The 72,089-nt window shown below is 39.3% G+C and overlaps 3 pseudogenes; 1 reads left to right on the forward strand and 2 right to left on the reverse strand.

Annotated features, from left to right (window-relative positions):
• Window positions 1-4,623: 4,623 nt before the first annotated feature.
• LOC123806722 lies at window positions 4,624-23,881 on the reverse strand (annotated as a pseudogene).
• Window positions 23,882-26,795: 2,914 nt separating this feature from the next.
• Window positions 26,796-27,809, forward strand: LOC123806723 (annotated as a pseudogene).
• A 6,033-nt stretch (window positions 27,810-33,842) lies between these two features.
• Window positions 33,843-35,072, reverse strand: LOC123806724 (annotated as a pseudogene).
• Between the last annotated feature and the right edge of the window lie 37,017 nt (window positions 35,073-72,089).

Raw genomic sequence — 72,089 nt, forward strand, 5'->3', positions numbered from 1 at the left:
GACTAACTGTGAGAAAACAAATGTGTGTTGCTTTAAGGGTTTGTGGTAGTATGTTGTATAGAAATAGATAGCTAATACACTCATCTGCTAGTTGAGTAGCACTGAGGTAATTACAGATTCATTCTGTCATTCCACCGAATAAAATTTTCTAAAAGCTATATTTTATTGATTATGTTATTACAGCTATCCTGAGTGGAAGGGAGCAAAGGGGAAAAAACCACTGAGTAACATTTTCTTTGAGGGGTAGCTGGCCAGCTGGGGTTTACATATCCCAGTGATCTCTTGCATCCTGGTGAAATTAACTGGTTCTCACCTATCAGATGTAAATGGAAGTCATCTTGATCACTACCATGGTGAGGTTGCTAAGAAGTGGGTGTGTTTTCTCCCCTCTCTTTTTACTGTCTGCCAGCTGAAGACAAAGGACTCTAAGGTCCTAGGGCCTGGTGGAGCCACAGACAGAAGGAATCTGGGTTCTTCAATCATTTCATGCAGGAGAGCTACTCAGTTTCCAGGAATACATGCATCATTATAGGGGATTATTATTGTGTTAAGCCCCTGACTTTTGGGAGTTTATTTATTGTAGCTCTACTTTTCCCCTAATATAGTATTCATGTTCTTACCTATGAAGTAGAGATCTAGTTGTTATGATTGAATGAAACAACCTATTTGAAATGCTTAAATTATAAAATATTATACTAACATGAGGTATTTATAGTTTTTCCCCCACAAAACCCTTAAGATATAAATAAGGAAGAAATTATTTTCTCATTTTAGAGGAGATAAAACTAAAACAGAGTGGTGACTTGTTTGAGGTCACTCTGTGAATTAGTGGCAGGGGTAGGACTAGAACTTTTGATATCTTATCTCATACTCTTCCAGGACATCACATCAAAGGGTGCAAAGCACAGGAGATTGTAGGCAAGCATGAGTAGATAGAAGAATGTAGTAATTTCAAGGCTGTCCCCATGGAGTTGAACACATTGCATTTCTTGCAGAGGCTGTATATTTGGCTGTCAGTACATTGAGAAGAAAGATAGCTACACCTTACATATGTTTTAGTTGAATTAAGATATTGATGTGATTTATTTTGAGGTAATTGTTGAAATACCTTCCTTGTGTGTAATGGAATTTTCTCCTTTTGGCAGTGCTGAAGACATTTCATTTAGCTACATCTGTTGTCAGTGAAATTTCCCACATGCTTATGTGAAACATTTGTCCTATCCAGATGGCCTGTGTAAAATCCAGTTGTTCTTCCAAATAAATTTATAGTTTTGACAAATGTGGATGAGAGTTCTTGCTTGGAAGAAGAAATGGTCTTCTACTGTTCAAAAGGGGAAAGTGGGTAACAACTGTTCTAAGGGTGAAACTTGGTGGAACCTGAGTTTAAGGAAATTAGTAGGTTAGATGTTTTGTTTTTCCCCCTCACCATCCAACATCTGTGTGGCCCTAATTTTTTTCCATAAAAGAACTCCAAACACAAAAAAGATCCTTAAGAGAGTCTACTTATTTCTAACCTCTTGCTTCAAACTTTTTCCCTCCAGTAATCCCTTACTCTCTTTGTTAAAAATGCAAACATTTATTATTCAATATTTAACATATAAAAAAGCATCATGAAACCACTGATTGACTTCAGCACCAGGACAAGGACTAGTGCTCTTGTATTCATCTGTGGTTCCTTTCTTTTCCCATCCTTCCCCTCCTGCTATGAACCACTATTATGTCTTACTTCCTCAAATTTTCATGAACTGATTGTAATTATTTTTAAAAAGGTTTTAAAACCTCTGTGGGAGGATATTCCATGTGACTTCAGATGGATATTTGTAGTAATTTTTGGCCTTTTGGCAAGGGCTTTCAAGTCTATGATTTTCAAAATTCCCAGTAGTCCTGCAAGCTAACCAGGATGGACAATTTATTCTTTTGCATATGGGGAACAGAAGCCAACCCAGAACTCTTAACTGATATGTAGGTAGCAAAGTTGAGGTTAAGTCCAGAGTCTTCAGACCCTAAGTACTGTGATCTTTGCACTAAACAACATTGCCTATGAATGAGTCGCTGCTATTCAGTAGATTTCAAAGGAGAAATCCTTCTTTCTAATCTGACAGAAATACACTACAGGCTAGAGTAGCAGGCTAACAGTAGTATGTATTGTTAGTAGATCCAGCAACTCAGGACCAGGTATTGTATCTTGTTTTTCATGTATTATGAGCTGTCAGCATAGTGACATACAGAAGGTCCTGGTTAGTAGCCTGGGTTCTCACATCAAATATCACAGGATTGAAAACTGGCCCTCTATTTAGTAGTTCTATAACACTGGGTAAGTAAATTTACCTGTCTAAGCACCAGTTACTCCTTTGTAAAATGAACCTAATTACAGCAGTTCTCAGGGGTGATGGAGGAGTAAATGAGACAATAACTATGTAGTGATGGCAGAGTGCTTGGCATAGAGTAAGCATTGAATAGGTATGAGTTAAATACAAAAAAAAAGAGTGTTGGTTTCTGTGTTTTTAGGTGAGCCATTTAATCCCCCCATTTTTCCCTTCCAAGAGCTTCAGTGCCTCATCTTTGCAGTGAGGGTATTAGACAGGCAAGTATTCTCCAGGTCTTTCAAACTCTGACTTTCAGTGCTGCTAGATTTAGTTCCCAAGATGCCTGCTGGCCCAGTTTAATTCATTACTTGACTTTAAACACACAAGTTCAAATGTCTTTATTGTTCATTTTTAAGTTTTCACATAACACACAGACTAATGTGGCAAGATAAAATTACAAATGCTTTTTTTCCCTGTAATTTTCTTGCCCCTTAGGATTCTGCCTATTGGTAGCATTCAATGCTTTGGCCTTGAGAAATGTAAAAATTGAGATTCTGAACTGAAAAAAACAACAACCCCACATTGCAGCATTCACTGTTATATTGAAAACCAGGATTCCCACAGAAAAAGTCAGATTTGGGGAAAGCAAAAAAATCCTTAAGCATTAATGTTTTTTTAACTGTAGTCTGGAAGGAATGCATAATAGTGTGGGAACAGTTCCCCATCTGACAGGCATTGAAGTCTAAGTGGCTGGTGGGAAGCCAACATTGAGAGGGCACATGACTGAGGCTTTGATGCTGGCAAGTGCCCCAGAGGGGACTCCTACACTGAGCCATGTGGTGGAGGTGAAGGTAGAGGTGGAGGATAAGAAAGGAGAGATACTTTCAATAAGTTTTGGAAGATGTCAGGGCAGAGTGGAACTGCCCTGTATGGCAGGCATACACAGAATCTGAACAGTCACCAACAGAGGCCTGGAACTGACTAAGACACAACTAGGAACTTGGAGAGTCCTTGGAGTGAGGATGAGAAGGATCCAGGAGAACTTTCTTGGGCATGGTGGCCAAGGGGAAGAGGGGAGGCACAAGACTCTCTGCATGTGGTGGGGACAGAGGCCTTTGAAAGCAAAGAAAGATAGGATGGCCTGTGTAAGTGACAAAACCAGCACAAGAGAAGACAGATCAGGAAGGCTGGCAGACAGCATGCTTGCAGATACCAGGATAATAGATGCTACAGCTTAGCCTGGGAGATAGATAGACATGATTACTAGGAATGCCATGTGTTGTGTTATGCTACATTATGTCCACTGTGCTGTGGCTTTGGGAATGCAAGTTGAGGCAGTGATGTGAAGTGAGTTGTAAAGAATGTGTACATGTTCATGATGTGGAAAAGAGGATAGCAGTCATTCAGAGGAAAGGGAATTGTTCTGGGTCCCAGAGAAGTAAAGAACATGAGGTGTATGAGAGGAAGTGAGAAGATCAGGTTTCCAGAAAATCAGATAAATGTGGGAGAAAGGCAGAACAAGAGACTGGGCAGGGGCGTGATTGCCAGATTATAAAGGACTTTATATTACATGTCAATTTCCCCTAACCCTAGATCATCCTATAAAGGTTTCCAGAGTTTTCTTTATGAAAGGCAAGTCTAATCATGTCATTTGACTTAAAAATCTTATATTGGCTCCTCTTAGAACAAAGATTCTTAACTTTTTTTGTGCCATGGAGTCATATGCTAGACTGGTAAAAGTAAGAAAAATATTTTTCAGTACATAAAATAAAATAAGTAGGATCATAAAGGGAGCCAGTTATATTGAAATACAGTTATTACAATAGTTAAAAATTATAATATATGCACATCTTAAGTAGGTTTGTAAGTAGTAATGAGTTTACGGCATACTTCATGATATCTGCAACCACTGTAAAGTGTGTTGAAAATATTTGTGATATTGATTGGTTGACTAAGTTACAGATACTGCCAACACTATGTGGTTTTTTGCCTATATTCTTTTTCCTCCCCAACACATGGCTTTTCAAAAAATATTTTATTTATTTATTTTTAGAGAGAGGGGAAGGGAAGAAGAAAGAGGGAGAGAAATATTGATTGGGTGCCTCTCACATGCACCCCAATAGGAGAATTGGTCTGCAGCCTAGGCAGGTGCCCTGACTGGGAATTGAGCTAACAACTCTCTGGTATGGGGGACAACACCCAACCCAATGAGTCACACCAGTCAGGGCACAATACATGGCTTTTGTTGTATCTTTAAAATATCACAAGTAAGTCTGAGGAATCACCCAGCATCTCTTTGTTTCTATAGCTGAACGACTTAGACCTTATGCATCAGAACTATTCCTTTTACAGAGACATAGATACCATCCCCAAATTTTCTGATATTCTTGTTTTTAATTGTTGTGGCTTGCTGATTCAAAGCAGCTGAATTTGATAAAATTTCAATGTCATTTCCTTCAAGAACTAACTCATCTTTCTTGGCTTGAGATACTGAATAAGCAATGCCATCTGAACCATGTCAATATATTTTTTGCCCAAGAAACTTCTGATTTCGCCAAGACAACCATGCTCCTGAATAACAACATTAATGGGGAAGTGAGCATGCACAGACCTCATCATGTAATGGTGTAACAGAAGCCTGGTGTAACACCCTTAACCATGTTTTATATATGACTGTAGGTAGTGTGAATGGCAGCCAGTTCCTTTTTATTTCCCCACCATCTGTCAACTCAGAGCCTCTTCTTTCTCCCCCCAAGGAGACTGGATTCTACAATGATGATGTCCCTCCACAGTGTGCCCCTGGGGTCCTTCGTAATAACCATGCATCCTTTCAGAGGGATGTTGAGTCTTATTGCTCAGAATGGTCTTCACCCTCACAATAGGTGTTGAAAAGAGAGAAGATCTTTGCTGCCTATATTCTGAATTGAAGGAAACACTAAATTAAGTTAGTGGTTAGTGAAAATAAAGATGCTGACCTCTGGCCAAGATGAAGGCATAGGTACATATACTTAGCCTCCTTACACAACCAAAAGAAGGACAACAGAAAATTTAAAAACAAAAAATAACCAGAACTGCCAGATAATAGAACTGTGTGGAAGTCCAACAACCAAGTTGTTAAAGAAGAAATATTCATGCAAACTGGTAGGAGGGGCAGATATTGGCAATTGGGGTAGTGAGGACTCATGGCAAGGCAGTGGCTGGTGGAGTGGGTGGTCCCACATTTGCGTGTGGATAAACCAGGAGGAACAAATGTTTGCTACACAGACTGCGCAACCCAGGGTTACAGCACAGGAAAGTAAAGCCTCAAAACCTCTGAAAAATAGCCCTGGCTGGCATAGCCCAGTGGATTGAGCAGGGGCTGCGAACCAAAATGCCGCAGCTTCAATTCCCAGTCAGGGTACATGCCTGGGTTGCAGGCCATGACCCCCAGCAACCACACATTGATGTTTCTCTTTCTCTCTCTCTATCTCCCTCCCTTCTCTCTATAAAAAATAAGTAAATAAAATCTTTTAAAAATGTTCAAAAAAAAATGAGGGCCGACTGAGGAGACTCCTGGACAACATTAAATGTTTCATCATCTGAATCATGGGGGTGCCAGAAGGAGAAAAGGAAAAGCAAGAAGTTGAAAACTTACTTGAAAAAATAGTGAAAGAGTACTTTCCCAATCTAGCAAGGAAATAGACTTCCAGGAAGTCCAGGAAGCTCAGAGAGTCCCAAAGAAGTTAGACCCAAGGAAGAACACACCAAGGCACATCATAATTACAATATACAAGATTAAAGATCAGGAGAGAATCTTAAAAGCAGCAAGAGAAAAGGAGACAGTTACCTACAAAGGAGTTCCCATCAGACTGTCAGCTGCTTTCTCCAAAGAAACCTTGAAGGCAAGAAGGGGCTGGAAAGAAGTATTCGATCAACAAAGATATTGTGGCATTGAACAATGCCCTAAATGAAATGAGCTTAACTGATATATATAGGGAGCTCTTCATCCCAAAGAAGCTAAATACACATTCTTTTCAAATGCACATGGAACATTTCCAAAGATAGACCACATGATAGGACACATAGCAAGCCTCAACAAATTCAAAAAAATTGAAATCATACAAAGCATTTTCTCTGACCACAAGGGACTGAAACTAGAAACCAACACCAAGGGAAAAAACTCAAAATCATGGAGATTGAATAGCATGCTATTAAACAATCAATGGGTCAAGAATAAAATTAGGGAAGAAATCAAACAGTTCCTGGAAACAAATGAAAATGAACTCACAACAACCCAAAACTTATGGGACACAGTGAAGGCAGTACTGAGAGGGAAGTTCATAGCAATACAGGCCTACCGGAAAAACATAGAAACATTTCAAACAAACAACCTAACCCTATGCCTACAAGAACTCAAGGAACAACAACAAAGACAGCCAGGAGCAAGTAGAAGGAAGGAAAAAACCAAGATCAGAGCAGAATTAAATAACATAGAGGCTAAAAGCACAATTCTAAGGATCAATGAATCCAGGAGCCCGTTCTTTGAAAAAATAAACAAAATTGACAAGCCTTTAAGCAGACTCATCAAGACAAAGAGAGAGAGGATCCAAATAAACACAATCAGAAATTAAAGAGGAGACATCACAACTGACACCACAGAAATACAAAGGATTATAAGAAATTACTATGAAGAACTGTATGCCTGGAAATTTGAAAACCTAGGTGAAATGGACAAATTTCTAGAAAAATATAATCTTCCAAAACTCAATAAAGAAGAAACAGAAAGCCTGAACAGACCACTAACAGCAGATGAACTGAAACAGTAACCAAAAAACTCCCAACACACAAAAGTCCAAATCTAGATGTTTCACAGGAGAATTCCAGAAAGCATTCAAGGAAGAGCTAACCCCTATCCTTCACAGACTATTCCAAAAAACCCAGAATGACAGAAGACTCCCAAACTCTTTTTATGAAGCCAGCATCATCTGAATTCCAAAACCAGATAAAGACACAATACAGAAAGAAAACCTCAGGCCAATATTGCTGATGAACATAGATGCTAAAATCCTCAACAAAATATTTGCAAACTGCATCCAAAAATACATTAAAAAGGTCATACATCATTGGCCCTGGCTGGCATAGCTCAGTGGATTGAGTGTGGGCTGCGAACCAAAGTGTCGCAGGTTCAATTCCCAGTCAGGGTATATGCCTGGGTTGCAGGCCATGACCCCCAGCAACTGCACATTGATGTTTCTCTCTCTCTCTGTATCTCCCTCCCTTCCCTCTCTAAAAATAAATAAATAAAATCTTAAAAAAAAAAGGTCATACATCATGACAAAGTGGGATTCATCCCAGGGATGCAAGGATGGTTCAATATTCACATATCAGTAAATGTAATACATCACATTAAAAAAAAAGCAAAGACAAAAATCACATGATCATATCAATAGATGCAGAAAAAGCATTTGATAAGGTATAGCACCCGTTTATGATAAAAAACCTCAGAAAGTGGGAATAGAGGGAGCATTCCTCAACATAATAAAGGCCGTATGTGAGTGACCTACAGCCAACATCATACTCAATGGGCAAAAACGAAAATCTTTTCCACTAAGATCAAGAATAAGACAAGGTTGTATTAAACCACTTCTATTCAATATAGTATTGGAAGTTTAAGCCGCAGCGATCAGACAAGAAAAGGAAATAAAAAGGCATCCAAATCAGAAAGGAGGAAACAAAACAGTCATTGTTTGCAGATGACATGATAGTGTATGTAGAAAATCCTATGGACGCCACCAAAAAACTGCTCAACCTAATGAATTTGGCAAAACAGCGGGATACAAAGTCAATATCCAGAAATTAAAGGCATTTTTGTATACCAACAATGAAACAGCAGAAGCAGAAATCAAGAAAAAAATCCCATTCGATATAGCAAAAAGAAAAATAAAATACCTAGGAATAAACCTAACCAAGGAGGTAAAAGACCTATATGCAGAAAACTACACAACACTGAAGAAAGAAATCAAAGAAGACACAAACAAATGGAAACATATACCGCGTTCATGGATCAGAAGAATTACCATCATCAAAATGTCCATACTATCCAAAGCAATTTACAGATTCAATGCAATACCTATTTAAGTACAAATGGCATATTTCACAGACATAGAACAAACACTTCAAAAATTATATGGAACCATGAAAGATCCCGAATGGCAGCTGCAATTTTGAGAAAGAAAAGCAAAGTAGGACGCTTCACAGTACTTGATACCAAACTGTATTACAAGGCCACTGTAATCAAAACAGCCTGGCACTGGCATAAAAAAAGGCACATGGACCAATGGAACAGAACAGAGAGCCCAGAAATAAACCCAAGTCTCTATGGTCAATTAATATTTAACAAAGGGGGCAACAACATAGAATGGGGTAACAATAGCCTCTTCAAAAAATGGTGTTGGGAGAACTGGAGAGCTACATGCAAAAAAATGAAACTTGAGCACCAACTTACACCATACACAAAAATAAATTCAAGGTGGATAAAAGATTTCAATATAAGCCATATCACCATTAAAGTCCTAGAGGAGAACATAGGAAGGAACATATCAGATATTTCACGCAGCAACATTTTTACTGATATGTCTCCCAGAGCAAGGAACATAAACGAAAGAATAAACAAATGGGATCTCATCAAAATAAAAAGCTTCTGCACAGCTAAAGAAAACAGTATTTAAAAAAAGAGAACCAACTGTATGGGAAAACATATTTGCCAATGATACTTCAGACAAGAGTTTAATCTCCAAAATATATAAAGAACTTACATGACTCCACTCTAAGAAGACAAGCAACCCAATTAGAAAATGGGTAAAGGACTTGAACAGACACTTCTCCAAGGAGGACCTACAGAGGATCCAGAGACACATGAAAAGATGCTCAATATTGCTTGCTATCAGAAAGATGCAAATTAAAACCACAATGAGATACCACTTCACACTGGTCAGAATGGCCATCATAAACAAAGCAACAAACAACAAGTGTTGATGAGGTTGTGGAGAAAAAGGGACCCTAGTACACTGTTGGTGGGATGGCAGACTGGTACAACCACTATGGAAAACAGTATGGAATTTCCTCAGAAATCTAAAAATGGATATGCCTTTTGACCCAGCAATTCCACTGCTAGGACTAGATCCTAAGAACCCTGAAACACCAGTTCAAAAGAACCTATGCACCCCAATGTTCATAGCACCACAATTTACAATAGCCAAGTGTTGGAAGCAACCTAGGTGCCCATCAGTGAGTGAATGTATCAAAAAACTATGGTACATTTACACAATGGAATTCTATGCAGCAGAAAGAAAGAAGGAGCTCCTTCCCTTTGTAACAGCATGGATGGAACTGGAAAGCATTATTCTCAGCAAAATAAGCTAAGTGGTGAAAGACAAATACCATATGATCTCACCTTTAATAGGAACCTAATCAACAAAACAAAGAAACAAGCAAAATATAACCAAAGACACTGAAATAGAGAACAGACTGGCAGTGTTCAGAGGGGAGAGGGGAGGGAATTTCAGGGGTATTTCAGGGAAAAGGGGAAGGGTTTACAGGAAGAAGTATAAAGGACACATGGACAAAACTGGGGGGGTGGAAATGGGAGGGAGGTGGGGAGGGCTGGGTGGGTGGGTTGGCTGGGATGGGAGTAAAAGACAGAAAATTGTACTTGAACAATAATTAAAATAAAATTATTTTTAAAAAGAAGTATTTGCCCTGGCTGGTGTAACTCAGTGGATTGAGTGCAGGCTGAAAACCAAAGCATCACAGGTTCAATTCCCAGTCAGGGCACATGCCTGGGTTGCAGGCCACGGTCTGCAGCAACCACACATTGATGTTTCTCTCTCTCTCTCTTTCTCCCTCCCTTCCCTCTCTAAAAATAAATAATAATAATAATATATATATAAAGAAATATTTGAAGTTATGAAAGATAATGACCTACATTCAAGATTGCTCTGCCCAGAAAAGCTCTCATTTAGAATGGAAGAGCAGATAAAGTCCTTCCCAGATAAGGTCAAGTTAAAAGAGTTCACCATCACCAAGTCCTTATTATATGAAATGTTAAAGGGACTTAGAAAAAGAAGATAAAAAATATTAACAGTAAAATGACAACAAATTCCAACTATCAACAACTGAACCAAAAACAAAAACAAAAACTATCTAAGCAAACAATTAGAACAGGATCAGAACCACAGAAATCAAGATCACATGGAGGGTTATCAGTAGGGAAGAGGAGGGTTGAGAATGGGGGGGAAAGGTACAGGAAATAAGAAGCATAAATTGTAGGTATAAAATAGGGAAGGTTAAGAATAGTATGGGAAATGAAGACAACTTATATGTTGCACCCATGGTCATGAACTAAGGTGGGGGAGTGATGGGGGAATGGTGGTTCCCTGCAACCCAGGATCCCAGTGCAGGGAAATAAAGCCTTAAAACACTGATTGAAAACACCTGTGGGATTTTAGGTGCTGGGAGAAACTCCCAGCCTCACAGAAGAGCTTGTTGGAGAGACCCACAGGGGTCTAAAATGTGCACAAACCCACCTACACTGGAATCAGCACCAGAAGGGCCCAGATTGCTTGGGGAAAGCAATGGAAGTGACTGAAATCCTGCTGAGAGCAGAGCAAGTGCCATTGTTCCCTCTTGGAACTCTCCCCTATATACAGTGTCACAACCCAGCAACTGGGTTGCCCCGCCCTGGTGAATACCTAAGTCTCCGCCCCCTCATACGTAACAGGTGTGCTGAGACAAAAAAAAAAAAAGAAAAAGAAAAAAATGACCCAAATGAAAGAACAGATCAAAGCTCCAGAAAAAATACAACTAAGCAATGAAGAGACAGCCAACCTATCAGATGTACAGTTCAAAGCAGTGGTGATCAGGATGCTCACAGAATTGGTTGAATTTGGTCACAAATTAGATGAAAAAATGAAGTCTATGCTAAATGAAATAAATGAAAAAATTCAGGGAATGAATAGTGATGGGAAGGAAACTGGAACTCAAATCAGTGGTGGCTCAGAAGGAAAAAGAAACATCCAATCAGAAAAGAATGAAAAGACAAGAATTAAAAAAAATGAGAACAGACTGAGGAACCTCCAGGACATCTTTAAATGCCCCAACATCTGAATTATAGGGATACCAAAAGGAGAAGAGGAAGAGCAACAAGTGGAAAAGTTATTTGAACAAATAATAAAGGAGAACTTCCCCAATCTGGCAAAGGAAATAGACTTCCAGGAAGTCCAGGAAGCTCAGAGAGTCCCAAATAAGTTGGACCCAAGGAGCAATACACCAAAGCACATTATAATTACATTACAGAAGGTGAAAGATAAGGAGAGAATCTTAAAAGCAGCAAGAGAAAAGGAGACAGTAAACTACAAAGGAGTTCCAATCAGACTGTCAGCTGATTTCTTCAAGGAAGCATTACAGGCAAGAAGGGGTGGAAAGTATTTGAAACCATGAAAGGCAAGGACCTACATCCAAGGTTGCTCTATCCAGCAAAGCTCTCATTTAGAATGGAAGGGCAGATAAAGTGCTTCCCAGGTAAGGTCAATTTAAAGGAGTTCATCATCACCAAGTCCTTATTATATGAAATGTTAAAGGGACTTATCTAAGAAAAAGAAGATAAAAAATATGAACAGTAAAATGACAACAAATTCACAACTATCAATAACTGAACCCAAAACAAAAGCAAAAGCAAACTAAGCAAACAACTAGAACAGGAACAGAACCACAGAAATGGAGATCACATGGAGGGTTAGGGACAGGGGAGAAGCAAGAGGAGAGAGGGAGAAAGGTACAGAGAATAAGTAACATAGATGGTAGGTAGAAAATAGACAGGGGGAGGTTAAGAATAGTACGGGAAATGTAGAAGCTAAAGAACTTATAAGTATGACACATGGACATGAACTAAAGGGGAGGAATGTGGTTGGGGAGCAGGTGGCAGGGAGTGAAGAGGGGAAAATGGGACAGCTGTAATAACATAACCAATAAAATATATTAAAAAAGAAAATAAGGATGCCAAGTGTATGACAAACATACTTCTGGATTGGTGACAACTAACAATTAGAAGTTATCAACTGAAATTGGGGATTTGTCACTTCCCTGACTGGCAGAGACATCACTGCGTGAGTCAGACCACTGTGCAACTCAACCTTCTTTCAGATGAGGTTCTGAGATCAAGTTTTTGGGCTTAGGAAGCTTGTTTGACTCTCACAATAGGCCCTGTTCATTGACCCAGACTTTATGAATGAAGTTGGTATTTTGTTTCTCCATCTGCTGACTCATTTATTTTACTTCTGGCTTGGTTTAGAAGTCAGGCACAGAAGTGGAGTGCTATTTGTTGAAACCCCCTCGAAGATTCAATAACAGCAAGGAGACTCATTGAAGGCTAGTCTCCCAACATCTGAGAAAAGTTTAACACATTAAACTCTTTTCAGCCTGTAACTTCCTCTCAGGATTTGAGTTATCAGCCTCCTTGTTCTAACATTGAAAAATGTGTTAGCCATCAGGCTGCTGGACTTGAAGGAGGGGGAGTGAAGAAGGGAAGAGAGCTCTGACTGGGGAAAATACTTTACTAGCAATAAATGTACTATCATATTTTTATGCATGTAGCAACTTACTAAGCAAGCTTACATATATACCTTAATTGATCCATGTGAGTTAGGCTATTACAGATGAAAAAGAAGAGACTAAGATTTCTAGAGAGGAGGGGAGGTAGAAGAGTGTATGGGGGGATAAATGGGGATGGAAGGAGACTTGACTTGGGGTGGTGAACATACAATACACGTGATGTATTATAGAATTGTGCCTCTGAAAACTATATAATTTTATTAACTGATGTCACCCCAATAAATTCAATAAAAAAGAAAAAAAGATTTCTAGATGAAGCTCTTTCCACTACTTTAAGCAGGAAAAGACAGTGCTTACAGATGTGTCTGTGTGTATGTGTGTTTATCAGGGTGGGGAGAGAAAGAGAGATCTTTCTAGAGAGAAATAGCAATTAAAAACAGAAAAAAAAAGGGGAGCATAGTCCCTTAATAATGACATAAGTGAAGGAAGGGTAACTTGCTTCAGGGTTTGTCTGCATCTGGCTTTGGGTATTTTGGTAATGTCCATTTTATCTTTTATTATTTAAAATATATATTTTATTGATTATGCTATTACAGTTGTCCCATTTCCCCTCTCTATTCCCCTCAGCCCTGCATACCCCCTCCCACCCACATTCATACCCCCCCTCCTTAGTTCATATCTATGGGTCATACATATAAGTTCCTTGGGTTCTACATTTCCTATGTTATTCTTAACCTACCCCTGTCTATCTTCTACCTACCATTTATGCTACTTATTCTCTGTACATTATCCTCCTCTCTCCCCAACAAATCCCCCATTGATAACCCTCCATGTGATCTCCATTTCTGTGATTCTATTCCTGTTCTAGTTGTTTGCTTAGTTTTTTTTTTTGTTCAGGTGTTGATAGTTGTGAGTTTGTTGTCATTTTACTGTTCATAGTTTTGATCTTCTATTCCTTAGAAAAGTCCCTTTAACATTTCATATAATAAGGACTTGGTGATGATGAACCCCTTTAACCTGACCTTACCTGAGAAGCACTTTATCTGCCCTTCCATTCTAAATGAAAGCTTTGCTGAATAGAGTAATCTTGGATGTAGGTCATTGCCTTTCATGACTTTGAGTACTTCTTTCCAGTCCCTTCTTGCCTTCAAGGTTTCTTTGGAGAAAGCAGCTGACAGTCTGATGGGAACTCCTTTGTAGGTAACTGTCTCCTTTTCTCTTGCTGCTTTTAAGATTCTCTCCTGATCTTTAATCTTGTATATTGTAATTATGATGTGCCTTGGTGTGTTCTTCCTTGGGTCTAACTTCTTTGGGACTCTCTGAGCTTCCTGGACTTCCTGGAAGTCTATTTCCTTGCTAGATTGGGAAAGTACTCTTTCACTATTTTTTCAAGTAAGTTTTCAACTTCTTGCTTTTCCTTTTCACCTTCTGGCACCCCTATGATTCAGATGTTGAAACATTTAATGTTGTCCAGGAGGCTCTTCAGTCGGCCCTCATTTTTTTTGAACATTTTTTTAAAGATTTTATTTATTTATTTTTTTATAGAGAGAAGGGAGGGAGATAGAGAGAGAGAAAGAGAAACATCAATGTGCGGTTGCTGGGGGTCATGGCCTGCAACCCAGGCATGTACCCTGACTGGGGATTGAAGCTGCAGCATTTTGGTTCGCAGCCCCTGCTTAATCCACTGAGCTAAGCCAGCCAGGGCTAGTCTGTCCTCACTTTTTTGAATTCTTCTCTCTTCATTCAGTTCTGATTGAATATTTATTTCTTCCTTCTGCTCCAAATCATTGATCTGAGTCCCAGTTTCCTTCCTGTCACTGGTGGTTCCCTGTACATTTTCCTTTATTTCATTCTTCATAGCCTTCACTTTTTCATCTATTTTGTGACCATACTCAACCATTTCTGTGAGCATCCTGATTACCAGTGTTGTGAAATGTGCATCTGATAGGTTGGCTATCTGTTCATCACTTAGGTGTATTTTTTCTGGAGCTTTGATCTGTTCTTTCATTTGGGCCATATTTTTCATTTCATGGTGCCTGTTATGTAGTAAGGGGCAGAGCCTTAGGTCTTTGCCAGGGCAGGGCAACCCACTTTGCTGTGTTGTGGCACTCTGTATGGTGGGGAGGGGTCTGAGAGGGAACAATGCTGCTTGCTCAGCTCTTGGCTGGCTTTTGGCCACTTCTTCCTCTACCCATAAGCAAATTGGGCCATTCTGGTGCTGATTCCTGGGGAGGGGGCAGGTTTGTAGATGTTCTAGGACCCTGTGGGTCTGTCTCTCCAACGAGTTCTCCTGTGAGGCTGGGAGTTTCCCCTCTGACTTAGTTCCACAGGTTTTTTTCAGAGGTTTTTTGTTGTTTTTTTTTAAAGATTTTATTTATTAATTTTTACAGAGGGAAGGGAGGGGGGAAGGGAGGGAGATAGAGAGAGAGAAAAACATCAAAGTGCGGTTGCTGGGGGTCATGGCCTGCAACCCAGACATGTATCCTGACTAGGAATCGAACCTGCGACACTTGGGTTTGCAGCCCGTGCTCAATCCACTGGGCTATGCCAGCCAGGGCTATTTTTTCAGAGGTTTTGAGGCTTTACTTTCCTGTGCTGTAACCCTGGGTTGCGCAGTCTGTGTAGCAAACATTTGTTCCTCCTGGTTTATCCACACGCAAATGTGGGACCACCCACTCCACCAGCCACTGCCTTGCCATGAGTCCTCACTACCCCAATTGCCAATATCTGCCCCTCCTACCAGTTTGCATGAATATTTCTTCTTTAACAACTTGGTTGTTGGACTTCCACACAGTTCTATTATCTGGCAGTTCTGGTTATTTTTTGTTTTTAAATTTTCTGTTGTCCTTCTTTTGGTTGTGTGAGGAGGCAAAGTGGCTACCTATACCTCCATCTTGGCCGGTGATAATGTCCATTTTAATTCTTTATTTCCTCCTGATATACTTTAGACATTGTCACTTACTTGTACTTGGTGAAAATTTCCTGGGAGGAAATCCTTCAGGGGCAGAGCTGAGGCCTAGCACTGTGGAAACTTCTGGGGAAGAGGACTCTGTAATGCTTTACTGTCCTCAATATTACATGGCGCAGTTTAATACTTAGTGGAACCTAGACTAGATGTGGAGGCTGTAATGGATATTTGGACATAATTTATTTCCTTTTCTTTCAGTACCTGAAGCATACCCAGATACCCAATCCCATGAATGGGTTATTCGTGGTCCTGTCAACCAAGGTGCCCCATCTGTGGACAAGGGTTGGTCACATGACCCCCTCTAGGGCATTCAGATGCTCTCTTTGGAATTGGAATCTGGAGTGAAGTGTCCACAAGGACTGAACATGACTGGACTGGTTCACCTTGCCTGAGGCATTTTGCTCTGTTTCCTCATTGAGGACTGTTCTACATTTTTTCTTTTGATTCTATGAGTTTTCTCATGTCCTTTTAATACATTGCTTTCTAGTTTAAGTCAGCCAGAGTTAATTTTTGTTGCCTAAAACTAAATATGTCTAAGAGTACTGCGACAGTACTGGCCTCTGTTGTGAGCAGTCTTCATATTCTATGTAAATACTTCTGCACCTATACAAATTTGTAAAGAAAATGTCCTTTTTAGCCAGGAGACAAGCTGCAGCCAGGTTAAACAGTTAATGAAAGTGTGAGAAATCTAACTGAGATCACCTGAAAAGAGTGTGTACAAGGAGAGAAAAGGTAGGAAAGAAAGGTTGATTAGAGCAATGTTTTTTGGCCAAGAATCCTATGTTAAGTGTGTTCCATCCATGGCCAAGGGAGTTTGGGGAGAACTCTAACTGGGACAGGAATAGATCCAGAGACTTCTTAGACTCTTTCTTAGACAGAGGAGAGTGTGTGCTGGAAATGGATTGGGTACCAGTGACTGGAGCAGATCCAAGGCTCTCTGAAGAAAGCTTTTCTCCCAGCCTGGATTGGATTGGCTCTGGAACTGTTCCGTGTTCCAACCTGCCATTGCTTATAAGGACATAAATCGTATTCTGATAAATAATTGCACCTGTTTTATAGCAACTCTTTGTATTCAGGAAATTGACTTGGAATTGTGACACTCATTTTTTTTATTCATTCAATAAATATTTATTCTTATAGTATATAGTGATATAAAACAAATATGGTTTCTCCCTCATGGAGACAGTAGCTATAGATAGAGGGAGAAAAATATTAAGCAAATGGTTAACTAGAAATGTATAGTTACAAATTGTGCCAAGAGTTATAAAGGAAAATTACAATCTGTAATCAGGATATGACACATGATGGTGTTGTTTTACTATCAAGGTAAGGGCAACAAAGAAGAACTTTTCCTTGTATTTTTTTCAAGAGGCTTTGTGCTTTCATTTTCATATGCTCATATTAAAACATAATTCAAAGATAGAATCTGTAAGATGTAGTATATCTTTGTGATGTTTTATGTGTACTCGGGTGTAACTGAAAGCTGAAGGCAAGCTTAAAGACTTCCTGAAATAGTTAGATACTAAATCTGGTTTAAAGACAGGAACATAAACGTGTGATTTTAAGTAGTCAACAAAGAAAACAATTTAAAAATTATATAAAGCTGTGTTTGGCCACGAAGAAAGGGCAGATAATCAGGCCAATATCATGGGTGTATAATACAGATTTGGGGATGTCAGCAGTCTTAGAACACTGGATATGACTAAACTTTCTGAACACATTTCAGATAGATCTCTTATCCTGGAAAGAAATGACCAAACTCACCTTTTAACATTTGTTCAACATTTTAGTGGCTTGATATCTGCTGAAGACCGTTAAGATGCTCTTCGAGACACACTACAACTACTAGAACACATATGGTATCACTAGAGTGGAATGGTTTCACAACCGAATAGGATCTACATGGGGCATAAATAAGACACTAGAATTTGGTAGTCATCCAGAGTGTCCTGCTGAGAAGTCTTTCAAAGAATGCTTTAGCTGCCATCTTGTGGTCAACTTTGTGAATACACTGAATGCAATTTCAGCTTGTCAGAAAGACTGTATTTAAAATCTTTATGAGGGCTTTTGGGCTGTTTGGATTTGAAAAAGTTTCCTCACAGAATCAATGTTGTAAAGGGAGTTTACCTCCTTACCTGGCTATGGCAAAGACCCGTTATGTTCATCAGGTGTCTTTCAGCCTCAGTTGACAGAAACCTATTTCAAAGTAAGCAAAGTAAGCTTACGCAAGAAAGGGGGTCCTCTCACAGAACTGAAGGAGCTGTTGTAGGAGCCAAGACCGTGGCAGCTAGATCAGGACTTAGTGTCACCAGGTCCCTCTCTGATTTCTGTTTGGCTTTATTCCCTCTTGTTTCAAGGAAGATTGTTGCCAGAAGTCCAGATTTTAAGTCATTTCTGCATTAGGACTCAGGTATAAGTAGAGGAATCTCAAGGAAGGACTGGCCTGATTTGGGTGACCTGCCACACCCTGCACCAATCAGATGATGGGGGAATGAGGCTCTATGAACAACCAGCTTGAATTTAGTGATCATCCCTTGTGGTTGCAGGGCAGAGGGGAAGGGATCTTAGTGACATGAGTATGTTACCTTAACAACAGGATTTGCAGGAATGCTTGCTGGGCGAAAGAGCAAACTAGCAGAGCAACCACCACTCACGGCATTCCACTGCTTGGACACCAGCACACTTTCAGATCCTTTTCCCATGTATGCGATTCTGAAAGTGCCAAAATACTTTTTTTCCAAGTAGAATCCAACAACACACACTCCCCCTCCTTCTTCCAGAGGCGACAACTCAAAGATTCACTGAGCTGATGAATTAAACACCAAGTTTAGGATTTCTGGGTAATGTGCACTTCTCATAGGTCCAGGTATATTGCTGTTCTTGGTCCAACAATCTATTTCCACTAAAGAAAAAAGCTTGATAACAAAGTCAGGTCACTTGAGTTGATCAACTTTAAGTTCATTTCACATATTTTTGAAAATATCTAAAACAGAAAAATCCTGTGAGAAACTTATTTTAGTAAGTCAAATCTTCAGAGAGATACATTAATTTATTCAAATAAATACTTATTTGGCCCCTAATATTTTTTTCAGGTATCATTTTAGATGCTAGGGATATATCACTGACTTCTGTGAACTTTTCTTTAAAGACATAAAAATAATTACAGTATTATGTACCAAAGGGATGTAATTGAAGCATGAATTGTGTATATGTTCACTTGTAGCATTTTCCAGAATTGTATACATTTCACAGATGGTATTGGTAGATAATCAAAATTGCTGAAATAAGAGAATCTCATTAATATAGGGAATAGGGATAAATAGAACTTCAAAAAGTCAGAGATATTACTGGGATTTAATTTCAGGTTAGAAGCTATGCGGCAATGGTTTGTCTGAAAAAGATGGAAGCAGAATCAATTTACATTATTCATTGATTAGTTTCAGAGCTGATTGTCCTATTGGCATTTCTAATTTAAAGCAAATCAAATGACTTCTTTTTCTCCCTTTTCTGTTTTAGTAAATTTATTGGGGTGACATTAGCTAAAAAGATTATGTAAATTTCTATAATAAATCATTTGTATAATGCATTTTGTGAGTACTACCCCAGGTCAAGTCCATCACTGTATATTTGACCCTCATTACCCTATACAACTTTCCCCACCCCCCCTTTTCCCTCTGGACACCATACTGTTGTCTGTGTCTACAAGTTTGTTTGTTTGTCACTTTTTAAAAATATTTTACGTATGGCTGTAATCATACATATGACTGTAATCATATGGTTTTTGTCCTTTTCTGTGAATGACTCTTTGAAGACATACTGTTAGCTCAATAATTACAGGGGAAAGATAGGGTGGTGGCTTAAGAGCATGAGATTTGGCATAAGATTGAGCAAGGTTTGAATCCTAGCTCCACTCTTACTAGCCATGTGACTTGCTGCAAGTTTTCTAATCTGAGTGTCAGTTTCCTGAGCTGAGTAGTGGGGATAATACCAGTACTCACCTCACTAAAATCCATTTATTAATTCTTAGAGATCACTGTTTTAATGCTCATTGTTCATATAACTGATCACCATGGCCTTAACTGGGGGCCAGTATCACTTGGAAAGAGTACTGACAGTGTGAAAAGTAAAAGATTTTGTTTTTATTTAATATCAAATTGAGCGGTGTTGTGGGGGAAAAACTGAACAAACCTAACTATGGTAAGGTGTTGCTGACTGGAGACAGAGCATTGGTGCTGGTGCTGGGGACACTACTTCCCTTTGTTGCTTCCCTCTATGCAAAGGGAGCCCCACCAGTATGATACTTGTGGCCATTTTGTCTCTTCTTCTGTTCCTTTCCAAAGGAGGAGTCGCTTATTTGATTGGTGAACGTTGAGGGGAGTGGCTGCTACTGCAGGGCTCAGCTGTTCCCTGCTTTCCTTGGGAGTGAGCTGTCTGCAGGAAGCTCTCATTCTCCTCTGCCTTTCCTTGCCACAAATATACCAAGCACAGGACCTATCTCTCAGAGGTTTGTCCGCTTCCAGTGGTGCTTGTGACTAAGAAGATGAGTATAGCTGTCCTTCCGTATTCCAAGACCCCCAGTGGATGCCTGAAATTGCAGATAGTACTAAACTCTATGTACACTATGTTTTTTCCTATACATACCCACCTATGATAAAGTTTAATTTATAAATTAGGCACTGTAAGAGATTAACAATAACCAAAACTAAATAGAACCATTATAAAATATAGTATAGTAAAAGTTATGTGACTGTGGCCTCTCTAATAACTTATCTGATAACTGAGACAGCTACTAAGTGACTCATAGGTGGATGGGTGCACAGTGTGGGCACACTACACAAAGGGATGATTCACGTCTTGGGTGGGGGCATCAAGACTGGGTGAGACTTCATCACACTACTCAGAATGATGTGTAATTTAAAACCTAAGAATTATTTATTTCTGAAAATTTCCATTCAATACTTTCAGAATGAAGTTGACCCTGGTAACTAAAACCACAGAAGATGAAACTAGATGGGGGTTGGGGAAGGACTATTATAGTTTAGTTCTTAGATTGAGTATAATGGAATCCGCTTGCCTAACAATATGGGCCACATTCTTCAATATTAACAACATGATATCCTGTCTTATTCTTTGGTCTTATTTGTTAATCATCTTGCAACATTTGTGGGAAAGATTGATTTATTTATTGTATCTATTAGTAATTACATGTGTTTCACTGGGGACCTCTTAAGGGCCTGCATATAATAATACACTCTGAATTATCTATTGAGGGACAAAGAAGCTAGGGTATTTATCCACCAATTCCCATCCCTCACTGGTTGAGGGTTGCTTTGGGGTTGTTAATTCCCTGGCACTTTTAGCTGGCCCATTTTGTGGAGACACAGGTACTTGAATAGAAAAACATCAATGTGACTAGAACTATTTATTGAAGCTACAAGTGACTTTCAGTGTGGGTTGAGAGGGTATGGGGTTTGGTACCAAGAGTGTTTGATATAGGGTTGTCCTTGAATCCCCCTTGACTATGTTAGGTGCCCTTGCTCTAACCCCCAAATTCTTCTGTTATAAAACTTATGACATTGTATGGGTTGTCTGCTCTTTCCCTTAGGCTACAATTTTTTGTGTGGGCAAGGACAAGATCCATCTTGTTCACTGTGGTATCCCCAAGTCTAGGTGATCAGTAAATATTTGTTGAATGAGTGTTCTGATCAGAAATAAGTAAATATTTACAGTGAAAGAACCAACTATATGATTATCATTAAAACTAGTTTTGGTGTTTTGTAAGAAATAAATTTACTATACATGGAATAGTACTGGTGAACTCCTTTAACATAAAGACATGAAATGTTTGGTTTGAATATGTTTGATATTGGTAAAACATTTGAAGGAAACTTCTATCTTTTACAATTTTATGGACCAAGAAAAAAGTAGAGAGAGGTATTTTTCATTTTTTACTTTTTAAAGCATTTATTTATTCCTTACCTGGGCATATATTTTATTAATTTTAGAGAGACAGGAAGGGAGAAAAAGAGAGAGGGAGAAACACCGATAAGAGAGAGCAAGATTGATCAGTTGACTTCTGCATGCACCCCAATGGGGGATTCAACCCATGACCTAGGTATGTGCCCTGACTGGGAATTGAATCTGCAACTCTTTGGTGTACAGGATGATGCTCCAACCAACTGAGCACCTGGTCAGGGTAGATATTTTTTTTTTAAAACAAGTATTATGAGCAATGAATAGTTTCCATTAGTATGGGACAGAGTAAGAAATTTATTGTTTGAAGTTTTTGTAATCATTTCTGTTATGAGGTTACTTGTCAAAGTTTCTGAGCAAGTTCAGCAATTTTGAATGGATTTCAGGGCTGAGAATATGAGCATGTAATGTGGGAATTCTGACAGCAGGTGGTGATGTTTCATGCAGCAACTGAGGCTTTTTAGGTTTCGACTGTATAAATGGGAGTTCACATTAACCTCACAATGAATTAGATTAGTTTCTGAAGGATTGATAGAATTTTTTTTTTAGCATCAGAGAAGCAATTAATAGGGGAACCCCCCCCCCCCAAGCAAAAAAGTCAGAGGGAGATAGAGTCTTTGCAGTTCAGACGATTTAAGCCAATAGTATGGAGAAGAATAAAAACACTTGATAGATTTAAAGGTGGCTAATTGTTTTTGATTATATAGCCTGGTATGGCCTAGATAATTCCAGTTTTGAAAGACTGTTTTGGATGGGGGCATCTGCTAGGAAAAATTGGATGTAATGGATAGTTTTTACTACAGGATCAAGAATAGTTTGAATTAAGCTTTAAGATGAACTGGGAGGTGCTGGACAGTTTTGTGACTAACCACATATGAAATACAATTACATTTGCAAATTGTTACATTTAAAAACAACTCACAGAGTAGCTCTTAATACTCTGATTCATATAACTTGACAAACTGCTGAACTGTCTTAATATTTCATTTGAATTTAATAAACACTTATTTGGGGTCTACTGAGTACCAAGCAGCTTGCCAAGCACTGGGAATCTACAAATGAATAAAACAGAGCCCTTCTTCCCAGGCTAGCCTTTGCCCAGCTGTTTTTAAGCTTTATGAAGATTCTGATACTTCTCCAAGGACTGTAGTGAGAGGAGAGGAGTTGATAGTCTCTAAATCCATGGTTCCCCCTGCAGCAAGTTCCCTGCTTCACTCCTTCATACACCTTGTCTAGTCTGGAGGCTACAGAGGAGTAAGAATTGCTGATCCTCTGACTATGCCCCTTATACTACCACCCTTTTACACAGAATGGAGGATGGTCATTTTAGATGCTTATTAAAATCTAGTGATAGGTTAGAAATGTTATCACTCATCATATTTGAATTTCATAATTATATCCTGTTCTGGCATGCCTATAGAAGGTTCAAAGACACAGTGAAATGGTCAAAGTCATATTCTAGGAGAAGGCTTTAAAATGATACCTCTGTTGCCAAGGTACTAACAAGATTGCCCCCAGATTTACCCTCTGCTCATTATCCAGAAAGGTTCAGGATAGTGAAAGTTGCCCCATGCAGCAGTAGAAAGATGCCCAATAATTACCTTCTGCAAGAGTCAAAGCTTTTAGAAGGAATGAGCAGCAACTATTTCCAGTGGGGTCATAGAACAAGGATATCTTTGGAAATGCAGTCCTGGTTTAGATCCCAAATGAACTACATATCATCTATGTGATTTGAGGCAGTTTTTTTAACTACCCTAACTTAAGAACAGGAATTGTAATACCTGGCTCATAAGGTTGTTGCAATACTTGACACAGGATAACATAGGGGAAAGCATCTAAACGAATTCCTGGTGTATTAGGCATCCTAGAAGATGCTACGTGTGTCCCTTCTGTGTCCTCTTTGGACAGGGTATGGATAGTCAGTCACATGGTCACAGATCATAAATAAGGATGTTTAGTATCAAAATTGTGTCATCAACATTGACCCATCATCTCTGCTAGGCTTGCTACTCATGCTCCTCATTTTGATAGCAATGTCAATCGGCATTTTTACGGTAAAGTCAATGAGCAGATGATCTCAGGGGCTAATTCTGGAAGCATTCATGCAAATCCAGAGTAGAAAGAGGACATTTAAATTTCTCACATGTGTTTCCTTATAACTGGTGCATTGGAAAGTTGGCATTCTAAAAGAAACCGATTAAATGATAGATTGTTAGCACATCTCAGAGCTTTCTTCTCTTTTGCTGTGTGATTCTCAGCCTGCTGGCTAAAGTAAAGTGAGGAACAGTTTCTCTTCACATGCTGTGGACAATATGGGAGGATGACTGCTTTTGTTGCTGATGAAAATATTATGGCCTCGGTTTCCTGTAATCAATTTACTGCTTTATGGACCCAAAGTCCTCCAGAGAATTTAATAAATTCACATAATGTTTCTAAGTGCTGCATTGTGCATTTGGAACGCTGATTTAGCTGACAAATGTGAAAAATTCGTGTAGCTAGACAACTCCTTAGTGATTAGGCATGTGTGGAAGCTAGAGAGAACACGATGCTCCAAGAAGGTCAGCATTAACATATAGCAGAGACCCTTCTCTCCTGATTGGCTTTTTGTCCCTCTGGCTTGGTAGATAATACTATCAGTCCAAACATTTGGGGGGTTTTACCCATTACCAGTGGGGCTGCACTTTTACTTCTCTAACAACTTGCAGCTTGTGATCTGGGCAGAATGAGAAACAACAAAAATGAAGGTGGTGGTGGAGCATGAGACTAGGATGGCACTCACTCAATTCAGATAATGAAATGGCCACTGAATTATGCACCTTTGCCCTGGGGGATGTCAGAGGTTTCTAAGGGAGCTTTTTACAGACTTGTATCTCAGGTCACTTGTTTAAAACTGGTTCTATTTAAGTTGTATTGAATCTTTCTGTATCTCTTTTTCTCCCATTCTAATTTCCTTCCAAACTTAAAGAAATTTATGAAAAATAATATTAAACTATTTTTATTATTCAAAATAATTTATCTTTACTAATGTACATATACGTATTCTGCATAGTTATAATCAATCATTTGTCTTAAAATATCATTTTCTATTCCATTTTTCCTCTTTAATGTTATTTCATACAAACAATAATGTTATTTTATATCCATCAAGATGGGCCACAAAGCTGTGGTTTCAAATAGGTTTTTAGTATTGAATTTCTGAAGCTTATCTTTAAATTAAAGTGGACAGGGGCTATGTTGCTTCAAAGGCTGCTATTGTTCAGAATTACTGCAGTTTTACTGTTGATTTTAACTTGAATTTTGATTTTCAGCTCCAGTTAACATTTGGGATTTAGCCTGAGTTCTCAAAATCAGGGGAATTCAGCAATGAGTGTGTGAACCTGGGTATTTTGTAATAGCTGGTGTGGAAAAGAAGCCAGCACCTTTCCCACTTCTCTACCCCAGTGACATGTGGCCCAACTTTTGCCTCACTGCGGCAGGCCGTGAGTGCTGAACAATTGTTGACTTTCTCCTGATGGGCCTATGAGATTCAGACTGCCTCCATGGATCTGGGTCTGGGAGGTACAGACATCCAGATGGTTCTTGCATTAAGAGTGAATACTGCTTCATGTATTTGGATGCTATAAGTAATGTTCTTTGACAGGTAAGCTTTCCACTGCTCACAAAGCAGCTGAAGAGTTAGGGAACCACAATGCCATCAAGTATTGACAGCCAGAGATAGGATTAAATTTAATAACCCTAATCAATGATTCTGGGATTCATAATTATGGTTTTAGGTGGATTTGGTATTTATTTGAGAAATGAATATCGTTAATTTGATATTTTAAGTCCTGGTTAGGAGCAATGGAACAGGAAGCTGGATAAGTCATAACTATTTTCTTTGAAGGCTATTTTTAAACTTTTCCATGAGCTTCCCTTCACCCATCCTCATTTGTTCAATGTAGAGACTGAGGTACAAAGAAGACAAATGATTTGCTTAAGCTCTAAAACGTGGTGTTTGACATAAGATAAAAACCCAGGTTCTATGTTTCCCACCTATACTTTTCGCACTAGACTGGTGACTCCCAAACTTTCGCATGTGAGGATCCTGTTTTTGTGTTAAAAAATTTAAGAGCCCTTACACAATAGTAGCCATATATACCCATAAATATATTTTTTCCAATTTTTAAATTCTGGTAAAATACACATAACATAAAATGTACCTTAACTATTTTAAGTGTACACTTCAGTGATATTAAATACAGTTATGACAAATACAACCATCACCATCTCCCATTTCCATAACTCTTTTCATCTTGTAAAACTGAAACTTCAGATCCATTAAACAATAACTCCTTATTCCCCCTCCTCCTGGTCTCTGACAACCACCTTTCTGCATTTTTTGTCTCCGTATATTTGACTACTCTAATTATACCTCATTTAAGTGGAATCATACAGTATTTATATTTTGTATTGGCTTATTTCGGTTTCACTTAGCATAATATCTTCAAGGTTTATCCATGTTGTAGCATGTGTCAGAATTCCCTTCCTTTTTAAGACAGAATAATATTCCATTGTATGTATACACCACATTTTGCTTATCTATTTATCTGTTGTTAGACAATTGGGATGCTTTCAGTAACTAGATTTTTTGGTAATATTAATTAGGAAAACCCAAAATAGAGTCACAGACCCTTTGTAGTGACTGTATGGCCACTAGGGGTGCATGGGTTGCAAAATCATTGCATAGCAGATTTTAGTTTTTAAATACATTTTAATGAACTCTGACCTGGAAGCCAGCATAATGCAATGATTTTATAAAGAAAATGTTTAATTGTGAAACTCCCTATACCCCAGGACTTAACAGTGAACCATGAGAAATGGAAAGGGTGGATGGTTTAGTGAAAGTCCCTTGAAACGACTTTGCTAAGGAGGGGACTTGCTAATGAACATACTTTCTAAAGTTTCAGCTTTCTGTATCAAAAATGGCACAACAGCAGGTGAGGCAGAGGCAGCAGCTCAGCAGGTGGGTCCAGATTTCTGGGACTAGTCACTGCCACGATCCTATGAACAACTGCATCATCTAGGAGACTCTCATGCTCAAGTTCCAAGTTTGAGAACTTGGCTGCCAGAAACAAATCAGAAGCAGTAGAAGCAACATTTGCCAATTTTGATGGGGTCCTCTATCATATTTCAAATCCTAGTGGAGACAAAATGAAAGTATATCAGTATAGTCAGTATATCTTTGAAATTCTACAAGCAACTTTAGGCACATGGTACTAATGAGTTACGAAAGAGAATATTCTGGAGTTACTTGGTAAATCCAGAATCAGGACACAATGTCTATTTGCTATACAACCTTGAAAATCTGCCTGTATCCAAAAATTCCATTGTGCATTAGGCTGACATATTGAAACGAAATTGTTTTGCCTCTGTCTTTGAGAAATACCTCCAGTTCCAAGAAGAGAGCAAGCAAGGAGAGAACAGGGCAGTTATCCATTATAGAGATGATGAAATGTCTCATGTTGAGTCTAAAAAGGACAGAGTCACAGCAGTCTTCAGCACAGTATTTAAGCATGATGACAGTGTGGTCATTGGAAAGATGTTCATGCAGGAGTTCAAAGAAGGATCCATAGCCAGATACATAGCCAGCCCCACAGGTCCTTGTTAGCCACCGGGAACCTCCTTTGGAGCTGAAAGACAATGATGCTGCTGTGGGTGACAACACTGACTATATTACCTTCATGCTGTTCCCTCGTCACACCATGTTGGTGCTTGAGACAACACCATCCTCCTGATCCACACGTGTCAGACCACCTGCACAACTACAAGTGCTCTAAGGCCTGTATTCACACACACATGCAAAAACATCCAACTTCCTCAAGATGTTGAACTGTGCATGCCTAGATGTTGAGAAGAAAGAAATGAAAACAATTATGGGGAAGACATTTTCATCTCACTCCTCTTGGGAGCAGGAAAAGGAAGTGGCTGGGAACTGAACGCTGGAACACTTGCCACTGGATAATTGTGGCTTTTAATGTTGTGCCTCTTCAGGTTCTTAAGGCATCTCTATTTTGTTTCTAAGTTGTACACATTTGGAAAATAATCGGCAGAAATGAGCTGTGCTTGCAAGGACTTCATAGTTCCCAAGAATTAAAAAAAAAAATTTCACTTGATCAACTTAATTCTTTTCCTTTATCTTCCTGCCCTCACTCCCCTTCTCTTTCACCTTTCTTCCAAGGTGTTTTGCTTTGCAATATGTTACTGGTAATGAGTTTCAGGATAATGCAGTCTTAACTTGTTTTCCCTAAGTATTTGAATTCAAAACTCCTGTATCTAAAATACTAGTGGGGTCATTAATAAAAGAAAATTTTTCTATCTTAAAAAAATGGCATATGTCACATCTAACTGTGTTATGTTCCTACCACCCATCCTGAAATGATAGAACTGAAATGCCTGTACCAGGCAGGCAAGATTCTATATTATCACTCAAATGATAAGCCAATGAGACCATCCTGCAGTGAGGCTGCGATTTTATTTTTGCCACTGTTTTGTTTCTGTCATTCCTGGTAGGTGTGTCTGTCTCCATACTTGTCAGGTTGAATTTGCTGTCAATTGGAATACATAAAATGTATAACTCCAAATGTATAAATTTTTTTATTTTCTAAAATGAACATCATAAAAAAGACAGAAATGTGACCTCAAAAGGCAGCATACAGACTCAAAATATTGTAGAGCAGCTTCATCTTTTTATTAGATTCCCTGTGTTTTTTTCTCCCTAGTTGCTGGATAAAATCCATACAAATGAAATTCTGGCTCACTCAGTAAATAATAATGAAAAGGTAAATTCATTTTACAGAGAAGCCAGTACATGTAAGACATCATCTTGAATGACTGTGATTTTCTTGAACTGATCACCAGGCTATTATAGTCTCTCAAAAATAATATCTGGCTTTTAGGCTCTCCAATTGTGCCTGCGACCTCTCCTTAACCCTTTGGCTCTTAAGAAAAATTGATTTTTTAAAAACATGTGCACAATATGCTGCTAAAATTACACAGGTACTGTTAGGTTCACATGACATTGGTGTTCTAAGAGATGACAGTACACATTGAGGGTCTCACTTCTTTCTGCCATCATTTCACCCCTCCCACTGTATCTTTCAATAGTTATGATGTAACTATTAGGTTCTTTAAAAAAATAGAAGAGAAATATCTCTAGGGCTAAAAATCTTTTTAAGTTTGTCTTTTAGCTAATTATGCTTCTACACCTATTATGTTAGATTCCATTTTATGTTCTGAGAAGTCCAAATGAGCATGTATAATAATCTTGTTTCTTCCTTGGAGTATTCCCTCAGACTGGTGAGGAGGACTGCCCTGGAAGTAGGTGTACATATGCCAGAGAGGATGATAGGGTGACTAACTGTCTAGATTTACCCCAAACTGATGGAATTCCCAGGACTTGTGACTGTCAGTGCCCAAACCAGGAATGCCTCTGGCAACCCAGGATGACTTGTCACTCTAGACGACAAGTTTTCTCTGGAGTTTGTTTCTGTATAAAAGAAAGGTAAAATTCAATTCAACAATTGTTTTTTTGAGAACTTCCTATCTAAAAAGGGCCTCCTGGGACAGAAGATTAGCAAAGCAATCTGTTCTCAATGAACTTTCTACCTGGAGAGTCACTAAGTCAAGTGCCCACATAGCTGCAAGCCGAGGAGCACTTCCAAAGGCCATGAGACACGGGGGGAATGGTCTCTTCTGAATGCAGGTGATCTGTGCTCAGACAGTCTTTTTCAATTAAAAGCAAAATACCTGTAGTTGTTCAGAAATGCCATGCAAATAACTCAATGTTTACCATATCTAAGAAGATAAAAATATGCAAAGTAAGCCCCTGAGTTAGAGTTTGTCTTCAGTTTAAGATGAGTCTTGGCTCTAATGAAAGCTGCACTGCACTTTATTGAAAACTATTGTCAGGCCCGTAACATCTGAGATGTATGTCTAAGTTGAAGTGGCCTTGAATGCAAGGGAAAGGAACTGTCCACTTGGCTAGGTAGGTGTCCTACGGGTGGAGAAGCCAGCTGGTAGGGTGAATGTCTTCAGACAGGGGGCCTCAGAAATTGAGCTGTGTTGTGCACTAGTGGAGTCTCAGGACTGGCAGGCCCTGACATGATTACAGTGACTGAAAGAAGAGGGAGAAAGCATGGCTGAGTGTATAATGTCTATCCTGGTTTTTGTCATGAAGGTGTGAAAAGTGACCAATGGTCAATGAGTGAGGTTAGGGGCAGAGTCAGACAGTCCTTTACTGGAACACCCTTTCTCACTATTTTCTAGCTGTGTAATCTATTTAATCCCTGAAACCTCTACTTATCTAAACTGGGGCACAACTCCCTCACTATAATTTAGTGATTAGGATTAAAAGAGGTAGTGTAAACAATTTAGTACAATTCCTGGTATATAGCTAGTACTCAATAAATAGCAGCCATGACTATTATCATTATTAATAATAGGATAGCCATTGATTTTATTTGGTATAATACATTAACACTCAATAGTTCTTCCTCCTGTCAATTTATGCAATCTTCTTTTCCTACTGAACTAAAACCATCCTTTTATTGATATATACTATAATTATGAGAACCCATTTTTTAACTGATATACGTATTAAAAGCATAAAATATCCATTTGATAAATTCCTTTTTTTCTATGTTTTTTTTCCCTGCTCTTAGCTCTATGCCTGGCATGTGGTAAGTGATCAATAAATGATAACAATTATTATTAGTGAGCTTGCTATGAGGGAGCCACAGAAGTATAGTAAGAGGTTAATTCTTATTAGCATCTGGGAAAAGTATGAACCACAGTTTTCATTTGAGGTCTTGTATCTAAAGAATTGTGAAAGACAACATGGTGGAGTTTTCAATCTGTATAGACAACAAATTTATGGTTACCATATCATGTCTGTTTTTAAAAGAAGGCAACCCAACAGCATTCCATAGGGGGTTTTAGTGGTTATGTATTTCATGAAGATGACCTCATTGGAGGGAATAAATCTCTCTCAATGACTACTAAATACTAACAGTTATAATTCATGAGCAATAATGAAGAAAAAGGAGGCTGTGATGATAACAGTTATGAGTTACTGAGGGAGTGTCAGGTGCCAAGCATTGTGCAATGTGCTTTGTACAGGGGTGGGCATAAGTAGGTTAATAATAATACTATTACTAAATACAATAATTAATTATAATGCAAGAATAAACTCTGTTTTGTGTGCTCACAACTGTAAAGCTACTATTGCCCACCCTTGATACATTCCTTTAAATTAAAATTTGACCAATGTTAAAAAAGGTCTGATGGAAGACTTCTTCATAAGTAATATGTTTCTTCCTGGGAGAGAGCCTGAGATTTCCTGGCATGTAGTCCATTTTCTCCTTCATGTGATGCTTGCTCTCATCAGCTGCTCACTCCAGTGGAGACACCATGGGTAGCTGTCAGGACAGCATGAAAATGACTGACAATGGGAGCAAATGAAACGCAAACCAACCTTGTCCACACAAACCCACGCTGCCCAATTTGTTTTGCTTTTCTCCTCTCCATGTGGCAGTTCCACCAACTCTCTGCATGAGCAGAAGTCATCTGGGGTTGAGGATTAATCTTTCTCAAGTGCTCTGGCAGAGATGAGAGCAGGAATCAGGCACAACTAAGGCTAGGTTTGTGCTCAAGGAGGAGAGAGACACATTTGTCGTACCTGCCCTGGGTGATGAAGTAGATTTATGTCATACTTATTGGGAAGCTGTAAACTGTACACAGTCCTGAATTCATCCAATGAATTCTACTGGTTAGATGATTCTTTTATTTATTTTTTATCCTCACTGAAGAACACTGTTTTTTTTTTTTTATTGCTTTTTAGAGAGAGAGAAAGGGAGAGAAGACGGGAGAAAGAAGTATCGATGTGAGAGAGAAGCATCGACTGGTTGCTTCCCATTCATGCCCAGACTTGGGACTGAACCTGAAACCTAGGTATGTGTCCTGACTGGGAATCGAACCTGCAACCTTTCGGTTATGGGATGATGCTCCAATCAACTTAGCCAATTGCCAGGGTATAATAATCCTTTTGTATTCAAAGGGAACTTGGAATTGTTCAGTCTTAAAAATTACAGCTATAAACTAGGCTGAATTTGACTCTTCTTTGCTTTGGAGATAAATATTTATGCTCATCTCCAACCAGAAAACAATATTAACAGTTCATGTTAAATCCTGTGGATTGGGTGAGCCATGTGAGAACCAGCTGCATTGGTAGGTGAGGTTCACTAGGCCCGACAGACCTCTATCCACATAAAGTTCTGAGGAGCCTCATGGGTAGGACTCACTTTAAGTGAAGTAGGAACCAGGCTTCAAAAGCCCAATCCCTAAAAAAAGCCCTGAGTAAGGTTTTTGGAGGAACATTATTTGAATGTGTTCTACCTCAGGTCTGCAGATCAGTAATAGAAAAACAAGAGCTATGAGGAAGGAGTTGACACAGTCATGGAGCTGAAGTTCTTACACCAGGTTTATAAGCAGACTGCTTTGGAGGTCCTTCAACGGGGACAGACCTTCTGAGGCACAGGACCCAGGAAGATCACACTGCTGATGAGAAACACAGAAACTGCAGAGGTGCCTACTGTAGTGAGTTGAGGTTGGTCTCTGTAAGATGTTGTTTTGTACCAAACTTGGAGTTTACATCTACAGATTGGATGTCGCAGGTGGGATTCTTGAGAGGTAGACTCTAAATCAGAGATGAGTATGCTAGGAGTGTATTAGGGCATGCTCTTAGGATTAACACTTGCTAGGGAGAGGTTGGGCAAAAGGAGAGCCAGGCTGTGAAGTGGCTGACCCCAAGGGGAGCTCTGCTGCAGGAATAGCCCTTTGAAGTTGTCCTCAGTTAGGGATTTGAAGCTGGATTTTCATATCCCTGCATCAACCAGGCACTGAAAGCAGAGTGGACTGGGAAGAAGATAAGACTGTGGTTGAGGTGGTGTCTTCAGCCAGCTGAGGGCAATTCCCAAGGCCTGAGAGCTGAGGGTTCTTGGAGGGTAGCAGTTGAGGGACTAAATCCTTCAGTATTAAAGTTGGGATTTGGGTGGCACACCCAAATAAGTCCTCTATTACAAAAAGACATTTTTTTTTGAGAGAACAATGGAAGGTACTGAAGTACTTCTAATTTGGGGAGATCAAAATCAGTATGGATTATTAAAGCAAATCTTAGTAGCCCACAGATTTGGGAGTCAGGAACTGACTTTTGTCTTTAAACTAAACTTTGAATCAAGTCAGATTAAAATGAATGAGCTGATTAAGCAAAGAAAAAAAGAAAAGAAAAGAAAGACTCACAGACACAGACAGCAGTATGGTGATTGCCAGAGGTAAGGGAGGTAGGAGAGTAAAAGGGGAATAAATGGTTATGGAAGGGGATTTGACTTGGGGTGGTGAACACACAGTTACAATATATAGATGATGTATTGTAGAATTATATACCTTAAATCTATATAATTTTATTAACCAATGTTACCCTAATAAGTTTAATTAAAAAATAAACATAAAATGGCAATTAAATAAAATGAATGGTTTTCCATTCTTATGGCCTTCCCTTTCTGAGAAGATCATACCCTAAGATTTCTCATAGTCTATAAATACTCGGTGCACTTCTATGTGTGTTGCCATAATAAATAATAAATAATAATAAATAATAATAATAGCAATGATAATAACAACTAACACATATTAACTGTTATTACAGGCCAACACTCTTCTTTTTTTTGGTGGTGAGGTGGAGGGAGAAGAAACACACTGTAGAAAAGGTTAATGTACAGAAGAGTACATAGCAGAACACATCACAGAAAGGTGGGTCCCTCCAATGAAGAAGCTCTCCAACACTCTTGCTACCCTTCCTATACTCAGGGCCTTGGATCTAAAGAACCACGGGCCACAAGCTTTGCTTTGGACAACAGAGCCACCCTTCTCTGCCCCTGCTTATGGTTGCCTCACTCCCCCCCTCAAAGTTTGGTTTAGAATTCTGTGGGCTATGTGGTCCCAAAAGCCCTTGAGGACTTAGAGAGCACCTTCAGGATGGTGTCAGTGTCCACTTCAGTAGGAAGGTTGGGTGAGGCAGCAGAATTCACCATGAAAGGCAGCTTGCTCTCCTTTGTACTGAGGAACTATCACTCAACTGTGGCAGGATGGGCTGGTCTGAGGTGATAACATTCTTATTCACATGAAGGTTGCACTTCATTGGTTGCCTGTGCATACACGTTACTACATTTCTTTTCTGTGGTGATGGCATCATTCTTTTTCACAAAGACCACCTCTGTTACTAGAGGATGGACCAGCTGAACCTGCTTCAGAACTCCACACACAGAGAAAAGCTTAGCAACCCCTTCCTCTGTGACTTGAGGGTGCATTTCACTGTCACTTTAGTGCTTTCCAAAGGGCTGAGGACAGGCTCAGCAGGCAGTAGCTCTTTGGTGGGGGGGGGGCCTTGTTGTGGACATGTTGGTCAAAGCTTTTATTTGAACAGAGGAGGGGAGAGCAGGAGCTGTGTATACATCACTCTGAACCACTTTGGTGAAAGGGGCTTGGACATGGAAAGCTTGGGACTGTGCAGCCCCACCAGTGGTGGAGAAAGCTGCCTGAGCTTGCAAATTTCATCTGTTTACCAGGAATGGGAGCTACAAAGTCATCATCTTCATCCAAGTGGTATAAATTCTGTTTGGTTTGGTGGTTATTGATGACATTGGTCCTTATTCCAGCATGAGGGGCACAAAGTGGTGCCATAGCCTTTCACTGTGGCACCTGGTTTTAGTGAGCTACAGATAATGGGCTCACCATCCCAATGTGGGAGGGGTACACTCAGAGAGGCAGCAGGGGACTCCAATTCAAACTCAGCTTCTCTGGCATTGGCCACCTGGTGGGACTTCTGGAGCACCCCTTGGTGCTGCTTGCTTGACTTCTCTGGCATTATGTGCTTTCCCTTTGATCTGGAACAGAGCATCTTTCTGCAAACGCTTTTCCTGGGCATTTGAGAGGTTAATCTTCTGCTGAGCATCAGACCTCTGCTAGAAAGTGGCAGTGCATGCTGGCTGGCTGAGAAGGCTCAGCTGGATCCCAACATGAGATCGGATACCTGGCAAGTCCAGGTCTGGCATTAACCTGCCCTTTAGTGCAGCAGTCCCTCTTTGATGTGAGCTTCCAAGGATATCCTGGCCACCTTGCATAGCAAGCAGTTTAGACTCTCTCATCTGGTGAGCCCACTCCTTTGGCCTCTTTCGAGCTACTAGCTGCTTCCTGCATTTGCCAGAACTGTCCTAAATGTTCTATTTATGATCTTATGTTTAATTCTTATAATAACCCCCACTAGGTAGGTAGTTTTAGTATGTTCATTTTAAGGAAGAGGGAACAGGCTCAGAGAGTTTAAATAACTTGCTCAAGGTTACATATAGTATAAGAGGTGGTGCTTGGTTGCAAACTCAGGCATGAAAAGCAAAAATGAAAAGGTCAGAAGCAAAGCAAGGTATTCTTTATTTTATTTTATAAAAGATGTTATTTATTTATTTTTAGAGAGAGGGGGAGGGAGGGAGAAAGAAAGGTACAGAAACCTTGATATGTGAGAGAGACATCAATTAGAACTGGGGACTTGGCCCTGATTGGGAATTGAACTGGTGACCTTTTGGTTTGCAGGATGATGCCCAACTCACTCAGCCACACCAGTCAGGGTGCAAGGTGTTCTTTAAAAGAAATGGTGGTGTCAGGTTTCCTGCACAATGGCAGTGGGCAGGACTGGCCTCTTCTGTTTCAAGAACAGAGTGTTTGACAGTATTGTGTCTGACCTATTCCCTGTTAATCTCCTGTGTGACCCCATGGGGGGCATGGGTCCCTGGGAAGCATGGCCCCTTAGAGGTGCTCAAAAGTTTTATGAGCACTGGCTGGTGTGGCTCAGTGGATTGAGTGCTGGCTTGTGCACCAAAGGGTTGCTGGTTAGTTTCCCAGTCAGGGCACATGCCTGGGTTACAGGACAGGTCCCCAGTAGCAGGTGTGTGAGAGGCAACCACACACTGATGTTTCTTGCCCTCTCTTTCTCCCACCCTTCCCCTCTGCCTAAAAAAATAAATAAATAAAGTCTTTAAAAAAGTTTTACTAAATGATGGACTGAATGAATGTATTAGAAGGATGATTATATTCAAACAGAATTAAAACCCTGGGCAATTCCTCTGTGCCTCAGTTTTTTCATCTATAGAAAGGAAATGACATTTCAGCAGTGATGTGAGACTTGGAAATAATTGTTGATCTAGTATACAGTCTTCGACAGTATAAGCTCTAAGCAGGTAGGAGCTATGCTGCTGCTGCTGCTGCTTAGGATGGTTTTGCTCCACATGCTGGAAGGTAAGGGTTGATTTAAAAATTACAAAGAACTAAATGTCTCATTCTCTCAGTCAGCATTGGAAGGCTTGACTACATTATTTTTAGTGTTTTGTCTTAACCCTAAGTACAGAATCCTAGATTTTGATGTTTTTCAGGTGCAAAGTTAAAAAAAAATAATTTTTAATAAAGCAAAAATGGAGTTTCTTGAATCCAACTTGCCCCACCCAGCCTCCTGACAATGTTTTCAAGGCACGTCTTCTTTTTATGACCCTTGCATTAACAGATCTGCTTCAAGGAGCTTACCATGACCCAGGAAATGGAGGCTGACTAAAAATGGAGGAGGAGAGAGGACAAGGAGACATAAAAGGAATTTTATGTTCTTTTCTAAGAGTCATTAAAGTAGTGTTAAAAAAAATACCTCAACACATCACACAAAGTAGTGTTTAGATAAGGACCCAGAGAATGTTTTCCGTAGACAAAAAAAGCAGAGGCTACTGGTTCAGGGTTCTATCAGTCAGGGCTCTGCTGGATGTAAGAGAAAACACTTAAGCTATTTTATGGTGAAGGAGGTTTAACACAGGTGTGCTTATAAAACTGTTGGAAGGATTGGAAGATCAAAACCCCCCTGGCCCTCCAGGAACTACTACCAAAAGGACAAACCAAACCCTCATAGGAAAGGAACTGTGACTTCAGCACAATCAGGAAGTTTGGGAAATCAGGAGGCCACTGGACTCACTTGTTGGTTCCAGGGTCATATTTCCCTAACTGTGAGTCTGGGATCAGGAAATCACTGCCTCCACTGTTTGGTCAGAAATCCACCCCCTGGGCCAAAATCTAGGAAGCTGGCTCCAACATAGGCTCTGGAGCATGTTACCTGTCTGGAGCCATGTTATCTGCTCCAGCAAAACAAACATCTCTTTCCCAGTATAACTCAGATTTGAGTCTGGATCTTGCCCAAGCACATCTTCAAAAGAATCAGGGAAATGTTTTTATCTTTCCAGCTTCTGTAGTGCAGGAAGGCATGGTAGACAGAAGGTGGAGTGAGTGTTCAGCTAACCCATCTATTTCCACTGCAGTGGTTTACACAGTGGAAAACTGGGAAGGATTAAGTTTTCTTCTCTGCATTGCTTGTTTTTGTATGTTTATGGAAAGAATAGAATGTGTGTTTATAAGCAAAACCACACATTTACCTTATCATGATCTTCTGACTAATTTCAGTGAACCCTAGCACAGAACCTGAATTATTTGAAGTCCAAGTAATTAGACAAAGAAAAGTATGGAAATGCATATTTATTAACAAAGAATTTAATGGGGCTATTTATTTTGTAATACACTTGGAAAAAAATCACTTCTCCAGTGGCTGTGGTCAAACTGTTTCTCTATTTTAGACCTTTGGCTGCACCTGGATGCTTGGATCATAATCACCTCTCTTTTTAACAAGAGCTCCAGAGAGCAATAGTGTTTGAAGCCTTGAGAGCAATAGAGAGCCTGAAATCTCTTGGAGGTTGGTGACTGCATATTTAAACCCTCCCATTATGCCTATACCCACTGCTGTGAATGCTATTTATCTGGTACCATGGACATAGTAAGTGTGCAGCAAATGTTTATTGACCATTTTTAATGAATAATGGAATGCATGAATGAATAATTGCTAAATCATATGTTGATTTTTAATGGTGGTGAAACATTTGGAAAAAAGTATTTTTGACTTACCAAACTTTTTTTTTTTAAGAATGTTTATGAGACCAGTCCTTTGAAATTCTAGACAACTTTTTCTCCCTCAGGGTTTTATTTCAGACCAGAGCAAATCTCAAATGAGATTCACCTTGTGATTATCATTTGGGATTTTCATTCCCTGGAAGATGTAGCTGGGTACACAGAGAAAAAACAAATTCTCAAAGTAGCATCCTTGTTTTAGCCTTATCAGTATTTAGCATGCTCTCACACTTTCCTAGATTTCATAATGCAACCCACAATGAGTTTTACTCAGAATTTCTTACCACTTCTGAACCCTGATCAATGCTGTTCTTTTTGACCTTTGCAAGGAGTGGTGGGGAAAGCAAAATTTTCTTCTGTAGATAATCTACAAATTATTTGCCCCTGTGAACTTTCAAAGAAAGATGCAGAATATTGTGCCACAACAGATATTTCCAAGCCGCAACATCATGAAGTCAAATTCGTTTCTTTTGTATGGGACTTCTGATAGGATCAAGGTCATGAATTCCAAGCAATCCTTTCTTATCATGGTGTTTAATCTGTGTCCCTGAAGGAATATGGTAAATTAGTAGGTAAAAATATCAGGGATTATTTCATCATTTAACCATTCCAAAATTATTTTTGAGTCCTTGCTATATGCCAGTTATTGTTTCAATTGCTGGAAATATAGCATAGAACAAAACAGATAAAATCCTTGCCTTCATAAAACTTAACCTTCTAATAAGAAGACATATTAAACAAATGCACATAAGTATAATATGATGCCAGGTTGTGGACAATGGAGTGAAAACAAAATAAAGCAGATCAAGATGCATGCAATGAGCACTGATGTTTAAGCAAATGGTGATGTGAAGGGGAAGAGTATTTTAGGCAGGGGATGGCAAGTATAAAGGTCCAAGTATCAAAATGAAAAGGAAGGTGGGTGGGCAGGAGTCAGATGATAGAAGGCCTTGTAGACCATAATAAAGAGTTAAAATTTTATTTTGGGTGTGAAGAGAAGCCGATAGAACACTAACAGTAAAGGATCAACATAAAGTAATTTATATTTTCCAAAAATTGCTCTGCTACTGTATGGAGAGTAGACTGCAGGTAGTTTAAGGAGGAGGACAGCAAACCAATGATTGGGGGCTATTACAGTTACCCAGATGGCTTGGAATCATTAGACCAATACATATATTGGCAGTAAGAATGCTGAGAAGTGGTCACAGAATTGTACTGAATAAAATTTGGGGTTATATTAAGGATAGCTACACTCTAGTTTTCATTCTTGCCCTGCTGAGGATGTGATAGGAAGAAATGAACTCAAGTGGCAACTAGAGAATTTACTTTAAGTGCAGAACAAAGAGTGACAAGGACAAATTTTGGACTGGGTAGATGAATATAATGTGGAATATCTTTCTCTTAGATATTTTAGGAGAGATAAGTATTGAGGATTTAAAGGAAGAAAATATTCCAAGTAAAAGTGATCAGATATTCTTCAGTGTTCAAAACAATCCCAGAAACACATGATATATTCTCTTAAGAAACTTGGTGCTCACTTGGGCTCCTTTTTTCATCTTTCTTTTAATTAATTACTTAAATATGAGATTATATTTCTTAAAGTGCATTATTAGAACTTTGTCAAAGACAAGAGAGAGAAGAGGTTCACATACATGTCTAAAGTATTGGTAAGACAGAAAAAACTATAACTGATTTATCAAAGAATCCCAGAAGCTCCTGAAATAGAAAAAAATCTAGAAAAAGTTGATACTTCAAGGACAAATGCCTGTAGAAAGGTTCATAGATGTAAGGTCAGAATTACTAAGGCAGGAAATGAGATGCAACTTTCAAAGTTGAAATAGAACATTCCTTTTTTACTCTATCAGGAGCAAGAAAAGACTAAAGCAGAGTGTTGTCCTTTAATTAAATAGGAAAGAAAGAGACTGGTGATGACATCAACAGGCCACAAGGCATTTAATGTCTTTTTAAAAAACCTTTCTCCGTGATCAAATGAATGGGTCTCTGGAAACAGGTAATGCATATGTTAGAAGAATGAAATGGGAAAAGAAAACTTGGAGGAAGATAATTTAAATAAGTGAGATCTGTATCTAAATGCACAGGCCCTGGTGATTTGCATTCAAGTGTACTAAAAGAATTGGCTGAAGGATTGTGGACCATAAATTAAATATGCATCAGCAATTTGTAATGCTATTATATTTTTAAAAGGAAACATGACTGAGAGTTGTATTAACAGGAGCATGACATGAAAAGGGCAAGGATACAGTTGGCATTGATCAACCATTATTTAGAATATAATAACCAATTTTGATCACTATATTTAAAAGAGATGAGTAGGTTTAAGGAAAGAAGCACAAAATAATGAATGGAATAAAAAATAAATAAGAAAGATTAAAGGGTGGGGTAAAAGGTTATGTCATTTGGGTTAAAAGTACCAACTCCCAGATTTAAATGGACACGGAACACCAGGCTTTTCATCTTCAGTGATTGGTATCTCAGTAGTCATATCTTAGGTCAAAAGAAGTGGGTTTCTTTGTTTAAAAAGTAACAAATGTATAAGAAAGATTATTGTGAAAATCATTCTGGTTAATTGTTCTTTATGTTTTTGAGAGGAAACCATGAGGAGAGGAGAAGTTGAAGGTTGGTATATATTGGTATTAAGACTTAAGGTCAAGATTGAGACATAGGTAAACAAGCCTCGCCTTCTCATATAACTAAAGCAAAAATTACAACTGGATGATATAAAACAGATATTACCCAGAATCATCAGAAAATCAAGTTGAATGGAAATCCAACAACCAAGGATTTAAAAAAGCCACATTCATCCAGACAGGTAGGAGGGGCAGAGATACAGAGAGGTGCAGAGGTATGGAACAGGTGGTCTTACATCTATGTGTGGTGGATAAAAATTGGGAGGGATACTTTGGGAGTGATGGATCCCAGCCCCAGACCAGACCACCCAGGCCAGGGTTCCAGTGACAGGAAGATAAGTTCCCATAATTTCTGGCTATAAAAACCAGTGGGGGTTGGGACAGCAGAAGAAACTAGGGGATTCTCAGGAGACCCCCTTTAAAGGGCCCACAATGGACTTAGGACTTATGCAGATTCACTCCCTCTGGGATTCAGCACCAGAACAACAGCTGGAAGGGCAATGGTGGAATATGGGGAGAAAATGAAGTGACTAGCAAAAGAATGAGAGCCAGGAGACAGCTTCTTTCTGGGTAAAACTCCAGAGGCCAGGCAGCAGTATTATCCCTTCTCTGAGACCTCCCCCACATAGAGCCACAGAGCAGTGACACAGGTTGCCCTGCCCTGGTGATTACCTAAGGCTCCACCCCATACAACTGGCTTTTCTACAATAGGCCATGCTATTAAGACAGGGATTCAAAGCAGCTCTATCTAATAGACAGAAACAAACACAGGGTGGCTGCCAAAATGAGAAGACAAAAAATATGGCCCAAATGAAATACTGAAACAAAACTCCAGAAAAAGAACTAAATGAAATGGACATAAGCAACCTTTCAGATGCAGAGTTCAAAACACTGGTTATCAGGATGTTCTAGGAACTCACTGGGTACTTCAATGGCATAAAAAAGACCTGGGCAGAAATGAAGGTTACCTTAAGTGAAATAAAAATCTACAGGGAACCAACAGTGGAGGGGATGAAGCTGAGAATCAAATCAAAGATTTGGCACATAAGGAAGAAAACATTTAATCAGAACAGCAAGAAGAAAATTGAATTAAAAAAATACAAGGATAAGCTAAGGAGTCTCTGGGATATCTTCAAATGAACCAACATCCAAACCATAAGGGTGCCAGAAGAAGAAGAGAAAGAACAAGAAATTGAAAACTTATTTGAAAGATCTTTTGATGGTGGTGAGATAGGTGGGAGCAGAGTCGACTTCCCCCTGTGCACAGGTGAGAAACACCTAGCTGATCTTCTGAGAAACACAGTGAACAGCCAAGAGTACCCTAGCATATATGAAGATTGGAGTCCAAAAATTGTAGGGAACATTGAAAAATCAGATGGTAAGGAGAGTGCTTCAGGACAGTAAGGCTCCTGGGACCATCATGGGGACCAGGGTGGCTGCAGCCCCAGGCCCAGTGCCCACCAGGTTTGCCACAGGATTCTTGGGAGAGAGCTGGGTTAACAGCTCCCTCCCCTGCCAAACAAGGTTTGAGCAGCACCAGGAGGGACCTGGATGCTTGAAGTCATGGGGGGATAAGGATGAAGTAGCAAACACACAGGGGCAGTGTGCATCCACTGAGACTGTGGACGACGGCAGTGAAGAGTTGGGCAGTGAACGGACCCTGACCTGGTGAGTCCCCAGTCTGGCTGGAGAGTTAGGTGGTGTAAGAGGCCAGGTGCTTGTTTGGAATGGCAGGCTTGAATAGGAGGAATTTTTCAAAAAGAAAAAGAGAAAAAGGGGCACTCAGTGGCTGTTTGGGGAATTCTCCTGCAGCTGCTTCTGCCTCCTGCACCCCTACCCCTGCCCCACGGCTGCACTCTTGCTGTGGCAGCGGAGGACGCCTGCTCACATCTGAAGCCCTGGGGATGGTGCACACCTGAACCTGTAACCTGGCAGCTGCCAATCCCAACCCAGTAGTGGAGGTTGAGGGCTCATGCCTGCAGCCCCAGGAGGGAGCTCGCCTGACCCCACCACCCAGAGGCACCTCATACCCCACCTCTGTGCCCCAGGGACAGCAGCAGAGTAGGTGTATTCCTGCATCCATAATGGCAGCCATGGCAGCACCTCTGCTCTGCAGGGCTGACTGGCTCTGTAAGAGGAAGGTGGAGAGCCCTACAGAGGAGAGCTGCAGGGTTCAGGGAGTCAGCAATCCCCAGAGAGACTTAACTCAGTAGGGGTAGGTGAAGCTGAACTACTCTGAATGGACTCTGAGAGTCCCTGGCATCTAGGACAGCAAAGAGCAAGAAGGTGGTGTGTGAGTTGCCACTAATTGGTGCACCTCAAGGACAGCACAACTGGTGGACTGAAGGCATAGGCAGGATGTAGAGGGTACTGGGCAGTGAACTGAGGACCTGGGCTGGAGGCTGAGCAACTGTGAAGAGTGTGGCTCAGGAAGAAAGAAAAGTGAAACCAATTCCCCCTCAGGCTGCTGCAACCAGGAAGACCAGCAGAACTGGCTTGGCCTGTTAAAGCCAGCAGGAGGCTCTTCCTATTTCTTTAACTAAAAAAAAAAAAATTCCTTCCTTCCTTTTCCTTTCTTTCCTTTTAAATTCTTTCTTCCTTCCCTTCTTTTTTATTTTTTAAATTGCCACAAGTGAGACAATAAAACCTGGAGCTGTGAAAGGACCAGACTTAGACCCAAAGAGAAGTCATCCCAACAACAGACATAGTGAGACAAATTTCACTTTGCTACTCCAGAGAACTTGCAAATTACTATATATTTGTATTATTATTTTTCATTATTCTTACATCTTTTATTTTATTAGTATTTTTGTATTTCTCTTCTTTCTGGTTAGTCTTCTTCACTTGGTTTGTTAAGTTGCATTGTTTGACTGGTTTCTCTCATTCTCTCTTTCATAGTGCATTTCTAATTTTCCATCTTTCACTTCACTTATGTTCCAATAGCACACTACTCTAGGTCCTGTACTTCCTATTCTGGTTATTCAGATCACCAGGATTCTGTCATATGATTGTTGCTCCATTACTATTGTAAATAATTGCTGTTCCATAGAATTGTAAATACTACATAGCACCTCTCCTGAATCCTAGCTCACTTCACTATTTCCTGAACTTTATTACTGTGGTAGTTAACTCTATTCTCCTGCATACTACACCTATTTTTTATCCTTGACTCTCACTCTACCCCATAATCTGACCAACAAGCTCACTGCTTTCTAGATCCAATTTAAAAAACATTCAGCCCCTAATAAGAGTCTTATATTTTTTCTACCCTTTTTAGAAAGTGGCTAGTTGGGTGAAATATCATGGTTAACACTATACATATCCATGGGATCTCTTATCTATTGTTTAAGGGTTGGTATTTTAAATAACATAGAATACACTCCCAGTGTCTTAAACCATTTTGTCCTCCCCGTCCAAGTGCTCACAAAAAAGAGTAGATGGGAGGTGTGAACACCAGTACACCTACTGGAAGAGGAAACCCACCAACAAAGGAGCCACCAACAGATAACAACAGAAGAAGGTGAAAGAGGGAGTGGGAGCCACACTAATCTCAACCCAAGACTGATGTGGAAATACAACTAAATGGTGGAGAAATTACCAGGAACAAATAACTGAACGAGAATGAGAGAGAAGCCTCAAAACCTCATACACACAGAAGAACCAACTTCAATACAACCTGTCCACACCCGCACAGCAGAATACAAGACATGGTGGACAGAGTGACCCTAGGTTAACCAGCTGATGGGAAGGGCCCACCAAAGAAAGACCCAACAACAATCAAACCCAAAACATACAGAGAACCAACATAAACGACAGCCCAAGACCAGCAAGCTCAGGAGATCAAGGAGACTGCACCACTGAATCTCACAGGTCTTCTACCATACAAGTTCACACCATAAGCCCAGGGAATCAGAACAGATCAATTTAAGAAGCAGAGGCTAACAAGAAGAGTCTCACAAACAATGGGAAGACAAAGAAACAAACCCCAAATGAAAGGAAAAGAGGAAGCTTCAGAAAGAATGCTAAATGAAATAGAGGCAAGTGAACTATCAGATATTGAGTTCAAAGCAATGGTTATCAGGAAGCTCAGTGAGCTCACAGAGAATTACCATAAACTACAGGGAAACTACGATGGACTCACTGCAAATTATATCAACATGAAAAAGGAAATAGAAACTATCAACAAGGGCCAAGAGGAAATGAAGAATACAATTTCTGAACTGAAGAACACAGCAGAAGGAATCAAAACCAGGCTAGATGAAGCAGAGGATCGCATCAGTGAGATGGAGGAAAAGGTAGAAAAAAACACCCAGAAAGAGCAAAAAAAAAAAAAAAAAAGAAAAAGAAAAAAAAGAAAAGAGGCTCAGAAAGAAAAAAAGAGGAGTTAAGGGAAATGCAGGACAGCATGAAAAGTAATAATATCTGTATAACGGATACAAAAAGGAGAAAAAGAAGAGCAAGGGATAGAAAACATGTTTGAAAAAGTAATGATGGAAAACTTCTCTAACTTGATGAGAGAAAAAAGTCACACACATCCAGAAAACACAGAGAGTTCCAATCAAGAGGACCCCCAAAGAGGCCCACCTCAAGACACATCATAATTAAAATGGCAAAATTCTAAGACAAAGAGAGAATCTTAAAGGCAGCAAGGGGGAAAAAAGGAAGTGACATACAAGGGAGCCCCGATAAGGCAAGTAGCTGACTTCTCAATGGAAACGCTCCAAGCCAGAAGAGAATGGCAAGAAACATTCCAAGTAATGAGAACCAGAGGCCTGCAACCAAGGTTATTTTTACCCAGCAAGGCTCTCAATTAAGATAGAGGCCAAATAAGGAGCTTCCCAGACAAAAGAAGTCTGAAAGAATACATCTCCACCAAACTAGCTCTGCAAGAGATGCTAAAGGTACTGCTTTATGGAAAGGAAGGAAAACACTGACAGAGAGAGGAACACAGGTATGAAAAAATGGCAGTGAATAAGTACCTATCAATAATAACCCTAAACATAAATGGACTAAACATCCCAATCAAAAGACATAGAATAGCCAAATGGATAAGAAAGCATGACCCACACATATGCTGCCTGCAAGAGACCCACCTCAGGACAAAAGACCTACACAGACTGAAAGTGAAGGACTGGAAACATATTTTCCAAGTAAACAGACAGGGAAAAAAAGCCGGAGTAGCAATACTCATATCAGACAAAATAGACTTCCAAAAAAGGCCATAAAGAGAGATCCAGAAGGTCACTTCATAATACTCAAGGAAGAATACATCAGGAAGACATAAACATTGTAAATACATATGCACCCAACATAGGAGCACCCAAATACATAAAGAAAATCCTGGAGAACTTCAAGAAAGATATTGACAGCAACACAATTATAGTAAGGGATTTCAACACCCCACTGTCAAAAATGGATAGATCTTCTAAACAAAAATATCAACAAAGGTATTGCAGCATTGAACAATGCCCTAGATCAAATGAACTTAACTGATATATATAGGGAGCCTTTTATTCCAAAGAAGCAAAATACACATTCTTTCCAAATGCACATGGAACATTTTCAAAGATAGATGACATGATAGGATGCAAAACAAGCCTAAACAAATTCAAGAAAATTGAAATCATATCAAGCATTTTGTCTGACCACGAGAAACTGAAACTAGATCCAACCTCAAGATAAAAAAACCCCCAAACACGCAGACTCATGGAGATTGAAGAGCATGCTATTAAACAATGAATGGGTCAATAATGAGATCAAGAAAGATATCCAAAAGGTTTTGGAAACAAATAAAAATGAACGCACAACAACCCAAAACTTATGGGGCACAGTGAAGGCAGTTCTGAGAGGGAAGTTCATAGCAATACAGGCCTACCTGAAAAACATAGAAATGTTTCAAACAAACGATCTAACCCTACACCTACAAGAACTCAAAGTACAACAACAAAGACAGCCAAGAGCAAGTAGAAGGAAGGAAATAACCAAGGTCAGAGCAGAATTAAATGACATAGAGACTAAAAGCACAATTCTAAGGATCAATAAATCCAGGAGCCTGTGCTTTGAAAAAGATAAAGAACATCAACAAGCCTTTAAGCAGACTCATTAAGACAAAGAGAGAGAGGACCCAAATAAACACAATCAGAAATGAAAGAGGAGACATCACAACTGATACCACAGAAATACAAAGGGTTGTAAGAAATTACTATGAAGAACTATATATGCCAAGAAATTTGAAAACCTGGGTGAAATGGACAAATTTCTAGAAAAATATAATTGTCCAAAACTGAATGAAAAAGAAGCAGAAAGCCTGGACAGACCAATAACAGCTGATAAAATTGAAGCAGTAACCAAAAAACTCCTGACACACAGAAGCCCTGGACCAGACAGTTTCACAGGAGAATTCTACAAAGCATTTAAGGAAGCACTAACCCCTATCCTTCACAGACTATTCAAAAAAATCCAAAATGATGGAAGACTCCCCAACTCTTTTTATGAAGCCAGCATCATCCGAATCCCAAAACCAGATAAAGACATAACAAAGAAAGAAAACTTCAGGCCAATTTCGCTGATGAACATAGACACTAAAACCCTCAACAAAATATTGGGAAACCACATCCAGCAATACATTAAAAAGATCATACATCATGACCAAGTGGGATTCATCCCAGGGATGCAAGGATGGTACCGTATTTGCAAGTCAATAAATGTAATACATCACATTAAAAAAAGCAAAGACAAAAATCACATGATCATATCAATAGATGCAGAAAAGCATTTGATAAGGTACAGCACCTGTTTATAATAAAAAAAAACTTAGCAAAGTGGGAATAGAGGGAGCATTCCTCAACATAATAAAGGCCATATATGACAGACCTACAGCCAACATCATACTCAATGGGAAAAAACTAAAAGCTTTCCCACTAAGATCAGGAACAAGACAAGGTTGTCACCTTTACCACTTCTATTCAACATAGTATTGGAAGTCCTAGCCACAGCAATCAGGTGAGAAAAGGAAATAAAAGGCATCCAAATCGGAAAGGAGGAAACAAAACTATCATTGTTTTGCAGAAGACATGATAGTGTACATAGAAAATCCTATAGACTTCACCAAAAAAAAACTGCTCAACCTAATAAATGAATTTGGCAAAACAGTGGGATAGAAAGTCAATATTCAGAAGTCAGAGGCATTTTTGTATACAAACAATGAAACATTAGAAACAGAAATCAGGGGAAAAAATCCCATTTGATGGAGCAACAAGAAAAGCAAAGTGCCTAGGAATAAACCTAACCAAGGAGGTAAAAGACCTGTCTGTATTCAGAAAACTACACAACACTGAAGAAAGAAATTAGAAAGACACAAACAAAAGGAAACATATACCATGGGTCAGAAGAATTAACATTATCAAAATGTCCATACTACCCAAAGCAATTTATAGATTCAATGCAATACCTATTAAAATACCAATGGTATATTTCAGAGATATAGAACAAACACTTCAAAAATTTATATTGGAACCATAAATGACACTGAATAGCTGCAGCAATTTTGAGAAAGAAGAACAAAGTAGGAGGGATCACAATACCTGATATCAAACTGTATTACGAGGCCACTGTAATCAAAACAGCATGGTACCTACATTAGAATGGACACATAGGCCAATGGAACAGAACAGAGAGCCCAGAAATAAACCCAAGTCTCTATGGTCAATTCATATTCAACAAAGGGGGGAAGAAGCATGAAATGGAGTAAAAATAGCCTCTTCAACAAATGGTGTTGGGAGATCTGGACAGCTACGTGCAAAAAAATTAAACTTGATCACCAACTTACACTATACACAAAAATAAATTCAAGGTGGATAGAAGATTTAAATATAAGTTATAACACCATTAAAGTCCTGGAGGAAAACATAGGCAGGAAAATCTCAGATATTCCACCCAGCAATACTTTCACTGATATGTCCCCTAGAGCAATGGACATAAAGGGAAGAATAAACAAATGAGATCTCATCAAAATGAAAAGCTTCTGCATGGCTAAAGAGAACAGCATTAAAATGAAAAGAGAACCAACTATATGGGAAAAATGTACTTGCCAATGATACCTTGGAGAAGGGATTGATCTCCCAAATATATAAAGAACTCACATACTCCACTCCAGGAAGACAAGCAACCCAAGTAAAAAATGGGCAAAAGATTTGAACAGACACTTCTCCGGGTAGGATATACAGAGGGCTCAGAGACATATGAAAAGATGCTCAACAACACTAGCCATCTGAAAGATGCAAATTAAATCCACAATGAGATCCTACTTAACACTGGTCACAATGGCCATCATAAACAACTCAACAAACAAGTGTTGGAGAGGATGTGAAGAAAAGGGAATCATAGTACACTATTGATAGAATGCAGACTGATGCAACCACTGTGGAAAACTGTAAGGAATTTCCTCAGAAAACTAAAAATGGAACTGCCTTTTGACCCAGCAATTCTACTGCTGGAATTATATCCTAACAACCCTGAAACACCAGTCCAAAAGAACCTATGCACCCTAATGTTCATAGCAGCACAATTTACAATAGCCAAGTGCTGGAAGCAACCTAGTGCCTATTATTGAATTAGTGGATCAAAAAACTATTTTACATTTCACAACAGAATACTACAGCAGAGGGAAAGAAGGAACTCCTACCCTTTGTGACAGCATGGATGGAACTGGAGAGCATTATGCTAAGTGAAGTTAGCCAGGTGGTGAGGACAAATACTATATGATCTCACCTTTAACTGGAACATAATCAACAAAAGAAAAAGCAAGCAAAATATAACCAGAGACATTGAAATTAAGAAAAATCTAACAATAGCCAGAGGGGAGGGGGAAGGGGATGATGAGGGGAAGGGTTTCAGGAACTACTATAAAGGACACATGTACAAAACCAAGGGGGAGGGTGGGAGGAAGGGTGGGAAGTGGGTTTGGCTGGGTGGGGGTGAGTGGTGGGGGGACACTGCAGACAACTGTAATTGAACAACAATAAAATACTTTAAAAAATGTCTAACAACAATAGTAATATTATGTAAACAAGGAGAAAAAACTTTGAATAAATTGTAAAAAGAAAAAAATGGTATTGAGCAAAAAGAGCTACTGTCCAAGATGGAGTCATAGGTAGATACATTGTGTCTCTTTGCACAACCAAGATAGGGACAACAATTTAGAAACAGAATAACAACCAGAAATGACATAAAAATTAACTGAATGGAAGTCGGACAACCAAGGAATTAAAATAGACATGTTCATCCAGACTGGTAGGAGGGGCCCAGTAGAGCAGCGGGGCAGAGAGGGGTTGCAGCACAAAGAGTGGTGGGACTGGGAGCATAAGGCATCCTGGGCGAGCAAAACTGAAGCAGGCAGACCCTGGATGGCAACCGGAAGACCCAGCAAGGCGGCGATTGTGAAGCAAGGTAGTGCCTCCAACCCAGGGTCCCAGAGTCTTGGGGCACTGACTGAAAACACCTGTGGGGGTTGAGGCACAGGGAGAGGCTGCCAGCCTCACAGGAGAGTTCATTGGAGATACCCCCAGGGTCCTAGAATGTGCACAAGTCCATCCACATGGGAATTAGCACCAAAAGGGCCCAGTTTGCTTGGAGGAAGCAGTGGAAGGGACTGAAGTCCGGCTGAAAGTGGAGCAAGTGCCATTGTTCCCTCTCGGACCCCGCCCCCACATACAGCATCATAACCCAGCAACTGGGTTGTCCTGCCCTGGTGAACACCTAAGGCTCTGTCCCTCATATGTAACAGGTGCAACAAGACAAAAAAAATGGCTCAAATGGAAGAACAGATCAAAGCGCCAGAACAATTACAACTAAGTGTCCAAGAAATAGCCAACCTATTAGATGCACAGTTCAAAGCACTGGTGATCAGGATGCTCACAGAACTGGTTGAATTTGGTCACAAATTAGATGAGAAAATGAAGTCTAGGCTAAATTAAATGAAGGAAAAAGCATAGGGAGCCAATAGTGATGGGAAGAAAACTGGGACTCAAATCAGTGGAGTGGACCAGAAGGAAGAAAGAAGCAACCAAACAGAAAAGAATGAAGAAATAAAAACTTAAAAAAATGAGGAAAGGCTTAGGAACCTCCAGAACATCTTTAAATGTTCCAACATCTGAATTATAGGGGGTACCAGAAAGGGAAGAGGAAGATCAACAAGTGGAAAAGTTATTTGAACAAATAATAAAGTTATTTGAACAAATAATTCCTCAATCTGGCCAAGGAAATAGACTTCCAGGAAGTCCAGGAAGCTCAGAGAGTCCCAAAGAAGTTGGACCCAAGGAGGAACACACCAAGGCACATCATAATTACATTAGCCAAGGTAAAAATGAAGGAGAGAATCCTAGAAGCAGCAAGAGATAAGGAGACAGTCACCTACAAAGGAGTTCCCATCAGACTGTCAGCTGATTTCTTAAAAGAGACCTTGCAGGCAAGAAGGGGCTGCAAAGAAGTGTTCAAAGTCATGAAAGGCAAGGACCAACATCCAAGATTGCTCTATCCAGCAAAGCTTTCATTTAGAATGGAAGGGCAGATAAAGTGCTTCTCAGATAAGGTCAAGTTAAAGGAGTTCATCATCACCACATCCTTATTATATGAAATATTAAAGGGACTTATCTAAGAAAAAGAAGATAAAAGACATGTATAGTAAAATGACAGCAAACTCACAATTATAACAACCACATCTAAAAGAAAAACAAAATTAAACTAAGCAAACAAGTAGAACAGGAACAGAACCACAGAAATGGAGATCACATGGAGGGTTAGGGACAGGGGAGTGGGAGGAGGAGAGAGGGGAAAAAGGTAGACTGAATAAGTAGCATAAATGATAGGTAGAAAATAGATAGGGGAGGTTAAGAATAGTATGGGAAATGTCGAAGCTAAAGAACTTATGACACATGGACATGAACTAAAGTTGGGGAATGTGGGTGGGAGAGGGTGTGCAGGGTGGAGGGGAATGAATGGGGTTTAATGGGACAACTGTAATAGCAGAATCAATAAAATATATTTTTTAAAAAGAGAAAACTTATTTGGTAAAATAAAGAAAACTTTCCTAATTTGGCAAAGGAAGCAGACACACAAGTCAAGGAAGCACAGAGAGTCCCAAACAATTTGGACTAAAAGAGGACCACACTAAGATACATATAATTAAAATGTCAAAGTTAAAGATAAAGAGAATCTTAATAGCATCAAGAGAAAAGCAGAGAGTTACCAAGGGACTTCCCATAAGACTACCAGTTGATTTCTCAAAACAAACTGTGTAGGCTGGAAGGGACTGGCAAAAAGTACTTAAAGAGACTTTTTATCTTTTCATCTACAGCTTAGATTAGTCTATCCAGAAAAGTTTTCATTTAGAATGGAAGGGCAGATACAGTACTTCGCAGACAAGGTGAAACTAAAGGAGTTCATCTTTGTCACGCCATTATTACATGAAATGTTAAAGGGACTTATATAAGCAAAAGAAGAAAACCAAAACTATAAACATTAAAATGGCAATAAATTCACTATTATCAATAACTTAATCTAAAAAACAAACTAAGGAAACAAACAGAATAGAAACAGAATCAGATATATGGAGATCATTTGGAAGGTTATCAGCTGGGAGGGAGGAGGGAGAAGCGAGAGTAATGGGGGAAAATGTGTAGGAATTAAGAAGTGCAAATTGGTAGGTACAGAATAGATGGAGGGATGTTAAGAACAGTATAGGAAATAGAGTGGTCAAAGAACTTATATTCTGACCCATGGACATGAACTAAGGAGAGAGATGAGGGTACCAGGTGGAAGGGAGCAAAGGGGGAAAAATGGGACAACTGTAATAGCATAATCAATAAAATATATTAAAATATATAGTGGTATTTAAAAAGTTGGACCAAAAAAGAACTACAACAGTGATTAAGTACAAAAATGAAGGGCTTATTTCCCCACAATATCTCAGCATAATATTGCAAGGTCCTTATAAGTATACATTTGATCCTTGAGCAACTCAGGTATTAGGGTAATGGACCCCATACAGTCACAAATCCACATATAACTTTAATTCCCCCACCTTAACTACTAATAGCCTACCATTGACCAGAAGCCTTTTCAATAACATAAAGAGTCAATTATCATATATTTTGTATGTTATATACTATATTCTTACAGGAGAGGAAGCTAGAAGAAAGAAAATGTTATTAAGAAATCATAAAAAAGAGAAAATACATTTATAGTACTGTACCATATTTACTGATATGTACATTTACATCTTCTGTTTACAAGATGAAAAAATCCTGGGTATTAGTAGTTCAGACCTGTGCCGGTGAAGGGTCAACTGCACAGTGAGTTCATATTCCTGGGTTTCACATTTGCAGATTCAACTAACCGAGGAATGAAAACAGTATTTTTGCATTCCCAGCTGTGGTTTCCCAACCTCAGATCCCCAATTGAGGATGGAAAATGCTGCTTTTAATCCAAGTTTGGTTGAATCCTCAGGTGTGAAGGGCTGACTGTACTTGCTGTCCTTTATTGCCATAGAGTCCCCTGTTCCAGTGGAGTAGCAATATTTGGACAAGAGTCAATGATAAACAGGTGCTTACTTCAACAGGAATTCTGGTGTGATGCTGGAATTGCTAAATGGGCAAGATTTTTTTCTTAATATTCCTAATTACTCTTTAATTGTTTTCTTTTTCCATGGACACACTCCAGAACATCTGTTTCCCAGATGCCTAGGGCATTTATGTTGCCTCCCTGGAAGTTCAGTACCCTCCTTCTAGCTCACTTTGATATTTTTCCTTGGACTGTTTCCTCTGTGATAGTCTTGGGCTTTTTCCTGCACACATGTCTAAATGTCCCTTTCTTCTGTCCCATCAACTAGTATTCTTTATTTGGCTTTCCAAATTGACAATTTATTAATTCTGACAACTTTTTCTAATGGGGTTAATTGTGGTTATTCACTGTCTCTTAATCAGTGACACTGTGGGACTGACTAGGTGGGATGAGGGAAAATATTTTATGTGGCATATAAATGTGGCATTACATAACATTGAATCATGTAAAGTGAAAATTATCCCCTTTTCAATTTCTTCTCAAGTCTTTCTAATTAAGACAAGGAGAGTCCTGGCCAGTATGGCTCAGTTGATTGGAGCATCATTCTGTAGCCAAAGGGTTGTGGGATCGACTTCCAGTCAGGGTGCAGGGTTCCATCCCAGTCCAGGCACATATGATCTTCCAGCTGGGTGCGTATGATCCCTGGTCTGGCTGCATTTGGGAGGCAACCAATCCATGCCTCTCTCTTGCATTGGTGTTTTCTTCTCTCCCTGCCTTTCTTCCTTCCTCTGTCTCTAAAAGCAATGAAAAAATGTCCGTGGTGAGGATAAAAATAAAGTATGACAAGGAGAAAGTTTCATCTTGGTGCTTAGTGTGGTTTTAATCCTTCAACAATTGTCAATCTCCCTTTTTAACAAAGCCAGTATAGGCTTCAGTATTGAAGCCTTAGAAATAGAATAATTTCTTAAGACTTTTTTGTACTGAAATATATAATACTAGAAAGGGGTAAAAATAAAAATGTATATGTTGATTAATTATATTAGCTAGAATTTTGAATTATTTTTACACTTTTTATTGCATTTATGTACAGAGTGCCCTTTTATTTATGTCAGAGATACTGGTTTTCTAAGATAGTGATAAAGAAGTTTTATTTTAAAAAGAAATTTATTAAGTAAAAAAGTGAGTTGATTTAAAGAGAGAAAGATTGCTCTATTTCAAAGATTGTATTGATTCCCTATTGATTGATTCCCTATTGATTATTTCAAAGATTCTAATGGTTTCCCATTGAAAAAGGCAGTATTTCAATGCCTTTGAAATCATGCATCATGTAATCAGTGTCATCTTATGATGCCCATGGGCTAAGGTCAGGCAGTACACTCATAGTGGTGTAAACCTGCAGTTGACACCTGTTGTCCAATCAAGAAAGATCAACGATCAGAGCATTTTAGGTTAAAAAATATGGTAAATATGATATGGAAAAAGTGGAGATTTGGTGTGCAAATACCTGAAGTTTAGGAAACAGTAGCTTGGTAACCTACTCTCTCCATCTGATGCCTCTGTATTTCACTGGGAGCTCTAGATATGCACACACCCTTTGCCCTAAAGAGTGATAGCAGTAGCAGAATGTCAGCCCCATGACTGGATTGTGGTGGGCATCCTGGAAAACAATGACCTTGATTTTACATCTCCCCAGTGTGGTGTGCTTATCAACACTATGTCAGTCCCCAGCATAGGGCTTGCCTGGCCCTTTGTGACATATATGTTGTCTTTGCTCAGAAATTTTTGAGTACTACTTAATCCACTGCAAGCTTATCAATTATAAAGAAACTACCTTTCAGATTCAGAATGTTGTTACACTAGAATATAGATCAATACACTTGAATGTTAGGTGTCTGCCTAGACTTGCTCCCTGCACCATGATGACCTAACACGTTGCCGCCTATATAGAAGCCTCCAAATACATTTTTTAAAAAGTGTATTTTATTGATTATGCTATTACAGTTTTCCCAATGTTTCCCTGTTATCCTCCCTCCACCCTGCACCCCCAACCCTCCAGCTCCCCCACTTAGTTCATGTCCATAGTTTGCACATATAAGTTCTTTGAGTTCTCTGTTTCCTATACCATTTTTGACTTCTCCTTGTCTATTTAATGCCTACTAATTATGCTTCTTCTTCCCTGTATCTTTCCTCGCCATTCCTCCCTTCTGACCTTCCTAATGAAAACCCTCCATGTGATGTCCATTTCTCTGATTCTGTTCCTGTTCTAGTTGTTTGATTAGTTTTTGTTTTCATTGTTTTTCTTTCTTTTATTTTTTTAGGTTCATTTGTTGACAGTTCAGGAAGCCCAGAGAGTCCCAAAGAAGTTGTACCCAAAGAGGAACACACCAAGGCACATCATCATTAAGTTACCCAAGACTAAAGACAAAGAGAGAATCTTAAAAGCATCAAGAGGAAAGAAAAGAGTTACCTACAAAGGAGTGCCCATAAGGCTATCAGCTGATTTCTCCAAAGAAACCTTGCAGGCAAGAAGGGGCTGGAAAGAAGTATTCCAAGTCATGAAAGGCAAGGACCTACATCCAAGATTACTCTATCCAGCAAAGCTATCATTTAGAATGGAAGGGCAGATAAAGTGTTTCTCGGATAAGGTCAAGTTAAAGGAGTTCATCATCACTAGGCCCTTATTTTATGAAATGTTAAAGGGACTTATCCAAGAAAATGAAGATAAAAAATATGAACAGTAAAATGACAACAAACTCACGAATACATATTTGTTAAAGGAATGAATGACAGAAGCTTACCTTTGGTCTCCCACTTGCAGACTCCAGCTGTGGCTGTACCGTGTGGGCTAAACAGCTAGGGGACAGCAGCAGCCCATAGTTGGCTCCCCCAGCCACCTCTGAGACCCAAGGGGCAATGGCTGTGCATTTGTAAGGCATAACATTTGCATACTCTAACAAGATGGGCTATAATTGGCCTTTATTGATTTTGTTTTCATTGAGCTAAAATAGAGTCAGAGCTTCTTAGGCTAGAAGAACTGATTGATTTGTGGTAGAATTCAAGACTATTCAGTTGAAGAAATAATTAATTATGTTCTTATTTAGTAATCATCAGGGTTCAGCCTGTTTCTTAGCAGGAGAATGTGCTCAACAGATTTGGAGTTTGCTAAGGCAGGGGTCCTTTAATATAGGTACTCAAGATGGCTAGCTGGATACAATATAAAATAGTTAATATTATTATCAATTTTTTAAAAAGACATCTATGTGCAGATTGGAGACAATAGTATATATATAGAGAGAGAGTGTAGAGAACGAGAGACAGGCATCATATCTTTCTATTCTTCATCTTCCTCCTCACTGAGCATATAATTCAGCTACTTATCTCTCTGTTTATCCATCCATTCATCCATCCTTTTATCTACCTGTGCACTCATCTTTCAACACTTTGTAACTTCTCTCTAAGTTAATTCAGTTTGGATGAATGAATCCTTCCAATTTGTTTTCTACTTCTCAGACTTGGGAGCTGGTCCAGGCTGGCCCCAACCCTATTGGAATAGACAAGGGAATATTAGTCTGATTTGGTTATCCTGAAGCTTGGGACACTTAAGCAAATAGAATGTCAGGTCATTTTGTGTAGATAAGGTAGCTTGAATTTTTGAACTGATTATGATTAAAATCTTTCTAAATGGTTTAGTCCCATGTCAATCTTGCCCTTTTAAAAATTTCTTTTGAAATTATTGTGCACAGTTTTTGGATATTATTAGTCCTTATTAGAGTGAGGCCTAGTCTATAAATTGAGACCTTATACCATCAAGGAACAAGGTATAAATAAATAACCATGTCCTTCTTTCATTTAACAGACATTTATTGTGAAACTCCATGTGGAAGGTATTATGGTAAGTACTGTAAGGGGTACAAAGGTGAATAAAATACTATAGCAGTTCTGAAGTATCTTATTAGTTAATGTAGAAATATTTGTCAGAAATTATTTTGTATGCTAGTATTTGGAGCTATATTATATATGGCCAATAGCCTAGACTACAAAAATCTATATGGTATCAGGCTAAACCATGTGAAATTGCTAATGTTTTACCATGTTTGCCTTATAAAAATGGCAACTTTATATGACTCAGCCTACCTGTAAAACAATGTATTTTGTACTAAAGGATAAAACAAAGAATATCTAATGACTGTGGACTATAATGATTATGTGGAAAAAAATGTGTCCAGAGACCTACCTCTTATTGGAGACAAGGGACTCCTTCAGGGATGTTCCCATTTGGGGGGATAGTTGACATAGAGGTTTCTGACTTTGAATCTTAGTTCTCTCTTTAATTAGCTGCATGACTGTGAAGAAGTTTCTAAACTCTTTCTTTCTGAAGTTTCATAGTTATACCATAGTATCACCTCATATGGTTTGGGGAAAGATTAGACAAATTAAGTGTGTAAAATGCATAGAGTGATGTACAACCCATAATGAGCACTCAGTAAATATGAGTTGTTTTTGTCTGATGTCAGCTATTTTCAGGTGGTGCTTTCTATCTCTGTGACCTTGGGCAAATTATTAGGATTTCTGTGTCTATGGCATTATATTTAAAAAAGCCTCATAGCATTGTTAGAAGGCTGAAGAGAGATTAATCAGCGTGAAACTTGACAGTGATGCATTATATAAGTATACAGGATTAATATTAAATTGTTCTTTATATAGTATATCCTTGTTATTAATCCCATTTCCAGTTTTTCTTGAAAATTTTATCAAACTATTCTAGCAAAGAGACAAGTGCTCAAGGACTCACTCAATTGTTTCTATCTTAAATCTTCCAAATTTCATTTTTGTTAAGATTTCCAAAAAATGCAATTCCAGTCTTATCTGTTGACCTTTAATATATGTTATAAATTAAATAAAAATTTAACTTAGTGGGTCTAGAGAAAGAGAGAGGGAGTGACAGAGAAAGAGGGGAGAGAGAGAGAGAGAGAGAGAGAGAGAGAGAGAGAGAGAGAGAGAGAGAGAGAGAGAGGGATTTGTTGTTCTACTTAGTTATTCATTTATCGGTTGATTCTGACCAGGGATTGAACTTGTAACTTTGTCATATCAGGACTATGCTCTAACCAACTGAGCTCCCCAGCCAGGACTACATGTTATAAATGTTGATCACATTGTAGAAAAGGCTTTATGAGTGGAGAATATATGTAATACGTTTTTTAAAAAAATAAAAAACTCAAGTTCAAAAGTTCCTTGGGCTATATTATAGTAACAACCCATGTTTAACAGTGGGCATACTTTTCAAATAGCTTCCTCTTCCTTTACAACAATCTTTTAAGGCATGTGGGACATGGATTGTCATCCTTATTGTACAGATAAGAAAAATGGGGCTCCTAAAGTTTAAGAAACTAAGGTTTTATCTAGGCTATTGATGTTAAAATTGTTCTCTTACCTCATAATCTATAATACCATATGTACCATTGTTTAAGATAAGAATGTCAATTTCTGGGCCTGATATACTGCACTGACTTCATTGTCAGATACAACTTTCTGAGACCATTTTTAAATTTTCTACTTAGAAGAGAGTACTTGAAAATTTTGGGTGGAAGAAACATTTCAGTTAGAAATGAGAAAACCTGTTTCTGGAATTTCTCCTAGTATTCCAACAATTAATTTTTCTGCAGGAAATTATATATATAAAACTATATCTCATGAATCACACACATGCATGCAGGTGCACACATGCACACACACGAATGCTGGAACCAAATCATGGGTTGTTGGCCTTTGGGTAAACTTGGAGTGCCTTCTTGGTGCCCCTGTACTTATTGTCATGGTGGTGGTGCCAGGAGGGGAAAGCATGCTTCTACCAGGGGATGTCTTCATACTTCGCTTTTTGTTTTTTTAAATTACATTGATTATGCTATTACAGTTGTCCTGATTTTATCCCCTGTACCTTCCTCCACCCAGCAGCCCCCACTTCCTCAGGCATCCCACCCCCCCCCCACTGTTGTTCATGTTCATGGGTCATGCATATACGTTTTTTGGCTAATCCATTTCCTATACTGTACTGTACACCCCCATGGCTATTCTGTAACTAGCTATCTGTACTGCTTAATCCCCTCACCTCTTCACTGATTCTCCCCCTCCCACCTCCCAGCTGGCAACCTTTGGTTAACTAACTTCTTTTCTCTTGTTTTTAAGAGTCTCTTTTTATCTCTAACCTTTGGCCTTTTGATAATGACATGTCTTTGAGTGGGCCTCTTTGCATTCATCATAATTGAGACTCTCTTTGTGCTTCCTGAACTTTCACATCTGTTTCCTTCACCAAATTAGGGAAGTTTTCTTTCACTATTTTTCTCAGATAGATTTCCAATTTCTTGTCCTTTCTCTTCTTCTGGCACCCCTTTGAGGTGAATGTTGGACCTCTTAAAGTTGTCCCAGAGGCTGTTTATACCATTCCCATTTTTTAAATTCTTTTTTTTTCTTATTCTGCATGGTTGTTTTTGTTCCTTATGTTACAAATGATTGATTTGCCTCTTGGCTTCATCCATACTGTTGTTTCCCTGTAAATTGCTCTTTATTTCAATTAGTGTATCCTTTATTTCTTACTGGGTCTTTTTTATGCTGCTGAGATCCTCACTAAATTCCTTGAGCACCCTTATAACAAGTGTTTTGACCTCTGTACCTGATAGATTGCCTATTTCCATTTCATTTAGCTCATTTTCTGGAGTTTTGTTCTATTCTTTCATTTGGGCCATGTTCTTTTGTCTCTTCATTTTGGCAGTCTTCCTGTATTTGTTTCTATGTATTAGGTAGAGCTGCTTTGACTCCCTGTCTTGATAGTGTGGCCTAATGTAGTAGGTGTCCTGTAGGGTCCAGTGACACAGTGTCCCCTATCATCCAGGTTGGGTACTCAAGGTGTACCCTTCATGTGGGCTGAGTATACCTTCCTCTTGTAGTTGAGCCTTGGTTGCTATTGGCAGGTTAATGGGAGAGATTTACCCAGGCCAGTCAGCTGTAAGGACTGGCTGTGACCAGTGACCACAAACCTCTGCCCTCCATGGAGGATCAGTTGTTCAGGGGCAGGGTGGTGGGGCTCCAGTGTGGTCTGTAGCTTTCCACTGGGTGCATTGGCCCTGGGATTCCCAGGGTGGTGCAGGCCAAGGTCAGCCCTCACCTGTGTTTTGCCAGTTATCCTGCCTGGGCTGTAAAACAATCTGAGATGGCTGCCCCTTGTGCTGGACTTGGAACTTCCCAGGTGAAGCCAAGCTGTGACTCTAGTCTGACTGCCTCTAGTGCTCACTGAAACCAGCTGTGGTTTGTTTGATAGGATTTGGGAGGCAAGGCCAGCCATTATTATGGAAAAGCACCTTGGGTGGTCCCGTAAATTTGGTGGGGTAGGGCCTATGGGGATCTCCAAGGTGGGTCACACAATATTACCCACGTCGATGGAGTCTCAGATATGGCACCAGCCTACTGGCTCTGTGTGGGAAGGGCTCAGCAAAGGGATAATGGCCTCTGCTCACCCTGAAGCCAGAGACTTCAGTCTCTCCCTGTATACCACTGATGCCCTTCAAGCTGCCACCTGGTGCTGGAGCTCAGAGAGAAAGAGTCTCTGTAGGTGAGTCTATATGTGGGTTTCCCAAGAGCAACTGCTTAGGGCTCCAGCAGCCTCCTCCACTGACTCAATCCCCACTGATTTTCACAGCCAGAAGTTGTGGGGACTTATCTTCCTGAATTTGGGATCCTGCGCTGGGGGCCCTGGTATGGGTCTGGGATTCTTCCCTCCTGAGATATCCCTACTGAATTTTTATCCATGTGGGTGTGGGGTCAGCTTGTTCTGTATCTGTGCCCCTCTACCAGTCTGGATGGATGTGGTTTCTTCAATTCCATAGTTGTCAGACTTCCATTCTTCTCAGTTTCTGATGTTCCTGAGTGATGGTTATTCTATATTTTAGTTGTATTTTTGATGTGGTTGTGCGAAGAGACAAGCTAGGTCTGCTGACACTGCCATTTTGACTGGAAGCCTCATACTTTGTAATACAACCAATTGATTACCACGTTCCACTTATATCCTGGGTTTTTACTGGTTATAAAGAGGAAATACTTTAAGCTCTTTAAGTCTGATTTAGGTCAGAGGTTAGAGGTTAAGGGCATAGTACCCAGGAAAACAACATTCACTTAAGATGGCAGCTACAAGTCTGGGTGTCTCCAGGCCACCTGCGCTTTCTGACAAACTGATTATAAATTTGGGAGGCCCCTTCAGTTTTGATAATTCCCTAGAATGACTCACAGAACTCAGAAAAATGCTATACTTATTGTTACAGTTTTCTTATAAAGGATACACATAGGGTGAGGCCTGGGAGGGTTTCAAACAGAGCTTCTATATCCTCGGCATGTGGAATCAGATCACATCATTCTAGCACATTGATGTGTTCATCAACCAGGAAGCTCACACAAGCTTTAGGGTACTGAGTTTTTATTGGAGTTCCATGTGTTTGAACTCAATCTCTAACCCTTCTTTCCTCCATGGAGGTTGGGCTTAATCACTTACCTCAAAGCCCCAACCCTCTAGTCATGTGGTTGGTCTTTCTGGCCTGACCAGCTCCATTCTGAGTCATTTACTTAGTATAAATGCAGGTGTGGTACAAGGACTTGTCTAACACACACACCTGAGAACTTCCAAGGGTTTAAGAGCTCTCTCCCAGGAACCTGAGACAAAGACAAATTCTTTATTATAACAATACTTCATATGGAACCAAAATCAGTAAATTCTTGTTAAATGAAAGCATGGAGGAATGAAAGAGGAAATGAATAAACTTGATGGGCTTCCTAAGGGATATGAACCAGGCTCTCCAAGGTCTTTTGTAGGGTGATAAGCTTGGGAGCTTCTGAAAGTACTGCATTCCTGAAGTGTCCTGAATCTACCAGTCCAAATCTATATGCTTATATGGATCTTAGTAGGCCCTTCAATTGGGGGTGGTAGTGATGATGCTGATTATGTTCCCCCAGAGTGGAGCATACTTTGCATGTGCCACACCACACCAAGGGGTATTCATTGATTTAACAAATATTTAATGAATGCCTGCTATACCTAGATACTGTTCTAGGTGCAGGAGATACAGTGGTGAGTAAAGTAGTCAAAAATCTCTGTTTTCTTGGAGCTTTCATTTTAGTGTGGAGAGATGGACAACATGCACATAAAGATAAGTTAACTGGGTGGTGGTAAATACTTTGGAAAAAATAAATTGCATGCCCAGAACCTGTTGCTGCTCCACTGAAGGCTGGGCAGGTGTGGGCTGGACAAACATCTGACTCTGGGGCAAAGTTTGTAATTTGTGGTTGCTGCTGCATGCCCTCTGAGTTAGAAAAAAGCTGTCCCTGAATGTTTAGTGAGTCTGCTTGGCCTTTTGATTCTGCAGTGATTAAATGCCAGGCTATTGGGAATTAGTTTTATTCTAATTCAAGGTTAAATGTAGAAAAGACCTCCCTCTTTTCCATTTATCAAACTTTAACTATGGATCTTTTAAGGGTGTCACCCTCTTTGAAGCCTTCTCTGACCTCCACACCACACAATTGCATTTAATCCCCCCTTTCTCTTCTTTCATGGCGTTTAATTTATAGCCCTGTTGTATCACATTTCATTCTATCTTATATAGAATTACATGTTTATTGGCTTGTTTTTTTCCCATAAAATTTGTAAATTTCTTGGAGGTAGGGAGGTTGTTTTTACTCTGTTCTTCACTCTATTCCTTTCATTTCTTCATCCCAAGGGTGGTTAGAATCATTGGCACACAGTAGCTGTTCAATTAAGTATTGATTGAAAAAAAAGACACCTAAAAGCAAGCTTATCAGTGCTGATACCTGATTTGTAAATATATCTAATTTCCATTAACTTCCCAGTTTTCACTAGTTTCCTTGGGACATTTATTGTAACTGCTTCCTAGGAAAGTACTCCAAAGTTTAGGCTTTTGAAGGGAACAGGAACAGGCATTGGTAACAAAAACAATAATAAAAATACACTTGTTTTGCCCTAGCTGGTGTAGCTGAGTGGACTGAGTGCAGGCTGTGAACCAAGGGGTCGCCAGTTTGATTCCCAGTCTGGGCACATGCCTAGGTTGCAGGCCGGGTTCCCCAGTGGGGGATGTGCAGAAGGCAACCACACATTGGTGTTTCTCTCTCTCTCTTTCTCCTTCCCCTCTCCTCTCTGTAAAAATAAGTAAACAAAATCTTTTAAAAAATACACTTGTTTTTTTGTTTTCTCATTGTACAGGAATATATCATATAGAAAATTGAGAAAAGCCCTGCCTGGTTTAGCTTAGTGGATTGATAACAGGCCTGCAAACCAAAGGGTCACTGTTTCAATTCCCAGTTTGCACATGCCTGGGTTTTGGGCCAGGTCCTCAGTTGGTAACATGTGAGGGGCAACCACACATTGATATTTCTCTCCCTCTCTTCCTCCTTCCCTTCCCCTCTAAATAAATAAGTAAGTAAGTAAGTAATTAAATAAATAAATAAAATCTTTAAAAAAAGAAAATTGAGAAAATATAAATAAGAAAATAAAAATCACTTTTATTCACTCAAAAGATAGTTGTCAAATTGTTACAACTCTCTGGGTTGATGCAAAGCACTGGGAATATAACAGTAAGTAAGATAGGCCAAGTCCTGTTTTCACAGAAGAGGGTTATTCAACAGATAATTATAACCCACTCAGTAAATCAATGAACTGTAATTTCTACAATTCTTACACATGAAGATAGTTAAAGTTAACATTTCAGTGTATTTTTTTTAAAGAATTTATTTATGGCCCTGGCTGGCATAGCTCAGTGGATTGAGCACAGGCTGTGAACCAATGCATCACAGGTTCGATTCCCTGTCAGGGCACATGCCTGGGTTTCAGGCCACGGCCCCCAGCAACTGCACATTGATGTTTCTCTCTCTCTCTCTCTACCTCCCTTCCCTCTCTAAAAATAAATGAATAAAATCTAAAAAGAAAGAATTTATTTATTTTTTGAGAGCGGAAGAGAAGGAGAAAGAGAAGGAGAGAAATATCAATGTGTGAGAGAAGCAGCAAGCAGTTGCCTCTTGCATATACCCTGAACAGGTGCTGAACCAACAATCCAGGCTTGTGCCCTAACCAGGAATTGAACTCGTAACATTTCATCTCTTGGGATGATGCTCAATCAACAGAGCAACACTAGTCAGGGCTTAGTGTATGTTTACCCAATCTCTTTATATAAGCAATGTATTCACAAAAAATTTTAAAATGAGATTATACTGCAATACTGTTTTTTAAAAATTGTCTTTTTGTCTAATATATTTTGTTAATATTTCTTTAGTTCTCTTAATGTTATTCTACAATATTACTTTTAAGTAGCTGTTAGTAGTTTGTCTTAGAGATATTCAAAACATTCAGCGATACACTGATAGTTACTTAGAATAACTTATGGGAATTGGAGTTTTTCTGTTAAAAGGTCTGCAAAAATTTAAAGCTTGTGATGAGTATGACTATGTTGCTTCTTGCTCTGCCTGATGTCTGCCAGTGTACATTTTTACTAGCAACATAGGAGAGCATTGTTATCAGCATTTTTTAGAGGTAGATATATTTTATTTTTTCATTTTTTATCGTTGTTCAATTAAAGTTCTTCCACTATCCCCCCATTATTCTCTGCTTCCCTATCTACACCCCAACTTCCATATTCAAACCTCCCACGACCCTATTGTCTTTGTCCATGGGTCCTATATTTTTTCTTTTTTAAATTTATTTTTATTGTTGTTCAAGTACAGTTGTCTCCATTTTCCTGCCACCACTTTCCCCTGCCCCACCCTCAATCCTACCCTCCTTTAGCTTTGTTCATGGGTCCTTTATAGATGTTCCTTGATGACCCTTCCCCCTTTCCCTGTTATCCCTCCCTCATCTCCCTTCTGGTTACTGTCAGTTTGTTCTTTATTTCAGTGTGTCTGGTTATATTTTGCTTGCTTGTTTGTTTTGTTGATTAGGTTCCACTTATAGGTGAGATCATATGGTATTTGTTTTTTACCGCCTAGCTTATTTCACTTAGCATAATGCTTTCCAGTTCCATCAATGCTGTCACAAAGGGTATAAGCTCCTTCTTTCTCTCTGCTGCATAGCTTTCCACTGGGTAATTGTCCCATAGTTTTTTGATCCACTCATTTACTGATGGGCACTTAGGTTGCTTCCAGCACTTGGCTACTGTAAATTGTGCTGCTATGAACATTGAGGTGCATAGGTTCTCTTGGATTGGTGTTTCAGGGCTCTTAGAATATAATCCAAGATGTTAGATCATGGGTCACAAGGCAGTCCATTTTTTTTTTTTTGAGGAAATTTCATATTGTTTTCCACAGTGGCTGTACCAGTCTGTATTCCCACCAAAAGTGCATTAAGGTTCCCTTTTCTCGCTAGCCCCTGTTATTTGTTGATTTGTTATGATGGCTATTCTGACTGGTGTGAAGTGGTATCTCACTGTAGTTTTAATATGGGATGTGGGTAAAAGACAGAAAACTGTACTTGAACAACAATTAAAATAAAAAATGCATCTTTCTGATGGCTAGTGATACTGAATATCCTTTCATATGTCTCTGGGCCCTCTGTATGGCCACCTTGGGGAACTGTCTGTTCAGGTCCTTGCCCATCTTTTTTTTTTTAATATATTTTATTGATTATGCTATTACAGTTGTCCCATTACCCCCCTTCATTCTCCTCCACCTGCACACCCTCTCCCACCCACATTCCCCACCTTTAGTTCATGTCCATGCGTCATAAGTTCTTTAGCTTCTACATTTCCCATATTATTCTTGCCCTCCCCATCTATTTTCTACCTACCATCTATGCTACTTATTCTCCATACCTTTTCCTCCTTTCTCCTCCCCCCACTCCCCTGTTGCTACCCCTACATGTGATCTCCATTTCTGTGGTTCTGTTCCTGTTCTACTTGTTTGCTTAGTTTAATTTTGTTTTTCTTTTAGATGTGGTTCTTAATAACTGTGAGTTTGCTATCACTTTGCCCATCTTTTCATTGGATCGTTTGTCTTCCAAGTGTAGTTCTTCCAAGTGTGAGTCATGTGAGTTCTTTATATATTTGGGAGATCAATCCCTTCTCCAAGGTATCATTAGCAAATATATTTTCCCAAGTGGTTGGTTCCCTTTGCACTTTAATACTGTTCTCTTTAGCCATGCAGAAGCTTTTCATTTTGATGAGATCTCATTTGTTTATTCTTCCCTTTATGTCCATTGCTCTAGGGGACATATCAGTGAAAGTATTGCTGGGTGGAATATCTGAGATTTTCCTGCCTATGTTTTCCTCCAGGACTTTAATGGTGTTATAACTTATATTTAAATCTTCTATCCACCTTGAATTTATTTTTGTGTATAGTGTAAGTTGGTGATCAAGTTTAATTTTTTTGCACGTAGCTGTCCAGATCTCCCAACACCATTTGTTGAAGAGGCTATTTTTACTCCATTTCATGCTTCTTCCCCCTTTGTTGAATATGAATTGACCATAGAGACTTGGGTTTATTTCTGGGCTCTCTGTTCTGTTCCATTGGCCTATGTGTCCATTCTAATGTAGGTACCATGCTGTTTTGATTACAGTGGCCTCGTAATACAGTTTGATATCAGGTATTGTGATCCCTCCTACTTTGTTCTTCTTTCTCAAAATTGCTGCAGCTATTCAGTGTCATTTATGGTTCCAATATAAATTTTTGAAGTGTTTGTTCTATATCTCTGAAATATACCATTGGTATTTTAATAGGTATTGCATTGAATCTATAAATTGCTTTGGGTAGTATGGACATTTTGATAATGTTAATTCTTCTGACCCATGGTATATGTTTCCTTTTGTTTGTGTCTTTCTAATTTCTTTCTTCAGTGTTGTGTAGTTTTCTGAATACAGACAGGTCTTTTACCTCCTTGGTTAGGTTTATTCCTAGGCACTTTGCTTTTTCTTGTTGCTCCATCAAATGGGATTTTTTTCCCCCTGATTTCTGTTTCTAATGTTTCATTGTTTGTATACAAAAATGCCTCTGACTTCTGAATATTGACTTTCTATCCCACTGTTTTGCCAAATTCATTTATTAGGTTGAGCAGTTTTTTTTTGGGTGAAGTCTATAGGATTTTCTATGTACACTATCATGTCTTCTGCAAAACAATGATAGTTTTGTTTCCTCCTTTCCGATTTGGATGCCTTTTATTTCCTTTTCTCACCTGATTGCTGTGGCTAGGACTTCCAATACTATGTTGAATAGAAGTGGTAAAGGTGACAACCTTGTCTTGTTCCTGATCTTAGTGGGAAAGCTTTTAGTTTTTTCCCATTGAGTATGATGTTGGCTGTAGGTCTGTCATATATGGCCTTTATTATGTTGAGGAATGCTCCCTCTATTCCCACTTTGCTAAGTTTTTTTTTATTATAAACAGGTGCTGTACCTTATCAAATGCTTTTCTGCATCTATTGATATGATCATGTGATTTTTGTCTTTGCTTTTTTTAATGTGATGTATTACATTTATTGACTTGCAAATACGGTACCATCCTTGCATCCCTGGGATGAATCCCACTTGGTCATGATGTATGATCTTTTTAATGTATTGCTGGATGTGGTTTCCCAATATTTTGTTGAGGGTTTTAATGTCTATGTTCATCAGCGAAATTGGCCTGAAGTTTTCTTTCTTTGTTATGTCTTTATCTGGTTTTGGGATTCGGATGATGCTGGCTTCATAAAAAAGAGTTGGGGAGTCTTCCATCATTTTGGATTTTTTTGAATAGTCTGTGAAGGATAGGGGTTAGTGCTTCCTTAAATGCTTTGTAGAATTCTCCTGTGAAACTGTCTGGTCCAGGGCTTCTGTGTGTCAGGAGTTTTTTGGTTACTGCTGTAACCAATTTTATCAGCTGTTATTGGTCTGTCCAGGCTTTCTGCTTCTTTTTCATTCAGTTTTGGACAATTATATTTTTCTAGAAATTTGTCCATTTCACCCAGGTTTTCAAATTTCTTGGCATATATAGTTCTTCATAGTAATTTCTTACAACCCTTTGTATTTCTGTGGTATCAGTTGTGATGTCTCCTCTTTCATTTCTGATTGTGTTTATTTGGGTCCTCTCTCTCTTTGTCTTAATGAGTCTGCTTAAAGGCTTGTTGATGTTCTTTATCTTTTCAAAGCACAGGCTCCTGGATTTATTGATCCTTAGAATTGTGCTTTTAGTCTCTATGTCATTTAATTCTGCTCTGACCTTGGTTATTTCCTTCCTTCTACTTGCTCTTGGCTGTCTTTGTTGTTGTACTTTGAGTTCTTGTAGGTGTAGGGTTAGATCGTTTGTTTGAAACATTTCTATGTTTTTCAGGTAGGCCTGTATTGCTATGAACTTCCCTCTCAGAACTGCCTTCACTGTGCCCCATAAGTTTTGGGTTGTTGTGCGTTCATTTTTATTTGTTTCCAAAACCTTTTGGATATCTTTCTTGATCTCATTATTGACCCATTCATTGTTTAATAGCATGCTCTTCAATCTCCATGAGTCTGCGTGTTTGGGGTTTTTTATCTTGAGGTTGGATCTAGTTTCAGTTTCTCGTGGTCAGACAAAATGCTTGATATGATTTCAATTTTCTTGAATTTGTTTAGGCTTGTTTTGCATCCTATCATGTCATCTATCTTTGAAAATGTTCCATGTGCATTTGGAAAGAATGTGTATTTTGCTTCTTTGGAATAAAAGGCTCCCTATATATATCAGTTAAGTTCATTTGATCTAGGGCATTGTTCAATGCTGCAATACCTTTGTTGATATTTTGTTTAGAAGATCTATCCATTTTTGACAGTGGGGTGTTGAAATCCCTTACTATAATTGTGTTGCTGTCAATATCTTTCTTGAAGTTCTCCAGGATTTTCTTTATGTATTTGGGTGCTCCTATGTTGGGTGCATATGTATTTACAATGTTTATGTCTTCCTGATGTATTCTTCCTTGAGTATTATGAAGTGACCTTCTGGATCTCTCTTTATGGCCTTTTTTTGGAAGTCTATTTTGTCTGATATGAGTATTGCTACTCCGGCTTTTTTTCCCTGTCTGTTTACTTGGAAAATATGTTTCCAGTCCTTCACTTTCAGTCTGTGTAGGTCTTTTGTCCTGAGGTGGGTCTCTTGCAGGCAGCATATGTGTGGGTCATGCTTTCTTATCCATTTGGCTATTCTATGTCTTTTGATTGGGATGTTTAGTCCATTTATGTTTAGGGTTATTATTGATAGGTACTTATTCACTGCCATTTTTTCATACCTGTGTTCCTCTCTCTGTCAGTGTTTTCCTTCCTTTCCATAAAGCAGTACCTTTAGCATCTCTTGCAGAGCTAGTTTGGTGGAGATGTATTCTTTCAGACTTCTTTTGTCTGGGAAGCTCCTTATTTGGCCTCTATCTTAATTGAGAGCCTTGCTGGGTAAAATAACCTTGGTTGCAGGCCTCTGGTTCTCATTACTTGGAATGTTTCTTGCCATTCTCTTCTGGCTTGGAGCGTTTCCATTGAGAAGTCAGCTACTTGCCTTATCGGGGCTCCCTTGTATGTCACTTCCTTTTTTCCCCCTTGCTGCCTTTAAGATTCTCTCTTTGTCTTAGAATTTTGCCATTTTAATTATGATGTGTCTTGAGGTGGGCCTCTTTGGGGTCCTCTTGATTGGAACTCTCTGTGTTTTCTGGATGTGTGTGACTTTTTCTCTCATCAAGTTAGAGAAGTTTTCCATCATTACTTTTTCAAACATGTTTTCTATCCCTTGCTCTTCTTTTTCTCCTTTTTGTATCCGTTATACAGATATTATTACTTTTCATGCTGTCCTGCATTTCCCTTAACTCCTCTTTTTTTCTTTCTGAGCCTCTTTTCTTTTTTTTTTTTTTTTTTGCTCTTTCTGGGTGTTTTTTTCTACCTTTTCCTCCATCTCACTGATGCGATCCTCTGCTTCATCTAGCCTGGTTTTGATTCCTTCTGCTGTGTTCTTCAGTTCAGAAATTGTATTCTTCATTTCCTCTTGGCCCTTGTTGATAGTTTCTATTTCCTTTTTCATGTTGATATAATTTGCAGTGAGTCCATCGTAGTTTCCCTGTAGTTTATGGTAATTCTCTGTGAGCTCACTGAGCTTCCTGATAACCATTGCTTTGAACTCAATATCTGATAGTTCACTTGCCTCTATTTCATTTAGCATTCTTTCTGAAGCTTCCTCTTTTCCTTTCATTTGGGGGTTTGTTTCTTTGTCTTCCCATTGTTTGTGAGACTCTTCTTGTTAGCCTCTGCTTCTTAAATTGATCTGTTCTGATTCCCTGGGCTTATGGTGTGAACTTGTATGGTAGAAGACCTGTGAGATTCAGTGGTGCAGTCTCCTTGATCTCCTGAGCTTGCTGGTCTTGGGCTGTCGTTTATGTTGGTTCTCTGTATGTTTTGGGTTTGATTGTTGTTGGGTCTTTCTTTGGTGGGCCCTTCCCATCAGCTGGTTAACCTAGGGTCACTCTGTCCACCATGTCTTGTATTCTGCTGTGCGGGTGTGGACAGGTTGTATTGAAGTTGGTTCTTCTGTGTGTATGAGGTTTTGAGGCTTCTCTCTCATTCTCGTTCAGTTATTTGTTCCTGGTAATTTCTCCACCATATAGTTGTATTTCCACATCAGTCTTGGGTTGAGATTAGTGTGGCTCCCACTCCCTCCTTCACCTTCTTCTGTTGTTATCTGTTGGTGGCTCCTTTGTTGCTGGGTTTTCTCTTCCCGCAGGTGTACTGGTGGTGTTCACAGCTCCCACCCACTTGTCTGATTTTTCAATGTCCTCATGTATTTAGCCTCTAATTTTCATATATGCTGGAATACTGTTGGCTGTCCACTCAATTTCTCAGAAGGTCAGCTAAGTGTTTCACCGATGGGCATGGGTAAGTGGACTGTGCTTCCAACGATCTCATTGCCATCTTCACTCTTTCCTACTTTTTCAAAAAGTTCTCCTAATAGTCGTCGTTGTCGTCGGCATTGTTGTTATCCTCTTCTTCCTCCTTCTTCTCCTTCTCCTCCTCCTCCTTCTTCTTCTTCCCCTATAATACAAATGTTATTATGTTTCATATTATCCTGCAATTGTCTTAGCCCCTCTTCATCTTTTTTGTGTGTTTTTTCCTATTCTTGTTCTTTCCTGGCAATATTTTTCTATCTTGACCTTCAGCTTGCTAGTTTGATCCTCTACATTATCTAGCCTGATTTTAATTCCTTTTACTGTGTTCTTCAATTCAGACATTGTATTCTTCATTTCTTCCTGGCTTGTATTGATAGCTCCTATGCCCTTTTTCATGCTTCTGTACTTTTCAGTAAGTTCCTTGTAGGTTCCCTCTCATTTTTGGTAATTTTTATTGAGCTCATTGAGCTTCCTTATAACCATTATTTTGAACTCAGTATCTGATAGTTGACTTGCCTCTATTTCATTTAGCACTTTTTCTTGGGTTTCCTCCTCTCCTTTTGATTGGTGGTGGTTTCTTTGTCTCTTCCTTTAGGGGAGACTCTTCTGGTTTGCCTCTGCTTATTCAATTAATCTACTTTAACTTCCTGTCTTTGTGATGTGAATTTCCATGGCAGGAGACCTGTGGAATTCAGTGGTACAGTCTTCTTGATCTCCTGAACTTTATGTTTTTGAGATGCCCTTTATGCCATTTATGTTGGCTCTCTGGATGTAATTGGATGTTAAATGTTGTTGGTTTGTTCTTTGGTGAGTCCTTCTCTCAAGCTGCTGACTGAGAGTCTGTCCATCCATCACATTTTTTAATGCTGTTGTGAAGGTGCTGCCAGAACAAAACCATACAGCCCAGGAAACAAATCCACATCTGCAAAAATAAATCCCACTCACAATCCCACTATCAACAGCAAATAAACTAGTATTAATAAAGGTATAAAGAGAGTAATACTCATAATAAATGAGAGAAAATATCAGATGACCTACTGAAAGAAAAATGATTTTGAGAGGAGAGAGGAGCACCAATAAG

The sequence above is a fragment of the Phyllostomus hastatus genome, unplaced genomic scaffold, assembly GCF_019186645.2.
Source record: "Phyllostomus hastatus isolate PE091 unplaced genomic scaffold, TTU_PhHast_1.1 phas_scaffold_39, whole genome shotgun sequence".
Lineage (NCBI taxonomy): Eukaryota > Metazoa > Chordata > Mammalia > Chiroptera > Phyllostomidae > Phyllostomus > Phyllostomus hastatus.